At 43.2% G+C, this 72,089-nt stretch overlaps 3 protein-coding genes across 4 annotated transcripts in view; 1 reads left to right on the plus strand and 2 right to left on the minus strand.

Moving 5' to 3' along the window:
• Positions 1 to 4,376: 4,376 nt before the first annotated feature.
• On the minus strand, positions 4,377 to 21,454 carry mier2 (mesoderm induction early response 1, family member 2). Its single transcript, XM_084547918.1, has 12 exons — positions 20,247 to 21,454; positions 19,004 to 19,170; positions 18,222 to 18,335; positions 17,897 to 18,008; positions 17,039 to 17,118; positions 13,501 to 13,570; positions 13,090 to 13,235; positions 10,665 to 10,746; positions 8,826 to 8,920; positions 8,599 to 8,729; positions 7,668 to 7,810; positions 4,377 to 6,500 (listed from the first exon to the last, which is right to left on the minus strand). The coding sequence occupies exons 2-12, from the start codon at positions 19,028 to 19,030 to the stop codon at positions 6,052 to 6,054; spliced, it is 1,449 nt and encodes a 482-aa protein (XP_084404044.1). The 5' UTR covers positions 19,031 to 19,170; positions 20,247 to 21,454; the 3' UTR covers positions 4,377 to 6,051.
• Positions 21,455 to 41,299: 19,845 nt separating this feature from the next.
• s1pr3a (sphingosine-1-phosphate receptor 3a) lies at positions 41,300 to 45,745 on the plus strand. The gene is made up of 2 exons (XM_084547507.1): positions 41,300 to 41,797; positions 42,449 to 45,745. Exon 2 carries the CDS (start codon positions 42,472 to 42,474, stop codon positions 43,726 to 43,728), a length of 1,257 nt encoding a protein of 418 aa, XP_084403633.1. The 5' UTR covers positions 41,300 to 41,797; positions 42,449 to 42,471; the 3' UTR covers positions 43,729 to 45,745.
• Positions 45,746 to 50,996: 5,251 nt separating this feature from the next.
• Positions 50,997 to 72,089, minus strand: part of shdb (Src homology 2 domain containing transforming protein D, b) — a 22,734-nt gene continuing 1,641 nt past the window's right edge. Inside the window, exons 2-7 of one of the 2 annotated variants that reach the window (XM_084549116.1) lie at positions 71,307 to 71,457; positions 68,525 to 68,746; positions 58,958 to 59,035; positions 58,101 to 58,275; positions 55,314 to 55,433; positions 50,997 to 52,838 (exon numbers count right to left, since the gene is read on the minus strand). In XM_084549116.1, coding sequence (XP_084405242.1) covers positions 52,652 to 52,838; positions 55,314 to 55,433; positions 58,101 to 58,275; positions 58,958 to 59,035; positions 68,525 to 68,746; positions 71,307 to 71,457 — 933 coding nt within the window. In that variant the 3' untranslated portion in view covers positions 50,997 to 52,651. The remainder of the gene's footprint in view (positions 52,839 to 55,313; positions 55,434 to 58,100; positions 58,276 to 58,957; positions 59,036 to 68,524; positions 68,747 to 71,306; positions 71,458 to 72,089) is intronic. The other variant, XM_084549117.1, reaches the window with a different exon arrangement.

Consider the following 72,089-nt stretch of genomic DNA (forward strand, 5'->3'; position numbering starts at 1 on the left):
CAGCAGTGCTGCAACTTTCAGTGGATATCTTGATGGAGGACTAGTCCTCGCATGAAGACACAATATCCAGAGTTGTCTGGATATTGTTCTTTTTATTAAATTCACCAACAATCTTTGCTACATACAGTGAATTAAATGTAGTAAATACTTCTGTTTAAAAGATACTGATGATTAATAAATTATGGATTAATAATGCTTATCTGATGTTAAAAAAGTAGCCTATATGACTGATGAAATTATGTCACTTTCTTTATACCTGTGCAAATAGTTCTTGCTACTCTTTCTGAAGACACTTTTATTCAGGATGCATTTTTTATTTTTTTATTTTTAAAAAAAAAACATTAAAAAAAATCCCAACCTTTTTGTTTTAATTTGTACTAATTTAGAAGAGACAAAAAGTCACTATGAATTACTTTTTATAATTATTGCCAATGACATTCACATCATACCTTCTTACAAAGTGAGCATCTAAAGTATATTTCCACATACTTTTTATCTTGTCAAATTTAAAAGTGTAAAATTATTCGTTTCTGCAGAATGTACAATCTGCACGAGGCACAACACTAACTAACCTGTTTGCTGTGCTTTTCTCTTTCTGACTCTGGAGGCTATATGTGGTGATGAAGCCACACACTCCCACGCCAGCAGAACGAACTGTTGCTCCAGTCCTTCACCTGCAGCCTTGGGCCAACAGAGGGCACTGTAGAGCCAGGGGAAAGCCAAAGAAAGCGGTGGCTGAATGAGAAGAGGGATTCAGAATCAGATAGTTCTCATAGGAGCTGGATTTTGTTTCCCTTTTGCCTGCAAAGTCAACTTGCTTGACTGATTATTCATCCAAAAAACACAGTGAAAGGCAGCGCACTGGAGCACTAGTGAAGTTTACTAGGGCTCCGCAAGACCTCTAGAGGTCACAAACTGACAGCGCCTTCAGGATTTTTCGGTAGAGAGCAGAATCTACCTTCCATCAGTCACAGCTAGTCGTCCATGTCCTGAAGCAACGAAGCAGCTACAGACCATCACACTACCACCACCATATCTGACTGTCGGTATTATCCTCTTTTTCTGAAATGCTCCTTTTACGCCAGATGTAACGGGGGGCACACCCTCCACAAAGTTCAACTTTTTTTGTCTCGTCAGTCCACAGAATGTTTTCTCAAAAGTCTTTTAAATCATCGAGATGTTTTTTTGCCAAAAGTGAGACGAGCCTTTATGTTCTTTTTGGTCAGCAGTCTCTTTCTTGTGGCTGAGTCATGAACACTGACCTGAACTGAAGCAAGTGAGGCCTGCAGTTCTTTGGATGTTGTTGTGGGTTCTTTTGTGACCTCTTGGATGAGTCGTCACTGCGCTTTTGGGGTAATTTCGGTCGTCGGCTGGCCACTCCTGCTTCACCACTGTTCCATGTTTTCTCCATTTGTGAATAATGGCCCTCGCTGGAGTCCCAAAGCTTTAGAGATGGCTTTGTATCCCTTTCCAGACTGATAGATGTCAATTACTTTGTTTCTCATGCGGTCCTGAATTTCTTTGGATTGTGTCATGATGATTGGTTTTGAGATCTTTTGTCCTACTTCACTTTATCAGGCTGGCTCCAGTGGAACTGAACTCAACTTTCCACAAAATTAACCACAGTTAAAAAAAAATTGAATTACTTTTTCACGTTTGTGTTTACTTGGGTTATCTTTGTCTAATATTTAAATATGTTTGATGATCTGAGGCACATCAGAGAAATATTATGGGTCTCCAGTTATCTCTCCAAGAAAACAAAGATGAACACTAAAGTGTTTAAAAAGCTAGGGTTTGAGAACATAAGAGGAATCATAGGCAGGTTGGAGAATTGCTCATTCAGGTAGGAGTGGATAACTGCAGGAGGCCATGAAGACTGGGCAGGTTGATGAGACAATGACAAGTGAATTAAATAACATTGACCATCTTGTGACAATACAATATTCTGCTGGGAAACTTCTGGACCTGACATTCATGTGAATGTTACTTGGACAGGTACCACCCACCTAGACCAGACCAGGCACCTCCACCCCATAGCAATGACACTCCTTGATGGCAGCAGCCATCCCCAGCAGGATGCAGGCTGAGACAGGCACACACACACACAAACGATTTCGGAACAACTCAAAAAAACATGAAGAACAGCACAAGGTGTTGACCTGGCCTCCAAATTCACTAGATCCCAAACTGATCAAGTATCTGTGGGATGATCCACAGAGGCCCCTCCCCTCAACCCATAGGACCCAAAGGCCTCCACTAACAACATTCTGTTGCCAGACACCACAGGACACCCTCAGAAGGACCATGTCCATTCTCTGATGAATCGCAACTGTTTTGGAGGCACAAGGGAGACCTGCACAATATTAGGAAGTTGGAGCCTGATGTGTAGTTTACCACATTTCACAAACTTCTTGTTGTCTTTCCAAACAGAAAGAATTGCCTTTGTGCCAACGTGCCAGGAGAAAGAAACCTAGGACAAAGGGAGGAAGAGAGGCAGATGCCAATAAAACACTCCAAGGCTAACAACCCAGGCTGTTTTAATCTCCAACACTTTTATCATTCTGGTGGAGAAGACAGGCATCAGAATACTGAACCAAAAGACTGTGTGAATGGCCCATTACATACAGTGTAATCTAAATTTACAAAGGTTTGACAATCCAAAATGTTTGGATTAGATAAAGTGTCATATCACCATACTTGGATCGGCTTAGATCATAGCATGAAAGAACCAGAACAAACAGCTCTGGTAAGTCTAGAAAGGTAACGTGATCCTTTGCTGTGATTGGACCCACTGTGGGTGGGGGTGAGAGGGTTAGCAGTCAAGGACATACAGACACCAGAATCACAACAGGCACTGGTTAAATATGAACGGCACAACAGCACAGACACAATATGTGAGTTTAAAGCAAACAAAACCATCTCTGCTAGCTCAACAGAGGTTGTAGCTTACGTTGCCTCACGCTTGCATTTGACATTGCAAGCGTGCTCATGCTTTTCACCAGAGTATTCTAAAACCAGCTCCTGATACAGGGAATAAAGTACAGGCTGAGACATTTGGAAAGCTTTGAACGAATGCTGAAAAATCTGGAATTCAAGATTATATATTTAACATTTTAAATAGAAGAGTTGTGTGGCTGACTGTGATGTGTAACAATGGCATGGAGTTGTAAAAACTACAAGTTCATGATACCAGGAATATACAGGAATGGACAAAAGCCCTCAGATCTTTCTTCTTTTCTATTTGTGTAGCATCCTAGGGCAGCGCATATAACACGCAATATGCTGCAATGTTGCGGGCCAGCGGCATAAGACTCCTACGCCACGGTGGTCTCACTTGTGTACGGTATAAAGTTTTAAGACTAAGTGCAGAAGGCTGTATCTACATGCTGTAGATCTCCTGACCTGCTGATGGCACATGCAGTTATTCCGGAGACAGATGCTCACAATAACCGCCGCCGTGTTCATTTACAAAATAATAATGTAGATACTTTGATCATAGCTGAATGTGTTTCAGGAATAATTGCACCAGATATAAATTTTGGACAAGAGTCTTTGATGTAGACAAGCAGGAGAGCTCATTCCTGGGGTTTAGTGGCATCTCACTTTATCATGGACTATGAAGACAGGGCTGGACGGACTGAGGCTTTGGAGTAAACTCTTTAAGAAACTGCAATGACATAAAAATTACTCTATGAATCCGTTTATATAATGCATTATTTTAGCTTGTTTGATATCCTTATGTTTGTGTTATGTTGGTGCAATCATATAGTGGAATCACATACTACATTCATGCATTTGAATGATCCACCGATAGTATTCAGAGATCATCAAAGGGCAGCTGAGGTCTTTTGTAATTTACTTTCTCCCAGTTTAACCTTCAAAAACACTTTAGATTTTTCTCTCACTGGTTTCCCTGTGGGCGGCACAGTGGTGAGGTGGTTAGCACTGCGAGAAGGTCCTGGGTTCGAATCCATGGGCTGACTGGGCCTTTCTGTGTGGAGTTTGCATGTTCTCCCTGTGTCTGCGTGGGTTCTCTCTGGGTACTCTGGCCTCCTCCCACTGCCCAAAACGACATGCTGGTTAGGTAAACTGGTGATTCTAAATTGGCCGTAGGTGTGCATGCGAGTGTGAATGGTTGTTTGTCTCTCTGTGTCAGCCCTGCGATGGACTGGAGACCTGTCCAGGGTGTACCCCGCCTCTCGCCTGATGACAGCTGGGATAGGCTCCAGCAGACCCCGTGACCCTTCACAGGAACAAGCGGTTACAGAAGATGAATGAATGAATGAATGGTTTCCCTGCTCAGCCGTTCATCTCACATCCAAACACTGGAGCTGCATCAGTCCTCAAAGTAACTCATACAAGCACCAATCGTTTGTTCAATTTAATTTTTTTTTTTTTTTTTTTTTACAAAATATAATAATTAGAAACATAACAGAAGCAGTACAATATAGAAATTGCTAAAAGAAAACAAAAGAAACTTTAAGAATTGACAAAAAGGCAGTCGTTCTACTGCTCCTGCCTTCACGGTCTCGTCCTTAAGACCCCCCCGCATGTAAACAGTCAAAGACTAAAACAAACATTGATCTGAAACCGAATTGGCTTTAAACGGGGACCAAAGGAAGAGCGCAAACATTTACAGACAGAAACGAGAACAAACACGAACAGATGGAAGGACGACAGTGGGCTTAAATCATTCCTCTCTTCGGAACACTTCTTTTACCATTTTTAGACCATAAATCAATACAAGATTTACAGAGAAAATGGATGGAAAGTGGTATTTTAATGATCATCCAACGACCACCTGTGACATAATTATAAATAACCAAATGATATTTACTGATACTGCCATTCTGAGACTAAAAGAATCCCCGCTGTAACTATGTTGACTACAATCTGCACTCATTGGTGTCAGTTGCTGCTGGTTTTTAAAGAGCTTCTTTTCATTCAGTCGTGATCCGTTGTTCCAATGTTGCTGAACAAACTTATGAGGTATACCAACTTTTTGGAACGAGTCCCAGCAAAAAGAACAAAACCAGATGTGGATCCCTCGGCTCAGAGAAGGGACTTTGCCTGAGCCTTCAAAAGGGGAGCAGAGGATGCCCGAACTTCCATGTTAGGACGATCTTTGGATCACAACATCTGTCATTGTCTTTAGACCAACAAGCCACAACAGGATGTGCATCATAACATGACGAGAGATCCAGGAAATCATCAAGTTTTAAGAACTTGGGAAACTTGTGTGACCATTCTTGCATGTAAAACAGCCTCATCACGTTACTGATGAATCAACGCAGTAAAAACGATAGTCAGAAATGACAACAAAGCAACGCACCTTTAGAGATTTCTATATGAATTTGGAGGAAAAGACGAGGACGACAACTTCCACAGAAGCAAAAAAAGAGAGTGCAGGAGCATCGGTGCTCCTACACTGCTCCACATTCAGAAAAATGTTCTTCAGTTTCAGGTCTTCATATTCAAACTAAACTCTTTGATAAAAATGAATCTACAAACAGGCAAAGCGGGCATTTATATAAACGGTTGAATGAGTGCAACCATGTCACGTGACAGAACCAAATGGTCGCAGCAGTGAGAGCATTGACTGATATGAAGAAAACGTGATGACTGGCTTGTGTGGTAAGAATCAGGAAATATCTGAGCAGCAGTCACACTTTACCATCTTGATAGACAAGAAAACAAAGGTAGAGTGGAGCATGGTGTCAGTTATTTATCCATTTTAAGAAACAGCTGCACTGTGCTCCCACAGGTATGTGATCACTGTAGCCAGTCAACAGGACTGCCCTCAGACGGCCATAAACTATTAATATACACATAATCAATGCCTGAACATACTGATCAATACACTCATCATTCCACAGTGGACCGAGTGTTAAAAAAAAAAAAAAAAAAAAAGGTCTCAGACGGATAGATCACCCACCAACACAGGTCAATTCTTTTCCATTTAAACCTGGAATAAAAATAAACACCACCAATTAAAGATCTCTATGGAGGGTAAATTACAAAGAGTACCACTCAGTTTAGATTCTCCCCTCACTATGTGAGAGAGTAGGGATGTTGGACGGGGGAGGGGGGCAGAAGGCTACCAAATGCCTGGAAGTGTGACGGGAGGACAGCAGATGAGGAAGGTGAGGTGGACGGCAGGCTAAATTCCACCTGCAGCCTATGTGGGGCACCGGCCCCGCCGTCTGTTATACCACAGTCAGGGGCCTCGGAAATAAAAGGTCCGCCGTGCATGTGTAGTTGGTAGAAACAGGAGTTTGGGAGGCCGTGGTCGTTGTGGCGGGTTGGAGAGTTCCCGCAGGCCCACGGGGAGCTCTGAGCAGAGGGCTGAGACTGGAGCTGGCCTGAAGCTGAGGGACAACAACCGTCTGAGCCAGGATCCCGCAGGGCGTCCATGGATGGGAGAGAGAAAGGACATCCAAACAGCTGCTGAGGACATTCATCACCACACAGCTCTGACAGCCCCATCAGCAGCACACCATCTGCACAGAGGTTCAGAAGTTCATAGGGATAAAACTTCTGCAACTGCAGACATAGACTCTATCCCAGATTTATTTGAATTTCCAATACAATTCTTATCTTGCATGTTTCCTGAATATGAAATTAAAACAAACACACCATCCAAATGTTGCAGATGTCAATGTACACTTGGTGTGGAGACAGTATCATTTAGTAAAAAATGCCCAGGGATGCATCAAAGCAGTAGGATAACAGAACTCTGCACTGCATGAGGCAATATGTATTTTTATGCCAACCACAACTAAACCAATGGCATTATAGCAATATGTACATTACTAGTCAAAAGCCTGGATGAACCCTCCCGATATAAAACATATATTTTTTTTTTTAGTGTTGTGTGGCTATTGTTTGTGAGTTTTATAGTATTTTTGGCACATAACTGTATTAAATGTATAAAACAGAGCAGTTTCGTATTATTTCTGAATGAATGTAGCAAGAGACAGCCACAAGAGGTTGCTAGCCCCTGTTCCTTTCGGCTCTAATTTGTGCTTGATTATCTACCACAGATATTTAATCAGATTTATTCCCCATTACCACATTATTTCCTTTCTCTCTCTCTCTACTCGTCCTGTTTTCATTACCTGCAGGCCCAGCCTGCTTTCTGTGGCCTGTCTGGACCGAGGTCATGGCTTTAAGAGAAAGCGGGGAGTTCGTCTGCGCCTGGGGCGGCCCTCTTCTTCTGGAGCACCATGTCAACATGCACAACGTGGACAAACACACACACACACACACACACACACACACACACACATACACAGATACAGACATGCAACAGACGTAAACCAAGAAAACAATGGGTTGAAACAAAAATAATGAATACATGTATGTGATGTTAAAATAAAAGGCAAACTAGGTAATGAAATTAGGAGATTCAGCAAACAAAGTAAACTCCATGATATGACTGAAAATTGTGTGATTTGGAAAATACAGTATCTCTGACATTGTATGTATATGGTTTACGTACAGAAGCATGGGTAAAGATACAACGCCTTCAGCATTATTGGAAACCAAACTCAATCCCTCACACAGGCACACAGAATGGTAGCTGAATGGTAGAGCTACAGTAAGGTCTCTATGAATGCTCTACAAATTACCAGAGTCTGAACCACCACATCGCCTCTAATTTTTACCTTGCTTGTCCAGGTCCATGCTCGGCTGCGGAGGTAACGTTGACTCCAGCTGGCCAGCGCTCACAGAGCTGTGAGACAACAACCCTGAGGAACTGTTACTTCCCTCTAGCTCCCCAACCTCCCCATCCTGGTCCCCATCCTCCCTGCAACACACAACCACTGTCAGCATAGGAAACTTTAAGGCCACAGGAAAGAAAAAAAAATGTGTTTTATGTAATCTATGGACCAGTTTCATGTTTCTTCAGTATAATAATCACAGTTTTATCTTGCTAACTTGGCCCAACCAATCTTTTTAGATCATCACCAGAGGAACACTTACTGCACGAATATAAACATCGATTCTTGTTAAGAAGAAATAACTTTAACGAGATAGTTCCCAAAGACAGAGCAACAGTTGCCTGGAGAAAGTAGTGTACTGAAGGAAACAACAGTATTTTATAATGACAAGATTTAAGGCCTGTTACTGTAGAGTATGTTATCTAAATGAATAAGTTAAATGACTGAAAAAGACCCGGTGCAACTGAAAGAGGTTATCTGAATTAAAGGATTTGATGAGGTGGTTAGAGTGCACATAGAGGAAATCCTCACTGTTGGTACAAATAGAAACACGTTCTGAGTCAGAAGACGCAGTATGATAATATGATGACACCTGACTCAAAACCTCCTCTCTTCCCTTCCCTTGATTTTACTCTCCCAAATTGCAGACATTACAGGTCTTCCATGAGACCAATAAATTCCAGGAACACATTATAGAATAATACAGAATGTCAGAAACACTCCTTATCTGGCAAGCAAAATTACCCTCTACACAATCCATCAGTAGGCTTTCTGAGGGGCATTTAACACTGGACAATAGCATGTTTCAGCTCAGAAATCTTGCTCTAGATATATTAATCATAAACATTTAGTCTGACTAATTGTTGGTACTCACATGCTCCCTGATTGCAGGCTGTATTTCTTACGGGTCAGCCTGGTGGTTTGTTGTGTGAAGTACATGTGACGGTCAGACTTCTTCCACATGTAGTAATAGCCCACACACTCGCCCACAGAGCGCGTTCGTACCTGAGCAGAAATTAAAAAAAAAAAAGTTGAATATTCAAGTGAGTACAGTGGGTAGACCACCATCAGTCAGGATTCAACCAGATCACGAGGACTCACCTTATTAGCCTGAATGAGGTGGAAGTTTTTCCCGTAAACTCGATATCCATGCTCAAAGTTCCTACACTCCTCCTCACTCCAGGAACACAGCTCCTCTAAAGACAAAGAACGGCAGCGGTAGAATCATGGGGCTACATGCAAATTTTTATTTTCAGCAGGTAATTTGACACAAACCACATGAAACGTACAAATGAACATGTTCATCTGGAAAATTGAACGAATCCTTGTTTTTATTCCAGCTATACAGTTGGAATCAAAACAACCAGTTTAGGCGAATCTATTATCAGAAATGTAATTTTAACATAATGTAATATGTAAGTTTTCATTACATCAGTAACTCTGAACTGAGCTTTGATATTTACATAAGGAGCAGGTCCTCTCCCAAGGAGCACACGGTTTCTATGGAATAGACAAACCATGTTTTTGCATATATGTGTCAGCCACTGCATGTTTCCCTACAGTCAGGGTATTTATTTAATATTTAGGTAGGTCCAGCTACATTCCTCAAAAACTGAAAGTCAACAAGAACAGTTACAATTCTATAATATTTGAACAAGTTATTTCACGCTGAACTGGATGGGTCTTATATTTATATTAAGCCAATCATTTAAATAAAGTGAGTTTATCTTCTTTCCTCTTTTTTTGTAAACTCTATTCACAGCTCAACAGACTCAACCAGTTTTATAATAAACAGTCTCATTGCATCTGAACAACTGACACATTTAACACCTCTTTTTATCTCTTTCCTTCCCACTCCTCCGCTTTCTCTTGTTCAGCGAGCGAGTGAGCTCCAGCTTGTCCTGCCAGGATTTCCGACTGTTGTCTCTCATCTCTTATTTTTTGTGTGTGTATCTCACGCCGAGTCGATTTGCAATGCTTACCAGAATGGACAGATTTGATTGACTGAACAGCAGAAGATTCACAAGACACGCAGTTGGCCCAGAAAGGCTGGGTAAGTAGCACCAAATAAAACAGAATCGTCAAAATTTTATATATTTTTTATATGTCGAGGTTGCATGGGAACGGGAGTTTGCACAGTCTGGTTCTGAATCTGGAGTCCGGTCCTACATGCAGTGTGCACCCTCACTGCTAGATGCCACCAGATCCTACACAATGGCAATTTAATCTGCAGCCTCACTACTGAGTAAAGGGTCATGAGGTCATCAGTGAACTGTTCAGCCTCTGTGGTGCGGATGTCAGCATCTTGTGTGACATGGAAAAGGAGTATAAAAAAAAAAAAATGCAGTAGTACCGTCTATTGGAAAATGTTTTCACAGTTCTCAAATACTAGTTTCCACATATGGGATCACTGAACAATACAGTTTTGAGAACTTGATTCTTTTACCCGTTACCCCAAATCATTTTATTTTTGTGGATGTCATTTTATGGTGTATGCTGTTGTCCTACGACGTCAGATCTAATTAAAAAAAATGTATCAAACATGTGACTTGGAGAAGTTATGTTTATAATAGTGGTAGGTTTTACTTTCTTTTTGTTATTTTGCAGTCCAAACAGCGGTTAGGACCATGTGTCAGCCATCAGAACATTATGTCAGCCTTTTTGGTTTCAAACTCCTTACAGCTGATATTTAGTGACAAATGATGCAGATGAAAAAGCCACACTGGCAAGTTTGAAAATCACCATGTTATGGTTTACTCTTATTTAAGGAGTAAATTTCTCTTTCCGTTGCAACTGCAACGGCAAGTGCAATGAGATTGCCGTGACATCCTTGTTTGTGAAATACTGCATATTATAAGCCTGACTTCGTTGTCTTTGAGTATTCTACAAATACACATGAGAGCAGGTTCAAGAAAAGTAGGATGACAGCAAGGGTCTTACCACTGAACACTTTGACGTTGAAATGTAATCGCCTCAGTGCCTCTTCTGCATTGAAGTTGCATTTCACTAGTTCATACAGTGCCTGAAAGTCAAGAGAGAAAAGGAGAAGGGCAAGTAAAACGACTGTCACATAGTGAAACCTGACCTCTTTCTTTAAACTGAGTTCAAATTATAGGAACTGGCAAAGACCATGGTGACGGTGACGATCACCATCAGCTGCATTTAGCCAATGCTGGATTATCATTACAAGAAAATCTTAAAGATGTTCAGATTACTGGAGCATGGTTAAAAAGCCATTCAACTACTATGTTGACTATACTGTGAAACTCATTGGTTAAGACATATCCTTCCATTTAGTTGGGGACTTTAGCACATTATACGCCAGAGTTCTTCAATACTTAATGTAGGGAGCATATACAGTACCGCTTAAAAGTATTTGCATCCCTCAGAATATTCTATATTTCTGCATGACACAGAACATTGTGAAGTTTCCTCCAAGTCCAACATCAGACAAAGAGAACCCAGTCAACCTTTTGTGCTTATCCAATAAATAAAGCTCAAAAGGTTTGAGCTTTATTTATTGGATTAAGGTCAGGACTTTGAGTTGGCCAGCCTTAAACATTCATTTACTTGTTCTTTAACCATTCTGTTGTTTGACAACTTGCATGCTTGGGGTCACTGTTTTGCTGCAGTTTCTCTCTAATTTGCTGTTATAATCCAGAATTCACTGATTCATCAATGATGACAACCGTCCTGGCCCAGATGTAACAAAAGAGGCTGAAAAACACAGTGTGGTAAATGGACGGGCAGAGGTTCCGATGATGTAATGTAGTGTTGTCTTCATACACGCGTCCCTCAGTTATATCAAACAATTTACTCTCATCTGTCCAAAAAATACTTCACTAATAGTGTTCTGGCTTGTCTGCATGGTGTTTAGCAAACTGCAGATGGGCAGAAATGCTCTTTTTGAGGAGCAGTGTCTTTGTCCTTACCACTCTGCCATGTAGACCGTGGTTGTTCAGTGTTTTCCTGATGGTGGATTCGTAAACATTAACATTAGCCAATGTGAGTGAGGTCTTTTGTTGCTTAGAAGTTACCGTGGGTTCCTTTGTATCCTCTCTATTATGACTATCATGAACCACTATTATCTATTACTATTATGTGTCTTTGTTGGCTGATCAGACCTGTGGAGGGTAACATTCATCTTAAATTGCCTAAGTTTGGTCCCAATCTGTCTCACTGTGGATTTGTGGATTCCAAACTCTTTAAAAGATGGTTTTCTAATGTTTTCCAGCCTGATGAGCAACAAAAACTCTTTTTCTGAGAAAGCTCCGTTTTCCATGCCATCATACACTTCCACAAACATGTGTTGAGAAAATTAGACTGTGACAATCCCCGATTTTAAATAGAACAGGGCAGTGAATGACACCGGAGTTCCATTACATTGATTGGAAACATCTCTGAACAGATGGACCCTAATTTGGCTTTGAAATTTGGGTTAGGGTTACGTGAAAGTAAGAGCATTTCCACACGTACAATGCAAAGGGAACTCAAGGGATTGGGACTGAACAGCTGTGCAGCCTTAAGAAAACCACTAATCAGTGAGGCTAACCGGAAAAAAGGGCTTCAATTTGCTAGGGAGCATAAAGATTGGACTCTGGAGCAATGGAGGAAGGTCATGTGGTCCAGATTTACCCTGTTCCAGAGTGATGGGGGCATCAGGGTAAGAAGAGAGGCAGATGAAGTGATGCACCCATCATACCTAGTGCCTACTGTACAAGCCTGTGGGGGCAGTGCTATGATCTGGGGTTGCTGCAGTTGCTCAGGTCTAGGTTCAGCAACATTATGTGCTGAACCTGATGTTCACGGGCATATTCCAAGATGACAATGCCAGGATTCATGGGGCTCAAATTGTGAAAGAGTGGTTCAGGGAGCATGAGGCATCATTTTCACACATGGATTGGCCACCACAGAGTCCAGACCTTAACCCCATTGAGAATCTTTGGGATGTGCTGGAGAAGGCTTTGTGCAGTGGCCAGACTCTCCCATCATCAATACAAAATCTTGGTGAAACATTAATGCTACACTGGATGGAAATAAATCGTGTGACATTGTAGAAGATTATCAAAACAATGCCACAGCGAATGCGTGCGTGCGTCATCAAAGCTAAAGGCGGTCCAATGAAATATTAGAGGGTGTGACCTTTTTGGTCTGTTTCATTTGTTTGATTTGAGTTCTCATTGTCTACTTTTAGGACTAATCAGCTGATGTTTTGAGTCATTTCATATCGGGAATGCAAATTCTGAGGAGTGCGAATCCATCAAGTCGGAACTATACATGCTACTGAAGCTGGCAGCAAAGCTTAACCTTAAAACACTAAATGTAGGTGACAGTGTTTTCTATGATTCATGCCATGTTACTCTACCTGTTCATTGTCTATGACAGCGGCCCCTTGTGTGCCTACTGCCCCCTCATGGCCACGTGGTCTGTGAGCATTTAGCAAGAACTCCTCCACCTCCTGCACAGGAAGGACCCCTGGCCTCCACAGCAACTGATCTTCACTGCTGTAGGCTGAAAGAGAGGCAGAGACAAGGGGGTGAGAGCCAACTGGACAGAAAAACAGAGATAAAACAATGATTAAAAACAGAAGGGGAAAAAGAAAATGTCGATGGTGGAAAGGGCTATTTGTCCATGTTTTTTATATGTATTGCTGGTGAGAGTTAGAAATCTTCTGTGTCTTTTTAGGAATCATATGGTGCTTGCATGATATCATACACATTTTACAAAGTGTATTAGACTAGATCTACATAAAACAACTGTTATTTGAGTTTCTTACCTCTCTCCTGATAGGTGTACGGGCTGAATGGAGGGATTTTTGCTTGATACATGGAGCCAACCATGATCTCCTGAGAACGAAAATCAAAGACAGAATCAGATATTGCTGTGAAGTGAATACATCGTAATAAAAGCTGATCATTTAAGTAAAATTTGTGCTGTGCGGTAGGTTTCTTTTAGCAGACCGGTTCCCTTGAAAACCCAAGTGCCTGGCCAGGACCAGATCTCAAGTTTAAGCAGCTGAGCCACATCAGTTTTAAAAGTGGTAAGATTTCATCCCGTCGCTCTTTTCTCTGGCTTGCATCAATGAAAATATTATGAAGAACAGCATTTTTGGCCAACCTATCTAAAACATTGTGGTTTTGTCTAAGTCAGGAAACATGTAAGGGGTGTTACTTTGGGTTCAGCTGGTCCAGCAGAGGAATTTTGATCGCACTGGATAATCCTGCAGTAGTATTTGATTTACACTTAACGCCAATGATTAGTGCCAAGGCAGGATGCAGTGTAATGTTTAAATAAATATGTATAAATAGGGGTCTGTACAGCATTTTAGGCTTCTACTGCTTACTGGATCAAATGCTCGACGTATCCATTTCCAAATATTTTATTATTGCAAAATTGTTTTGGTAGAGGGATTTTGTATATTTTTCTCTCCCATAAAAAGCCCATCATACTGTCCAACAAGCTCATGGGATCCTATGGAAATGTGCCTTTATATAATGTGCCTCGCACTAAACGTGACCAGTACGCCAGTGCAGGGACCAACATTGACAAAAAAGATTCTTATTTTAGTGTTTTCGCATTTATACACTTTTGTTGGCACCCTTCCGTTAAAGAAAGAAATACCCACAATGGTCACTGAAATAACTTGAAACTGACAAACGTAATAATAAACAAAAATGTACTGAAAATGAACTAATGAAAATCTGACATTGCTTTTGAATTGTGGTTCAACAGAAATATTTTAAAAATCAAACTAATAAAACTGGCCTGGACAAAAATTATGGTACCCTTAACTTAATATTGGGTTACACAACCTTTTGAGGCAATCCCTGCAATCAAGCGATTTCTGTAACTCTCAGTGAGACCTCTGGACCTGCTGACAGGCTTGGCCCACTCCTTGTGAACAAACTGCTCCAGCTGTCTGATGTCTGAAGGTCGCCTTCTCCAGACTGCATGTTTCAGCTACTTCCACAGATGTTCAATAGGATTTAGATTTTGTTCTTAGCCATTCTTGGGTGTTTTTAGCTGTGTGTGTTTTTTTTAAGGTCATTATCCTGTTGGAGGACCCATGACTTGCAACTGAGAACAAGCTTTCTGACACTGGGCGGCACATTTCGTTACAGAATGCCTTGATAGTCTTGAGATTTTTTTATTGCACCCTGCACAGATCAAAAAACGGAACATAACCGAGCCTTCTTCATGTTTCACAGGTACACTGTTCTTTTCTTTGGTTGTAGAGCTGATGTGATTTGCCATAAAGCTCCTGTTTTGTCTCCGTTTTGGCAAATTCCAACTCAACAATGAAGCTGTCCTTGGTCGTCTTCTATTAAGTTCATTTTGGCTCAAACAGCAACGCATAGTGCGATCTGATACCGATGTACCTTGACCTTGGAGTTCACCTCTAATCTCTTTGGAAGTTGTTCTGGGCTCTTTGGTCGTCATTCGTATTATCCAACTCTTCCATTTGTCATCATTTTTCTCTTGCATCTACGTCCAGGGAGCTTGCTACAGTCCAGTGGACCTTAAAACGTCTGAATAATATGAGCAACTGTAGTCACAGGAACATCAAGCTGCTTGGAGGTGGTCTTACGGCCTTTACCTTCAACACGCTTGTCTGTAATGTTCTTTCTAATCTCATGAGAGAACTCTCTCCATAGCTTACTGTGGTCCATGTTCTGTGAGGCACACACCATGATACCTAAGAGCACCGTGACTACTTTGACACCCTTTAAATAGGCAGACTGAGAGATTACAGGTTTGAGGACACCTGTGATGCTAATTACAGGACACACCTTAGTTTAACATGTCCCTATGGTCAAATTATTTTCAGTCCAGTTTCATTAGTTTTTTTTTTTTTAGATGATTCTGTTGAACCACAGTTCAAATGCAATGTCTGATTTTCATTTTTATTTATTATTAGACCTTTGACAGTTTCAAGTTATTTCAGTGACCATCGTGTTTTTTTCTTTCTTTAACCCATTCAGACCGGATCACGCATCTGTGCGTGTTTACCTTTAAGACTGGATCACGCATCTATGCGTAGTTATCATTAAGACCGGCAAACGCGTCATTTTGAGCGTTGTCGTCTTTTTCGAGGCACATGGCCAATTATATGCACTGTGATTGGCTGAAATATTCTTGGGGTGAGTGACAGAGATGCTTAGGGACTTTTTTTAAACTCATGTGACTAATAAAACGCTTTGTGATTGGTCGAAATAAGCCTACACGTGGAGTATGTTTTGGTCGAAATTTTAAAACACCGTGCTAGCGATCCGTCATGGCTGACTCAAGTGAAGGAAGTGATATTGACGAAGTAATTGGAAAAATAGATCTTTACTGATTTTCAAAATTTTTAAAATGTTTGGTGCTTATTGATTTTAAAAAAAAATGCATTTGAAGATTATGCCCTAGCAAGTCAGTCAAGTTGAAAGCCAAAGAAGTAAGCTGTCAAATGCTTTTTATCTCATGTTTTTATCTGCTACAGAGCCTGAGAAATCAAGGTTTTAGTAAGCGTTGACATATTTTGAAAAACCTCAGGTTTTGAGAGGGGGTTTACAGAAGAGTGTTTAGGCCTGAATGGGTTAACAGACAGGTACCAACAATTTTCTCCACATGTGGAGTGTTTTTTTATTTAAAATACTGATGCTCATCCTGCACTTTGAGGCATGTTTTGTTATGTTCCTCATCTTTACCAGCAGCACTGTCAGCTTCAACTCTCGGTTCTAACAAGTACGGGTGGGACCTGCTCAGGCAATAGGAGCTGACCAATCAGAGCAGGCTGTGTGCTTTTCCTTAGCTCTAGCTTAGAATCTGGACACAACAAACTAAAATCAAACTATGTTTGGATTAAAAACTAGTATTTGAAACTACAGCCAGAAATACAGCCTGCGTCTGCGCAAAAGGAAATAATAAGTGGCAGGAGTCTCAATTTGTCATTCAAAGGGAGAAACTGTAAGGGCTACCATTTTCTGGCAGGCTTTGAAGCTAGAAAAACCATTGTACCAACCAACCAAGATCGGGCCTCTGAATGGTCTACAATTTATTCATTCTGGTTGATCATGTTATTGCATTTGAACGTTCAGATGAGATTAAGATGAAAAACAAGGAGACTCGTGAACAGCCAATCAAAGTGATAATTCTCACGGATGCACTCCGTGGCTGACAGGGGTCCAAAAAGAGAAGGAGGGACACACCACCAAAACTACGACCACAGGCGCTGAACTACGGCCTGTCACCTTGAGGTGTTTTCGCGTTTAGAGGAAACACAGAAATGTGTGGAAACAAATCATACTTAACTTTTACTTTCTATGGCCTACCTTGTGTTCTTCGTTGGAGGGAATAGAGCCATCATCAGAGTCCTCATCTGATGAGCTGACTAATGTGTCTTTGTCTCCACCTTAAAGACAACACATAGAAGAAGAGAGTATCAGCTGATATAGCCCCCCGCAAAAAAAAAATGAAATTTTGACGTGAATTGAAGCCACACATTTCTGATTTCTAAAAATTCTAAAATATAAGACGGCCATAAGAGTAAAAGTGCAATATACAGCATCTAACTCAGTCTGAAACACAATGCAATAAAACAGAAAACTGTGTTCAGTCAGTGTATCCTGGACATTTAAAAGAAAAAAAGCAAAGAAGACCAGCTATATATCTGGTTTTCATGATATTTAATGGACTCTGCACCAAAAGTTTCTCTATGTCCAAATATAGTAACCACAAAGGAAAGTTGGTTTCAAGAGATTCAAGAGAGAACTCCTTCATTTCAAATTTATTTGAGTATCTTTGACACAATTCTGTCATATTGAGAGTGACACGTAAAGCCAGAACATGCAGTCACACAAGAACACGGAAATAAATCAAACAAAGTTTACACGGACTTTCCTGATATTACAAAACCTGCAAATGTATTTGTAATGCATTTCCTACCTGTAAGTAACAATCTGCAATGCCGCTAAAGCACCGACTTAAAATTGCCCTGTGAGAAATGTTTCCATTAAAAACAAAAGGTATCTTTTCTTCTACAACCGTACATGGTTTCACCCAGAACAGGGCCCTGGCTGTTTTGTTTGAACTAACATTATAAAACAAACCATCTGCTTTCTCACCTTTCATTGCCGGGAATTAAAAATGTTATACAGTCATGTGTTAATGTATGCATCTTTGTGTGTTACCTTGGAGGCGGCGAAGCAGATCTGAGGTGTTTGAGGTGACTGAAGGAGTGAGATCATCAGCAGATGATTCTTCTTCCTCCTCCCCAGGATAGAGATCCTGAGTTATCTGATCCTGAACAAAAGAAAAACAACAAATATCAAGCATGTGCATTTGATGTGTGATAAATCAATTTTAAACTTTAGACTGATTCTCAACACAGCTGTTCCACCGTGATCAACTTTTAGCTTGAGACAGAACAACAACAACATATTCTGGCAAAGAAAGTTAAATGAAATATGATTATGGCCACAGGCATGTGCTGGTGTGCCTTGGGTGGTGACATACCTTGTCCAGTGTCATGTCTGGCAGGCTGGCAGCCATGTGACAGGTGTCCTTCTCTGGATCTGATACTGTATAGCCGTAAAAAGCCAGCAGCTCCTCCAAGGGAAGCTCACTGGCCTACAAACAAATCACGGAGGAAGACAGCGACAGGTGGAGGGAAATGATTGGGGGGGAAAACAAGGAGAGACACCACATACATGTTTGAATTACTCCCGCATATTTTTGAAAATAACATCCTCAAGACGTCCGTCATTTAAGTAATCTCAAGGGCGCTCTCTTCATTTCTTCCTCTTCTGCACAAATAACTCTCAACAACACTCCTAACAACAAGGGACAAATGCAATCTGGACGGTCGTGCTCAGTAAAACCTACATATTTTTCTCAATGCGATTTCAGCCATACAATATTCTGTTTTGTTGTGTGAAAACATAAACCATTTTCCATGTTTATGCATTCAGTTGCCTGAGGTTACGGATGATTTGGGCCCTCTGACTATCTTGTGTAGTATAGGAGTTCGACTGAAATGTTAAATTTAGGTGATTTAAAAAGCAACTCTAATAACAAAATAGTTAATAATTCACCGTTCGTTTAGTCATTTAAATGAAAGTGGAATTCTCCCATTGTAATTTAAGAATTAGGTGTGGCTGCAACACTGATTTTACGCTGGTCTAAGGGCCTTTCCGTATTTTGATAAAGAATGCAGTACAATCTGAAAGCATTAAGTATCGATAACCACAGAGGAATATTTTGCAAAATACAGCTTTGACGGCAGAACTCGACCGTACAGTGTGGGATTGCGTTGCCATCTTCATGGGGCGAGCACACTTCTCCTCCGACTCCTAAGGCCTGTCAAGACTTCCACTCCTCCTGTCGTGGGCCTTCATTGTCGTACGTCATCCGCTGTCCACTAGGCCACAACCTCTACGCTCATGTTCAGGTGCTTTACACCCACCTACAAACACACACAGAAGGACCGGGAGGCGTTTACAATAGTGCAGAACATGCCCCTGAGGCCCACAGTGCACATGGACAAACAACATGGGATCACATAGAGGCTGATCCGGGCTCATCCCATTACAGATCAGCTGACTCCTGACTTTTAAACCGCCCTTTTTCAACTTAGGAGATCTGCTGCTCTATTGGGACTATTGATGGGCCGATACAGATTGTCTGTGGCACTTGTGGTAAGTGTAACTGTAATATAATCTCAGGTTAGAGACTTTTAAACCACCTACCGATTAGTCAGGGGTCTCGCTGGGATATGAAACCATAACATTATCGGTTTCCCTGTTGTATAAACACGTATCCAATCTAAACTTTGCTCTAAAGTGATAAAGTGAAGTGGGACATAGTGTGTGTCTAAGATGAAGGCCACACAGACTTGAATACAGAAGAGGCAAAACTTTTGTTAACAAGCTACAGACTGCACAGTGAGCTAGACACTGCATACAAAGTGCCAAATGGATTAGAGTCTACTTCTGAAAACGGTAAAAGTCCGATAAAATATCTAAATATCTCTCCTAGTCCGTCGGGCGCTGTCTGCCTGTCTGACCAGGGGCGCTTTCCTGTGACTTGGTGCTGAACGTCTCTTCCTCTCTCCGGCACAAGAAGGAAATAAGTAGTTCTCAATATTTCCGAAAGACACGGTCGGAGTTTGCCGCCGCCGAGTCATGTCACGTCTCCCAACTTTTTCACTCAATCCGTCGGCGGGGCGCACCTGAAATACTTCAGCACCACCGTGTTCGACCCCGCCGGGCTCCCTATTGTTTTCTACGGCCGTACTATCAAGGCAGAGGGGAATGGCTCTTTAAAGCCAAGAACGCGGAGAGAGGCGATACGCTGGAGAGGTTCTCCATTTCTGCCGCCGCTTCCCAGTTAAAATGTCTCCGTAGCTCCCTTTCGGCCGCCGTTCACCAGCCGGCGAAACGGTCTACAGCCTTGTGTACCGCACGGAGTGACACGAGTCTTGGATTCGGCTCGGTTTCTCAATCGTTTGCCTCATTACAGCCCTCGTTTTCGCTCACTTACCTCCGCCATTCCGTTTCTGCGCAAGCTGACTGACTATTGCCCGGATGTTGTAGGTCTGCTCTTCTGCACAGCTCCGTTTATTGCCGCAACGATCCAGCAACAGCGGCTGTGCTGCAGCTTTCTGCTCACGGTCATATTGACTTTTACACAAGTCACTTTTCCTATTTTTGATTCGCTTTAAAAAGCTGCTTTAAGAATTTCCTCATAATTTTAAATAACTTTTTTAAAAAAATAAAAAATCCTTCAACCGCACCAGTTTCGGTATCACTTCAAAAAAAAAAAATTGCTCTCGTTGCAATGAATATTTGTTAACAAAAAAAAAGAAGAAGAAGAAAAAAAAAATAAATAAATGAATGCTTGTATGGTAATTCTCGTTGCACGTTCATTATCTGTCAGTTTTAAACAACTATTTTTAAAGTTAAATTTCATATCCCTGTGTACGCCGACATGTGTACGCATGTGTTTGATGCACGCGATGACATGGCTCGTGCTGATTACGGCTGATTAGGACGAAGGAGGGGACAGGACGTGGACAAAACAGATAAAGATGTCCTATGTGACAGTCCTCAACTATAGGGACTGCTTACAGTCCACGCAGGACAGGACAGGGCAGGATCAGGCATGAGACAAGTGTATATGTTGACTCCACGTGATGTCACTGAACCGCAGCAAACACAATCATATGATGATGATTCATTTAATATGCCCCGTGACGCAACAAAGCTGTGATATGAGCCACAAGCCACAGATAATAACAAATGGTGCTAGATTATGGAATTTATAACATAATTCTTTTAACAGCTTGATTGTTAGATCCCTTTAAACACCCTTTGCTGACAACATTGGTGTCTAATTTTATGTTGCTGAATAATACAAGTTAATCCCTCATTTGAGGAGCTTCTTCTTCTGTGTCGTGGCTTTCCAAAGTTGCCTGATAAGCAAAAATAATCTACTGACAAAAAATGTATGAATCAAATTTTAGAAGGAGAAAAAGTAATAGAAGCCAAGACATGGCATGTCCTCAGCAGTCTGTCACCGTCTGGATCTGATTTCAGAGTTCCTGTATTTTTGTCTTATATGGATCGGGGATACGTGCATCCCTTTTTCCAGAAGGCTTGTCTAGATTTTTATTTATTTATTTTTTTCCTTTTTGACTTTTCAACAACTGGCTGATATCCAACTTTCCGTGTGTCATCATCCCCATTGTGCGTCTAAAGGTATTTCAGTGAAAAGAACTCAACAAAAGACCGAACCACACACAGAAAACCAAACAAAGCTCATTTGTTTGCAGGGAGAGTGTGACTGCATGCTGCGGTGTTTTCTATTTGTGCAGGATTTGGTCTAAATTTGGCATATAGAAAATCTAATGAGTGTCACGAGAACCGCATCAGAGAGATTTTTCAGTACTTTTCATTCTTTAAAGCGATGGGTGCTTTCACACAAATCCAGGCAAACATGGACCATATAATAAATATAATTATGTTTCATACATTTGGCTTTTTGATCAGACTATTTCTCTAGTTTTCATACTGCGCTGACTGCACGAGAGCACTGGGCATAAATCAGGGTGGATCAGGACAGTACATCAAGTGCACATCCACAGTCAGCTCCTCCTCTACCCCTCATCTTTTTAATTGCCCTCAATGAAAAGGGTTTTAGTAGGGTCATGTAAGCAAAGGCTTTTGTGTCTTTTGTTTCTTTCGGAGGGCTTTAACGTGCCGTGTGTGCTTTGTGTGAATAAGAAAAAGCTGTCCACAAAAAGAACAAGTGAATGTATTTGTAAGACTTCATTGGCGCAACAGGGTGATTCTGAGTGGCACTGAGTTTTTCATGAGGAGGAAGACGTGTGAAACAGTGGGAAAATTGCAGTATTTAGATATATTTTGGCCCATGCAGTAACATTAACATTCTCATCACTGCTTGCTATCACAAAATGGGAAGCTGAGACGTTTTTAAGTTTATTATCTCTTTGTTTTTTTAAATGGCAAGGCATGTATTAAACAATCACACAATATATCATGTAATAAAATGTCAAGAGTCCACACTAAACTACTATAAGAATACCACATTCAAAAGCAAATGGGAGGCTGATTTGGGTACCATTGCTCACAAAGTATGGATTGAGCTAATTGGCCATTCATTCATCTTGTCCTGAGAAGGGTCGCAAGGGGGGCTGGAGCCTATCCCAGCTGTCATTGGGCAAGAGGCGGGGTACACCCTGGAAGGGTCACCAGTCTATCGCAGTGCTAACACAGAGAGACAGACAACCATGCACAGTCACATGCACACCTATGGTGTGCAACCTAACGAGCATGTCTGTGGACAGTGGGAGGAAGCCAGAGTACCTGGAGAGAACCCATGCAGACACAGGGAGAACATGCAAACTCCACACAGAAAGGCCCCAGTCGGCCTGGATTCGAACACAGAATAAAATAAAATAAAATAGTAAATATGGAACTCGGCTCTCAAACATACAAAAAAATATATACACTGTATATACAACAACCAGAACATTTACACTGGGATGGTGGTGCGTTAGATATGTTCATGGGGGGCAGACACACTGCGGATGGGAAAAAACTGTTCACCATGCGAGTGGTCCTGCACTCTATGGATCGCAGCCACCTGCCAGAGGAGAGTCTGTTGAACAATCTGTGTCCAAGGTGAGAGGGATCAGCCACAATCTTAGCTTCATGCTTCAGAGTCCTGGATGCTCGCCTAGAGACTTCAGACTGCAGCTGATCACCTTCCCTGCAGAGTGAATGACATGCTGCAGTCTGCTCTTGTCCTTAGCAGAGGCTGCAGCATACCAGGTGGTGATGGACTCGATGATGGCAGTGTAGAAGTGAACCATCATAGTCTTTGGCAGGTTAAATTTCTTTAGCTGCCGTAGGAAGTACATCCTCTGCTGTGCTTTTTTGATTAGGGCACTGATGTTCAGCTCCCATTTGAGGTCCTTGGAGATGATGGTGCCCAGGAAATTGAAGGACTCCACAGTGTTGTCTGTAGAGTCACACGGGATGATTGGGAGGAGTGGGACTGTGTTCTTTCTGTACTCCACAATCATCTCCACTGTCTTCAAAGTGTCCAACTCCAGGTTGTTATGGCTACACAAAGTCACCAGCTGGTCAATCTCCAGTCTGTAGGCACTCTCATCTCCATCTGAGATGAGCGCGATGAGGGTGGTGTCATCCACAAACTTCAGAAACTTGACAGACTGGAGGTGCAGCTCTTTGTGTACAGGGAGAAGAGCAGAGGTGAAAGGACACAGCCTTGAGGGGAACCCGTGCTGATGGTACAGGAATCTGAGAGGTGTTTTCCCAGCCTCACATGCTGCCCCCTGTCAGACACTAAGTCTGTGACCCACCTGCAGGTGGAGTCAGGCAAGGTCAGCTGGAAGAGTTTGTCCTGCAGCAGTGACGGAACTACTATGTGGAAGGCCGAGCTGAAATCGACAAACAGGACCCTGGCATATGATCTGGGGGAGTCCAGGTGCTGGAGGATGAGGTGGAGGGACAGGTTGATGGCGTCATCCACAGATCTGTAGGCGAACTACAGGGGATCTAGGAGCGGATCTGTTATATCTTTAAGGTGTGAGAGCACAAGGCGCTCAAAAGACTTTGTTACAACCGATGTCAGGACAACAGGGCGATAGTCAGGGCGTCCAGTGGTCCTTGGCTTTTTGGGGACTGGGATAACGGTGGAGGCCTTGAAGCAAGCTGGCACGTGACATGACTTCAGTGAGATGTTGAAGATTTCCGTGAACACTGAAGACAGCTGATCAGCACAGTGCTTCAAGGTGGATGGAGACACAGTGTCTGGTCCAGCAGCCTTGTGGGGGTTCTCCCTCACAAACAGCCTCTTCACATCCTTCTCCAGGATGGTGAGAGGTGAGATGGAGGAGGAGAGAGGCTCTGAGTCCAACGGCTGTGAGGGAGCCTTGGCCATTGTTGTTGCAGTTCTGGAATACAATTTTACAGCAACTTAACCTCATCTCCAAACACCAGTTGCATCTTGGTCCAAGGACTTGCTTGCTAGGACTCAATTATGAACTCCCTGCTGATTTACATAACAGAGATCTCCTGCACATTCTGCTGCATTGTGCCAAGAAATCCATCCTGGCCTTGTGGACCTCCTCATCTTTTAATCAGTGGTTAAAAATTGTGTCTAGATAGCATTTTCTGCAGCATTACAGGACAAACCTTTTCAATTTTTCCGAACTTGGGATCTGTTCTTCGATTATTCAGGCTTTAATGCCTCTCAAAGGATGAGATCTGGGCTCATTGATCTGGCCTCGGTACAGGACACAGTCTCGTTGCCATTAACCAAGTGGAAAACATGTGATAGGACTTGGAAGCTCTCACACTTTCTGTTAAAAGCAGAAGCAGTTACTGGGCCAAGTTCATCCCAACTCAAGGTGCACTAGCTAGCTCACTAGCTGGCTTCCAACTGTGTCACACACACTGAGCGGGAGTGTAGGGCTGCAGAGGTAGTCATGCCAACATTTGTATGAGAACAGATCCATTTCTATGACAAAAAAGAAAACTCTATTGACTTTGTTATATGCTAGACAGCTCAGTAACTGGACCTTGACTTGCAAAAATGAAGTTCTATATTAGTTTTTTTACTTTAGCTTTAATACACTGCAGCTGCCTTTAATGACGTGTGACCTCCTGTTGGATACATTAAGTTGAAAGTAACAAAAAAGTGTTGTGCCAAGGTTTTCTCATACTCACACAGGTGCGCTTTTTGTTATGTGCGCATCCTTGAAGTAAGGCTCTGTTACCGGGAAGTAACAAACTATATATGTAAAGACAGGTGACAAATACAAAAATAATGCTAAATGAATTGTGGAGAAACTCAGTGAATGCACATGCTCATGTACAATAACTGTGATCAGACTGCCAGTAAAAAATGCCAACAATGACAAAGGGAGGAATATTAAAGTAGGATTACAGTGCATATACCCCCCATTACAAAGATGGATGCACATTTGAGAGTTGTACAAAATATATATATGCATATATGTGTATGCAGTGATCTACAGAGAGAAAAAAAAGGGATGTGGTCAGATGAGTCAGCCTTCACTAAGTGCACGTGTGGCATATACCAAGGGAAGGATGCAGGCCTTTTACTGGCATGGCTTAGATCCACCTGTCCCTTTGCAGGAAAGGGACACTTCAATGCAAAGTTGTCCTGAGTGATCTGACCTTTATCCTGTGATGACACATTTCCATCCTGAAGGGAGTGGTCTCTTGCAGGATGTCAATGCCCACATCATCAGGACACTCGGGGTCATGATGTGAGTCATATGCTATGGCCTTCGCAGTCATCCGGTCTCAAACTAAACATCCATTAGAGATTTAAAACATTTGAAACTAAAATAAGGGAAGAACGGGGTTCCCTTCCTCAAGTTAAGTTCAAAAGACTTGTAGAATTAATGCCAAAGGATGAATTGGTGAGGAGAACACTTTGGCTCAGTTCAACTCAGCAGTATAAAGAAACAAACGGTAGCTGTTTGATTTAGATAAACATAGTGCTTTAGTTAGTGTGTTGAGTGAATGTAACTACGTTTTACATCTAGATTTTAGGCAACTGTGTCTCTATGCAAAGAGAGAGTGGATCATTTGTGCGAGTCAGAATGGCATTCAAACCTCTTGATTTCTTCCTGCCGTTGAAGATGGAGGCTGCAGTGAAGAATTCAGTCCACACTATCCAGTATAAACGTGCACTGCATGTGGTGATATTGGAGCAGAATCTGTGGTGCATCATGGGTAACCGGGCATGATCTATAAACACCCCGCTGTGGCGGGGAGCACTACCTGTTCCAGTTCCAGAGGAAAAGCAAATGTGAAGCAGAGGTTATGCTTGGTGTCAGGCATTCTTCCTCTTTTTCTGTCATATTTCATGTTAAGTAGACTTTATGTTTTACGGTAGCATTTGTTACTGGGCACATTTGGAAGATTGTGGGGAGCTCCCCTGAGTACAACATTCTTTCAAGGACTTTTCTCAGTTTGCATTCACACCATTAATAGGGACTCTGAAGTGATGTCATAGTCAGCTGGGGGTTGTTATAGAACATAACATTGCATATGTATTCGATAAAGCTTGGTCTATTTGGTCCATTTTCTCTGTGTTTTGTTCCATTTTAAGGCCAATATCAACAACTGTTGTTTGCACAGCCAGCGCCGCCACAAGCAGTGCTTGTTGGTGCTGCATTCATGTGTCATGAATAAACGTACAATACATTTGAATCTCTCAAGGTCCCTTTTGTACTGGGCAAAGAAGTTCCCTCAAATAAGAACTAAAAACTGATTACTAAAAGATGATCGTTCTCAGTTCCTGCAGTATTGACACACAAACTAGAGGCACTTCATCCTGTGGTTATTGTCAGGGAGGTTGCGGGGTAATGGGGGTTAGGACCCAAATGCAGGACAGAGAGGGCTGAAGCAGGAGTCGGCGAAAAAAAAAGGTATTTAATAAAAAGACAAAACCGAAAGTGCTGCAGACATGGCAGGAAATTCAAACCTAACGAAACAAAAGCTACTAAGACACAACCCATGAACGTGACAAGACAAATCTATGACGAGTTACAAGATTCCAAACAAAACTATGAAACAAACAACAAGAGAGACAACTGACTAGTGCAACAAGACAGAGAACAAAGGGGAAGGCAGGGCTATATATACACAGAGAGGGGTGACAAGACACAGGTGAAACACATCAAGACAGAGCACACAAGGAGAAATCAATGACCTAATCAAAACGGGGGAAACACACTGAGTAACACAAAACAGGAAATCAAGAACTTAACAAAATAAAACAGGAAACAGAAACCCAGGAAAACTAAGCACCAAATCATGACAGTTACAGGAACTATGAAAAAGTTCCTCTGGTCCAATGGTGCCTAATGTAAAGAGCTATACAGAAGCCAAAAGGCTGACTTCATTAGTTATAATCCAAAATGGTGGTTACTGTGTAACAGTGACATTTTGCTTGTGGAGAGCAGAAAGTCAGAGAACACATAAAGAGAACAATAAAAAGTACTAGTCATCCAAACATTGAGATTAGTGTCCCTTGGTGAGTTTCATTGTGTTACCCTCTGTTGCCCTTCAACAAGCAAGCATTTCATTTCATCCTTCTTAATTTTGAAGTAATTTCTCCAGCTGAAATGAAAATAGAGTCTTGAGGACTGTGGCAGATCCAGGAACAGGTTCATCATGTTCTTCCTGAGACTCCACTGAGAGACTGGTACTCCTAGAACAGCTGTCAGCTTATAGAGTAGGTTTCAGTGCATCCTGAATAGAAATCAATACATCAAAAGGTAGGTATATGTGTGCGACGATGTGGGGATGCACAGGTGGTTAGAGGGGCTAGAGGAGTGAACAGTGACTGTACAAAAAAATCCAGTTTTCATTGTTGCTGTGACAATGACAATGAAGAGTTTTCTAAATACTCCACAGCCTTTTTTTTTTTTTGTCCTGCTCACCGTGAACCTGTTGAGGTTGACCTTTTCATTCATGACGGATTTCCAGAGTCCTGAAAATCTGTGTCTGTGAGTCACCATGGTAACCGACGAGCTGTCATGAGCTGCCACGTACTGAAATGTCATCCGCGCGTCACAAACAATGTGCTCCCATGAGGTGCCATGCTGCATGTGGCACCATGTGATAACCCTAAGAACAACATGTGAAGAAATGTGATTCAACAATTACTTTGTGTGCCTACCATGATACCATGCTTCACAAACATAGCCACACAGAGGCCGACCAGTTTGGATGTTAGGACAGATGGTATGTACAAGAAATGTTTTTTTTTTTTCTTTTAAAAGGTTTGCCTTGATAAACACTGAGTTGAGATGGAAAATTAAACAAAACACATCTCAGTGCAGTACAGCAACAAAAAAGGAATTAGGGTGTGTTGAAAGAATGGAAGGAAGGACTTATTTCCCCACTCCACAAGTCACTTCCTGGGAATTTACCCCATATTTACCGCACTACCGTTCTCTTTCATTATTGCTCAGAGCACATGCTCATCAGCCGTCTAACCACCACAACTCATGCGCAGCGACAAAATCTAACTTTTCACTGCATAGAAACACACGCAATGTTAAGCAAGCTGTTTATTGAAGACAAAATGTTACGTTAAAAGTTACCACTACAAATACTTTAATGAAGTAAGGCTGTATTATCAGCGGTTTAGTACCATTGGTCCATTTAGAGAGCGGGGAAAGTCACCATGTTGAGCGTTCATGCTTTACAAGCCCTCAGTCATCATGTAGATCATATCATTTTTAAGCACATTTCTTTCTTTTTTTTGCACACTCCTGGGCGTGTGGCACTGTCGACATTCAAACTTGAAAGCACTTTGCTGTGTGCATTCTTTAAAATGTTGCTAGAATAAAGCAGTTCATTTCTAAGCAGTTATTTATTATATTATTTAATGAAGCAGTAAAGCTTGGTGCTGATTTCAGCCTTGATTGTGCATCTTTCTAAGTAATTATCTGCTTTAAGAATCATTTGGTGGTGTGTTTTTACACTGTAACTACCATTCCACAAGGGGGCAATGCTGTCCTGCAGCGAAATTCAGCGCGGCAGTAAACCCCTCTTTTTCAACACCTTTGCCAAGTCAAAGATAGGTAAGAAATGACTGAGTTTAATGGTATGTTATTTTTGCGACAGATTAATGGCCTCTAATTTGAGGCTGGCACAGATGGGACAAATGATAACTAGCAGTGCTGAGTCATAGAGGGGCTAGTTTTCCATCTCCTGGCTGCTCGGTTTGCTGCCAGATTCTTACATGCATACTAATATAACACATCCTCTACATTTTCAGTTGTCTTGCAACTCGCCTTTGTTGAAAAGAAGTTTTAAAAACTGATGAAAACTAACGCTGCGGCCTGTCACACGACTGTGGCTAACGCCGAGTATTTGTGAGACTTACATTGTACATTGGCTCAGACATTCGGTCAGTATATTTCACACTCATTTGCTGAAAATTTTCACTGGTTTCTGTCTCTTTCTCTCCTTCTCTATCCCTCTCTAAACAGGATGTTTGTGTCTCAGCGGGGCTGCCGGCAGTAGACCACAGCTGATGATCAGATAGCGTGGCTTCGGAGTGCCCAGCTCTCCCAGTGATGTGACAGATTAACTGGGATTTAGGGCTTCCATTTGGATTCCCCACTAAACCAACACGCTGCAAGAGACGACAAAACACAGGAGGTCATGCAGCCGACTGCGCGCTCACCCCGGGTCACTGTTGGCCTCACAGCGAAGCGTCCGCTCCATGTGATGTTTCCGACTGCTTCTCAGCCTCACGTGTTTCACAGATAAGCAGGGTCATACTTGTGTGTGAGAAAAAGTGCAGTGATGAGTAGAATGTGTCTCCTGAAAGGAAATGACTTAAGAGGTCTCTGAGCGTCCCAATCCTTATCTCAAAGAGACAATAGCTAATATGTTTGGGGTCTGATTGTCAGTCGGTACTGTGTTTTATGGTGCTTAGAACTTCAGCCTACAAAGATGGTTACACTTAAAGGTGATATCATGAGACTCAGGAGACTGGGGTTTCCGTGTATTGTACTGCCGTGCGTGTGAAGTCAACACAGTCAATATTAGACGTCTGGCTGGCCCGTGGCTTGTGTAACACAGGATCTGAATCACAAGTACAAGTGGTTTCATGGCAAAACAATGTCGCTCCAGGGTTAGTTTTCAAATCACAGCTTGGTACGGAAAGAAAACTCTTAGAAGTAGTGTGAAGGCTGGACAATTTTTCCTCAGCAACTGCAGAGAATTAATCATATGATGAATTTTAGTGACAATTACACAGAGCGCTGTGTTGCTTTTAATGAACTGGGAACTGTCTGGAACAAGAACATCCACAAAAAAAGTACGCTATTGTTACCCTGATCTCCTCACAGTGTGTTCTGTTCTCTGGTTGTATTAATAGTACATGACTTTTACCGTAGCAGTTTTCATGGAAACAGTGAAGGCCATTTCCTGTGAGACCCAACAAGCTCAAATAAAAACAGTACTGGAAAGATGTGTGTGGGGCTCTGCCCTGTCCTGTTTTAGTCTCACTCTACCCTCCGACTCCCATATCACCCTCCTTCATATTTCTCTTGCCAAACCACTCATTTTCTAACATTTACCATTTTGGCCCTAAATCACTAAGAAGCTCAAGAGCTGAGTTTCAGGTTTTTGAAAGTAGCCGATGCAAAAACAAGCCAGGTGATGTCTGTTGGACTAAAAGATAAACAGGAATCTATTTTGATCCGGAGGAAGGATCAAAGGAGGTCAATCAAGAACCCTAAAAAGTGTTAGCTCCAGTCTCACTGACACAACCAATTCTCTGTTGGTAGGATTTCCTTGCGAGTTGTTTTTTTTCAAAATGTGCACAAGAACCTGAGTGTGAATTAGACCAGTAAGTGGTGTCATTAAGTCACCAGGGCCCGGACACACAGGCCTTTCACACCGAGGACTCACCGGTGTGTGCACACACATGTGCCATAGATACAGCACACAACCAGGCCACTGTTCAAACCACAGTTAACCTGCCATCAGGACCAGCCCACGTTTAGCTCCGCACGATCACATGAGCTGAGGGTGGGTACGGCCTGTTTGAAATATTACATCACTCCCCAACGGTCACTGGTTTTCAACACAACTCTCAGTCACATACATTTTATTGAAATCTGAAACATGCTGTGCAGGTTGTTCATTTGTCTCGCAGTGGATTTGTAACATGTTTCAGCTCGTATATCCATGAGGCAAATTTAACTTGTTGAATCAAATAAATAGCCACCCCAACAAAGACAGGAGACAACCACAATGTAGGAAAATCTACCTGCATGGGCCAATTTTCAACAAATGGAGTTCGTCCATATTCACCGTTTTTCCTTTAAGGCTATTTTCGAACTGAAACGTTCCAAGACAGCGAGACTGCCAAGTGAGTGAGTGCCTCCGTGGTGACGGTCTCATAGAACTGCCAGTCCACTGAGAGGTCATGTCTTTATCTTTTGGTCCGCGTCCACAAAAAACAATCCATCAGGGGGAGCGCTGCAGAGAAAACATTAAGTCCACCAAGCACTAAACTGTTTTGGAAGTGCAAGTTTCAGCGTGTTTTTGTTGACGCAGACTTCATACAACGTGTTGTGTCTTCTTTCCCGATGAGATGCAGAACCAAAGAGAAAGTCAAAAACTCAAATATGCCACAGTGTAGCAGAAATATGGGTCCTGGATACCAACCTAAATGCACAAGATAAGACGCCCTTATCGTTTGCCAGTGCTTGGATTCCAAACATCTCTGAGATCATATATAGAGGTTGGACCATGTTTAAGAAGTCTCTGCGTGTTTCAGAATGGTTGTTTGTAAAAGTGATGGCTGCGTTGGAGGCATGTTCATTTTCCTGTGTTGGTGGTTTGATTGTTTTGTTTTAGACTCTAGGGAAAACAGTCCAGAGGTACAGGGGCAAGAGCAATGCTGTATTTCTGCGTGTGCGTGAACGTGTGCGTGTGTGTAAATGTCAGGTTTACTTTAGCTCTGTCAGAGATGTTGTGGAGATATTGGTTTTGTGGTGGACCAATGCAAAGACAGAGACACTGGAAAGGATGATCTCACAGGGCAGACAATTCTTTAATGTTTATACAGAAGGTCCACAAACCCTGGACAGACCTTGGATATAACACACCATTAGTGGCGCCACTGTTTGCGGCCTGCTTCATTTATTTTCACATCACACTCCCCCAGTCCACCTCTTGCCTCTCCCTTGTTCCTTTCACACTCCATCAATAAACAAACCATGACCATCACAGCCAACCTTTGTCATCTACCGTTGAGGCATGCTGCCATTGGGCTCTCTCACAGCACCGCGAGAGCTCCCGTTGCACGCTCACAAGGACCGGAGGACAGATGTGGGATGACGACTGGTCGGCTGAGTGGGAGGTGGTGGAGGAGACTGCTGTGATCTCAGAAATGTGCTGGGCCGTCATGTGTTACACTCATAAACACAGGTGGACTGTAGCACTGTAGGCCGGGGACTTCGGTTAATGTGTGTCTTGTGTATGTATGTGAGTCACTAGACAAACTGGAGCAGCAGCAGCATATGCCCTGCAGATGCCCAGATCCTCTGTAAAGGTTTGACTGAGCAGCAGCTAAAAATGGTATAACTGTGTGCTTTGTTAGCTGAAAATTGAGCAACATAAGTTGTCCCTAGACCTGTATGTCAGTGACACTGTGTCGATACGGAAATATCCAAGACCTTCAATTAAATAGAAGTATACCATATTGCACCCTGAGATAGACTGGCGACCTGTCCAGGGTGTACCCACCTCTAACCCAGTGATAGCAGGGATAGGCTCCAGCCCCAGACGTAAGGTACTCCAAAGTTCACATTAGTAAAGTTAAAGCACAGAAATATGATCAATGTACTGTCCTGGAACAATAAATTGCTTAAATGATTGGTCAATCCAAAAAAACATCTGTATCTAATTGATTGTTATCTTCAAGAAAAAAGAAAGAATCCATCTGGTTCCAGCCTCTAAAATGTTGAAACACTGATTTAGTAAATGTTCCATGATATTAAAATGAGTACATGGGTTTTGGATTGGAATGAGCATTTTTCCCCCTAAAGAAAATAATAAATTGATCAACAGAGAAAATATTCCGCAGCCTGAAAATTACAATAATCATTAATTGCAGTCATCTCTGCATCAATATAAACAATATTTAAATTCTGTCACTGGTCAGGTGGAGCTGAAAATAACTGCTTATACTGATATTTCAATGCATAACAATATACACAACATTATGACCACTGACAGGAGAAGTAAATAACATTGACCATCTTGTGACAATACAATGTTCTTTTGGACCTGGCATTCATGTGGATGTTACTTAGACATGTAGCACCCACCTAGACCAGACCAGACACCCCCACCCCATAGCCATGACACTCCTTGATGGCAGCAGCCATCCCCAGCAGGATGCAGCCTGACACTGGCACACATGCAAAAACAGTTTAGGAACAACTCAAAACACATGAAGAACAGCACAAGGTGTTGACCTGGCCTCCAAATTCACTAGATCCCAAATTGATCAAGTATCTGTGGGATGATCCACAGAGGCCCCTCCCCTCAAAACATAGGACCCAAAGGCCCCCACTAACAACATGCTGTTACCAGAAGGCCCATGTCCATTCTCTGATGAGTCACAACTGTTTTGGAGGCTCAGGGAGACCTACACGATATTCGGAAGGTGGTCATAATGTTATGCCTAAAGTTTAAATTATATATAAAACAATTATATACTGTTTTATATACTGTTCTTATAGTCCATCCGTGGATCCACTTCCAACATTTGTGTTTTGTTTTTTAGTTTTTTTGCTGCTTTTTTCCAAACACACTGTAATTATGGAAATGTACAAAATCTAAAAAACTCTTTTTTACAGATTGGAGGTAATAAAGATCGAAACCAGAATTGCTGCCACAAGATAAACATAAGACCACGGAGCAGGGCTAGTCTAACTCCAAGCATGTTACGAGATAAACAGAACAAGTGAACAATTTTTGTTTTTTGTAATTCACGCTCACATGTTTCGGTGGGTTCAAATGATGAGGCTGACTTGTTTTGGGCCCTCAGTCAGCTGTCACAGTGGCCCTGTCTAATGAGATGTGAAGTGTGTGTTTTTAGCCTTTACTTTGTCCAGCATGTCTCTGGAGCCAGGGAGCTTTAGGACGGCCGCACCCGATGGCCCGGCCTGTCTTATTGTTGTTGCTGGTTGAGCGGTCACTATGGCGGCCTTTACTACCTCTGCAGATCTCTATCGAGCCTTTCTTTATGTGGAGCATGGCTGCGTCGGAGCCCGCTGTCAGTGAGAGGCTGGTAAGCCCTGCTGATTGCCATTCACATAGTAATTCATTCACAAACATGCACCATTCACTTCACACAGCCACTACAGCAGGGTCACATGCTGGGAAAATGCCTGAGGTCTCAAAAGATAAGGTTGGACTGTGTTTGTGTGGTAACATTCTTGAATTCTACTTCTGTGTAAAAGATAAGATAAGATAATAAGATAATCCTTCATTTATGCTACAGTGAGGGTAAATATAGCTTCTTGTGGCCAGGGATATTTAGTAGCAGTTGCGGTAGCTCCATCTAACACTTGTGACAGCATTGTGCTTGAGCCTTGGAAAGAGTTAGTCAAATCTGGTGATGAGACCAAGTTGTACAAGTACATGACCTGTCTCACATGACATAATTCATGTGACATAATGTCAGTGCTGTGGTCATCAAACAGAAAGTGAAGCCCAAAAAAAGCAGTTGGTAAGATAAATGATGGCTTCATTTGGTTATGAGGGTTGTAAAAGTCTGAATGGATAATATACTGTAGATATAAATCATATGCACTCATATCCGTGATGCATTTAAGGCCTGTTGTAGAATGTCACCCAGCAGCCAGATTGAGAGACTCTGCAACTGGCATAATACTTTTGATGTAATAATCCCCAGACTTTTTATAAAACATTCAAAATAGACTAATGGACAATATCCAGTAATCATACATGTATCACGATGTTGAGAAAAACACAACTGCGTCCCAAATCATCATATGGGTAGTACAAAATAGTTTAGTGTCAGCTACAATGAGAGGGTGAGCCAAGCAGCTTGCACCCTGAGCAGTTCAGAAATGAACCATATCACACGAATTCACCCTACATGCTCTTTTAAATGACTCTAGAATATTTTCAGCAGTTTGTGCTCAACCTTTTTGTGTTATTTTGTTAACTGGCATTGTTGATTGTATATCTACATCAAACAACAGGTCTGACACCTGGAGAAAATATAGTTATTAACTCTATTAGTTGGAGAAAAAGACGAATGCCATATTAGTGAGGCTATATAGCTAGCAGCTGGTTAAAGCCTGGAAAGCTGATACTGAGGTCAGGGGCGCCAATTTAAACTAACCAGCTGTTGGTGAGAACGTTGTTGGTTCTTTTTTGTTGTTTTTTTTTTTGCCAAATAGGCGTGAAAGTTGGGCAAAAGTTCAAGTCTATCTATCTATCTATCTATCTATCTATCTATCTATCTATCTATCTATCTACAGAGTATCAGGCAGATGGCCAGCCCTTGTAGTAGTATTGGTGCACATTCATACTTTCCTTTTAATGCGACCAAATGCAAGCTTTAATCAGGCATTTATCAATTTATATTTGCAGTGTGTGTGAGGTGTTGCCCTTGTACCATATTAAGCCAACAGTTACCATAAAATCTTTGCAACTTGGTACAATGCAGCCAGGAAGGGAGAAAAATGTGCCGGTCTTTGAAAGGTTAAAGTGATTCTAAATCTGCACTGATGGCATTTGGAGATGGAGCCTGGTCTGTTTCTGTCAGTGGGTTAGCTCTTTCTCAGGCTCCAGTTGCATTTTTAGAGGAGCTGGGGTGTGGGGTTGGGGAGAGGGCTTTTCAGGACTTGGAAAAAAAAAAAATGCTGGTGAGGTGGATGTTGGGGGTGGCGGACGGTGCCTGGTTGAGTTCACTGGAACATGTGTGGAGCAGCACACACTGGATTGCGTGACCCTCGGTGCTCGTCTCAAGGGACAAGAACCTTGGACTTTGTCAATCAGAACAGCAGACGGACAAGTCACAGGCGACGAAGGCATGCAAACTTCCAAAAATAGGATAATAGGATGCATGATTCCTGCATGTAAAGGATGCACATAATTTGGTCTGTGTGGCAGTCTAATCTCCTAATGTTTGTTTAAAGTAACAGAGACAAGTAATAGAGAGTCACGGTTCTGGTGTGAAGGAAGCAGACTGCACATATACACAAATGAGTGCATCATGCCCACAAAGTCATTTGTCCTCCACGCAGACACACACACAGAGCACACACACAGATCACACACACAGAGCACACACACAGATCACACACACACAGCATACGCACGCACACAGGATTCTTTTCCCAGACATCAGAGAAGCAGCTCTGAGAAAATCGGGCATGAGTGTTTACATGAGCGAGTTCCAAGTTATTTTTAATGTATTTTGGCAAAGCAGCGGCTTGAAGCCTATTTAGTGTTTAAGGCCCCCTTTCGTAAAGAAAATAAATAAAGGCATAAAGATCTTGACGTCTTAAGTTCCAGCCTGATTGTGTGAGAAAAGAGATGGCGACATTTTAAAGACGAGCGGGGGCGACGATGAGGAGTTCAGATATGGCGCAGTGTTTACAAGCAATTAATGTCATTTCGAGGTCCAGAGCATTCTCAGTGTGTTCTGCTACAAGCCTTGAAAGAATTTGTAAGTTTTTTGAAGCCAGACAGTGGTGCATGAATTCTGCCTTGCTATGATTACTATTAACTTCCGAATTACATTATAAAAAGGATGTGTGTGTGTGTGTGAGGCCAAGAAATGAGACTGTAATCAATCAGAACAGCACAACAGATCCGACGGAAAGATACAGACTGGAGGTCTGAAGGATGCTGATAATTTCACTTTCTTCCTGCCTCCTGATATCTACTGACAGCCAGGATGTCAAATCAGGTCAAATCTCATCTCTCTGCATTTCAGCTTCTACACATTATGGAATATGGTATCACAGCAATCTGTGTAAAAGAGGGAATCCGAGAGCAGCCAAAGAAGCTAACGAAGTAGAAAGACATTCTACATCCATCTGTCTTCCATTTGCCGTTCCAGCTGTGCGTCCTTTGATGTGTCTATTTCGAGCTGGCCGCAGATAAAAATGTTATCTAAAAGAAGCAGAGAGGCAGTTTCTCAGACAAGCAGTCACCTTGTGCCCTCTAGGATTTCAGACCTCCGCTGATAACCCACCAGCTCCAGATAAACTATCATCCCTCAGACCTCTACTCTGCTCACGACCTCCTGTAATGACGTTCTGTTGTCCCATGCAGGAAAGCATGTAACGGCAATGGAGATACAAGTAATGACATAATCTGGCCGTAGCAGGGCAAGGTAAAATTGTTGTTGTCGTTACTGGAACATTCTGCTGAGATTTACACATAGGATATTTGTACTATGGGATGAAAATAACCTTCATTCATGGAGGACATGAAAAGACACCAAGAAACCAATGAAAATGAAAAAAGCCTCTGGCTGGCGGTGCTTCAATCGCATACAGTAAACACGTGAACAAACACACACAAAAAAAGAAGAAATAACAACAGTTCAGCAGCAATGTCTCTTTCCAAAATTCATTGAGTTACTCAAGACCATATTCTGAGCAGTTCTATGCGGGCAACGTTTTCCCAGCAGAACATTGTATTGTTACAAGATGGGTCAGTGATATTTACTGCTCCTGTCAGTGGTTTTAATGTTGTGGCTGATCGGTGCATTTTATATTTACCTAACTACTCCTGCCAACAGTAAGAGTCATGCATCTACTAGAAAAATCATAGAGGAGCTGTGTACTAGTGGTAAAGAAGCAGCTTTGGGACCGTGAGGTCACTGGTTCAAATCCACTCTATGCACGGGGCTGAGCAAGCACCTAGACCTAAAATCAACCTAGCATGGCTGCCCACTACTCCAAGTGTGCTCACTTGATTAAATGCAGTGAATAAATCTGCTAATTCTTTGTATTTGTGTGCATACTTGGCCAATAAACCTGATTAAACATTCTTTGGTTTTCCATTTACGCAAGATCCAGTTGCATTTAACTTTGTTGATGTGTTTCTTCTTTCATCTTCTTCTTCTTTGTGTAATTATATTAGTAAGGCGGCTGAGAGTAGACGAAGACAGACTGAAAGCACAGCCATTAAAGAGAAACTACTGTTTTTTACACAATGGACCTTATTTCTGGCATAAAATACGATCGTTTACTCACCCATATCACTTTTGTGTCATTTGTAGTCGTTCGGGAGATATTTACATCCACGTATATCCATAGTGGGAGTGACTGGGACCGAAATGCAGCCTCTAAATAACGCATTATCTGCCGCGAAACTCGTTCATTTCACCAACATTTTGTTATCACACGCTAGTGATATTCCCCGTTGAGTCCGGAGTTACCTGTTATCATGTCATATCATGTAGATTGACCATGTAGATGATGTCTTTTGACCTGGATGATGTCGTCTCTCAGCGCTGTGCGCACCTGCGAGGGTCGCCTTGTTTACCTGTAATTTGCTACTGCCGTGGTTCGTCCACAACCTCAGAATCAGAAAAATATTCAGCCAATATTGCAAAAAACTAGCAGTCTGCGTTTTGGTGCCCCAGTCACTCCCACTATATGGATATATGCAGATGTAAATATCTCCCGAATGACTACAAATGACACAAAAGTTATATGGGTGAGTAAACGTATTTTATGCCAGGAATAAAGTCCAGGTTGTAAAAAACAGCAGTTCACCTTTAAGGAACACATGCTCAAATGCAGACAACACACAAAACAAGGGAAATGCATGCACGCATGCAAAAAAACAAACAAACAAAAAAATGCTACACACGTCCACACATTAGGGGCTCCTGGACACAGAAACATGAGCCTAGAGCTGAGATCATTTCACTTTAGGTCAGCTCCTGATGACCAGCTGGTCAGTATCTCTCTTCATTGGAATGAATATTGTTGGCAAGCCCTTTGGTAATTTACCACCGGGAGCCAAACTGATTCTATAATCCCATTCTCTGCCAGAGCACATTGTGAACATGTGTTGTCAGTATTTGTGTTTTTGTATGTGTAGCATTTCTGGATTTGGAGACCTTTTAAGGTTTGTGCTTTCACCCTTGAATTTGCTTTATCCGCATCATTTCGGGACCTCTGACAACTGCTGAACATCTCTGACGCAACAAATCCACTCAAGTTCCTGGGATCTTGAATCATGCGGTGTCACGTGATGCCACCAGCATGAAAACTTGATCATGATGATAGTGAGGTAAATCATTAGTTCAGTTGTCAACTATGTCTCACAACCGTCCGTATGATGTTTTCGACATGCTTCAGTCTACTGTATGTCTACTTTCTGTGAAAAACCTTTTAGTGGGTGTGGGTAAACAGTGGGAGTAGAGGGCGGTGGGGGAATGATCTGAGAGTGCTTCCTTTTCCACTGAAACAGTTCCTCCTGCGTTTCCCACTACACTTTTCATTCCCAAACATCTAACTCACCACCAGAGCCCACGTCAATGTGCCCTGACTCACAACAGCGCGGCCCACACGCACACACACACACACACACAGGGCGGCCTCATCAACACACATGCACAAACCACAGACATCACTGTTACATAAACTTACATGGGATTTTTATACAAGGGCAATTTGTTTTGACCTGGTGACCTGCAGCAACATTTCATGTTTCCAGCATGCACCAAACATCCAGGAAGGCTGCAGCCAGCTTGGGACAACACAGAGTCGTTGCCTTAGGGGTGTTTTCATATGGTTATAAATGAGTTGTCAGAGTGCCTGTACATCCCTTGCTGCTCAGGGTAAAGTCAACAGCTCTGGGGGTCATTCATTAATCTACAGAGCCTGTGCTGGCATTTGAAAGAAGACAAGACTGCCTATAACCTCACACAACCAGTGATACCCCAGGAACTGTAAGAGACAGGGAACAAGAGAAAACAGCCTGCTCTGCTGCTCCTTAGTGTCCGGATCCTTCTTGTCTCTTCCCATCTCTTCTTCTCTTTATCAGCATTTTTTTCCCCCGTCGCCAGTCTGTGTTAGCCAGCATGCTCTCATCCATCACCGGCCTCAATCTGTGGCCTGTCCAATGCTTTTCTTGCCCCTCTGATCCAGCAAAAACAAAGAATGCAAGAACAGACACACAGAAGTGATGGACTCTTTCATAAACAGAGCTGTCGTCGGCTAAGAGAAAAGGAGAAAAGAAAACAAAGTAGCCACGCTATTTAACCACACTGAATCCTAGCCCTATTTTAGAGGTTCACTTTCCAAACCTGTCAGACATGGCATCGTCTCTGCATTGTGCAGCACAAGTCAAATCAATGCCATCTGTGATTCTAGCGAAAGGCCATGTATTCACTAAAATGTAATACATGCATGTGAAGTTTTTTTTTTTCTATTCTTGGGTCCTATGGGTTGAGGGAAGGGGCCTCTGTGGATCATCCCACAGATACTTGATCAGTTTGGGATCTAGTCAGTTTGGAGGCCAGGTCAACACCTTGTGCTGTTTTTCTTTCTTTTTTTTTTTTTTTAGTTGTTCCTAAACCATTTTTTTTGGGTGTGCCTGTGTCCGGCTGCATCCTGCTGGGGATAGCTGCCGTCATGGGGTGGGGGTGCATGGTCTGGTCTAGGTGGGTGGTACATGTCTAAGTAGCATCCACACTAATGCCAGGTCCAAAAGTTTCCCAGCAGAACAATGAATTGTCACAAGATGATCAAAGTTACTTACTTCTCCTGTCAGTGGTTTTAATGTTGTGGCTGATCAGTATAAGTCCATGGACTCTGCACCTCTGTTACTGCTGACCTTTTTGAAACGATCAATCACTGATAGTAACGTATCAACCCCACCTTCTCTTTGCAGACAGTAACCCTCTATACTCACATATACCCCAGTACCTCATATATAATATTAAACTCACCAATGAGGAATGCAAAAGAATAAGAAAACATTAAATCCTTCCCATCCATTCCAGCTGGCTCCAGTGGGAGAGGTCTGACCTATCTCACACTCTGAGGGACCGAAGGGACCCACTCATCTTTTATTCAAACATGAAAAACAATTACTCATCACGGTGATAAAACAGATTCCAACGGCTTGGCTTGTCAGTGGAGGAGATTAATGCCAAAATAGGGCAGATAAACATGCAGGAGCCTGTGTCAGAGCCTCTGGACAGAATGACATGATCTGCATTTCTGTGTTATTTTAAAAATTGACTAGAAATTGACAGGATAATGCAGACTCGAACTGGAAGCGCAAGCAAAGCCATGTGAACATGTTGCCCTTCCGTGGAATATGAAAAGGTGGGGCAGAAAGCTGACTGTAATCATATGTTGGGACAAGTACAGCAATTTCATGACACATCGATGGAGACAGGTTAGTGTTCTTCTCTCCAACAGTCAGCTGTTTTCTGTCTAACCAGAACTAAAGCTAAACTACGGAACTAAACTACACTTGGAAAAATCTGTCACAGTCAGTGACACATATCCTGACTCCCTGTAAGAAAGAAGCAAGTTCAGACATCTGAAATGCATTTTAGCATTCGGGGAAACCTGGATCTCTCCCCCTCATATGGTGCTGCTATGTAAAAACAACAAATGGAGAGGTGAGGGACGGTTCTCACCCCTCCCAGCCGGAAGGGGTGAGAGCGGGTCAGTCAGAGTTGGGGAGCCGTGAGGAGAGGACGTCGGAAAGATTAGGACAGACCTTAATGTGGATATTTGGAGTAGAACACTTAAATATACGTAGGCTTTGGTGCCTTTTACCGAGAAAAAGACAAGTTATGGACTTTTGACATTGCGTGGAGGACACCGAACAGCTTTCTACATCTTTACGCAGGAGCGAATTTTATTATTATTTCTTTCTTGCAGATTGTGAAAACCTCCCCTAACTGCCGGGATGTTGCGATGTATCCAGTAAATGCAAAAGGTAGGAGTATTATAGTCGATGAAAGGTAGCTGTGTCAAAGAATAACACGAGTGAAAAGAAAAAGAAAAAAGTGCACCGTGGAACTTTTTTTCGTGCCATCAGTTTCCAAACGCGCACAACTTTTCCAAACCTCATGTGAAGGCATCTTGTTTAAACTGAAAGTAAAAAAGGCTGCCAAGACTACTGGTTTCATTTTATGGAGAAATGGCATGTAAAATGTAAAGGTTTTTACTGTGTTCATTTAATCGAGGGATGACGATTAGGGTCAACTGTGAGCTAGAAGAACCGAACTTTGTTGATCATAGACGATCCAAAGTATTTTCAGTTGAAAGGATGATGATAGAGAAAAAAACAAGAAAACTTGCAATGCTCTATTTTTCTTATTTGATCAGTTTCTTCATACGTTTGTGCACTGCCATGTGTTATCGTTATATATCTATATGTATATAGGACATGTCGGGTAAAACTGATTTTAACTTCAGTGATGAACGTTTCTATTTGATTATTGTTAGTAATATTAAATTATTATTTTTTTTTTTTTTACAGTTGATTCTGTTTTAAATTCTTCATAGAAATGTCTCTTTCGAAAATAAGTTAACCAAAATGTTATTTTTTGGTCATTTTAATCTCCATACTTCATTTGATTGGCAGGTCCTTGAAGATGCCATTGTGCGATGCTGGGGCGCCCTCTACTGCGTGACCGAGAAAGGCCGGGAGACAGGGCATGCAGCATGGGGAACATAATTGAGGAAGGGATGAACACGGTCATCGTAGCCCACTACAACCACTCTGGGAAGTGGGATCGGCCTCGCAGCGGTGGGGCCTACAAGATGGCCGTGCTGCTCTTCATCTGCGTGCTGATCGTCCTGGAGAACGTCACCGTTCTGCTCGCTCTCTGGAGGAACAAGCGCTTCCACAGCCGCATGTACTTCCTCATTGGGAACCTGGCGCTGTCGGACCTGCTGGCTGGTGTGGCTTATGTGGTTAACATCCTTACCTCAGGACGAAACACCTTCTTCCTGACACCGGTGCAGTGGCTGGCCAGGGAAGGAAGCATGTTTGTGGCCCTCAGTGCCTCCACCTTCAGCCTTCTAGCGATTGGGATTGAGAGGCACATGACAATGGTACGTCTGCGTCCCTGTGAGACAGCAGGTCGAGGTAGACTCCTAGCGCTGCTGGCGGCCTGCTGGCTTGTGTCAGTGCTGCTCAGCGCCCTGCCCAGCATGGGCTGGAACTGCTTGAACAATCTGTCTTCCTGCTCCACAGTGCTGCCGCTCTATGATAAGAGTTACATCGCCTTCTGCATTAGTGTCTTCAGCGCCCTGTTGGTGGCCATCATCATCCTCTACATCAGGATTTACCGCCTGGTGACCTCCAGTGGCCGCAGGGTGAGCAGCCGGCCTTCAGAGCGCTCATTGGCCCTGCTGCGGACAGTGGTTATTGTTCTAGGGCTGTTTGTCATGTGCTGGACCCCCTTGTTCCTCCTCCTCCTGCTGGATGTTGGTTGTAGCCCAGATAACTGCCCTGTCCTCTACCAGGTGGACTGGTTCATCGCCCTGGCTGTGCTCAACTCCGCCCTGAACCCTCTCATATACACTCTGTCCAGCAGGGAGATGAGAGCTGCCTTCTTCAGGCTGCTGTGCTGCTGTCAGACGACCATGGAGTCCACCGGGACCGCCGCGGTGGGCAACCCCCACCTTGGAACAGTCATCCCCACAGCAGAGAACAGCAAGAGTAGTTTTGGTGGAGGAGGAGGCAGTGGGGCTGACAAGTCCACCCTGAACAGTGGGAAAGTTCCCACACCTGTGAACCCTGACAACAAGCATGGAGATCCCTCAGCCACTCCTGTGCCTCATCCCTCTGGGCCTGCAGACCTGCTCTCTGCTGTGCTTGTAAAGGCAGGAGCTCTGCCGCCCCTCAGCAAGTTCTGAGTGGAAGCTGTTGTGGAAAAAACTTAAGTCTTCAGCTTTCTTCAGTACAGAGATACATACAGACTGGAGACTGGATGCAGTATCCTTTATGGTTTTATTGCAGTAAGGGAGATGGTTACAAAGCCACAAAAAGAGGCCTTACAGTCCCACAGAACTGACACAGTCCTACTATCTGCCGCTTTTTGTTTGCGCACTACATCTAGCGTAGCCAGACTGAAGAGTAGGGTACAGTTAATGTCATTTAAAGCCACTATTTACAGCACCTCAGTGACAGTATACCCGGCACCTGAGGAACTGAAATGTCTGTCCCACACAAAAATCGGTTTTAACATTTCGAAAAACAATGAAACACGTTCACGGATGTGACAACGAAATCCAATGGCTTTATCCTTGTCTGTGAAAATAGTTGGCAGCCATTTACACAGCGACAACTTAAATGAATTAGCGCTGCGTCTGTCGATATGTTTATCTTTTATTTTGTCATTAGAAGCAGAAACGATCAAATTATGGCACTTTTTTTTTTGCGCGTGCTTTCTTAAAACACCCGCATTTTCCATCACAACTTGATCTGGTTGACTATTTTCTGTGAAAACATTTGCCACCTTAATATTGTAAAGTAGTATTATTGTTATTGTTATAGTATTATTTTTTATTTTTTTGCTTTGTGTGCATAAAACCCTCACGGTACTAGGACTGTATTATTGATTACTTGTGAAGCACTGTGAGAGAACACAAAGACTTTGTCAGACAAGCGGCCTCATGAGGCTGTGACGCTTATTACACGCCAGAAAACAAGAGCCGACGATCGAATTAAAATGACACCGCTTTTGTTGGACGGTTACCACTAGTGGGCAGGGATGTAGTTTGTCCTGATGGTGGTGCTAAAGGAGAACTGATGATCTCCTGACTTAAACCGCTTGTGTTCAACCTCTGCACCGAGGCCATTTTTGGACATTTCAGGCTCAGCTCTTCAGTACCACACTTGGTTTATCTTTCAGCAGTCTGAGCTCTTTGCTTTGTCAGCGCTGCGAGCTGAATTAGCACGGCTAATATCTACACTCTCGACAATATTTGCTTCTCTTCAGCACACCTAGAAACCACTTGCACGTCAACTAACCACTAGTGAAGAGTTGGATGTGAATTATTTGAAGGTGGTAGATTGTAAATGACATTTCTTCCGATACAGGGTGATGTAGTGCCTGGTATTATTATATAGTAAATAAATTCTATTCCCTTCTATCAGATTTTCACATGTGTGATTTTGTTATATTAAATCAGCGTCTCGCTTCCTCTCGCCCAAGCGCCGCCTCTGTGTTCTTCCTCTGCAGAAATTGTCAAGGAACGTCAAATGTTTTTTTTTTTCCTTCAGTAATTTCTCACCATATGAACTCTAGATGTTTGCTCTTATCGCTGCTTTTATCGCCATCAATTAGACTAGCATTAATGTAGAAATAATCCATGCGGCCATGTTATTAATTGCTTTGCAGGCAGGGGAAGAGAAAGGTTTTCCATTCGAACCTGTTGCACTCATTTAATATCCTAATGGGAAACCGATTGATGCCCTCTTATTTCCATTCGTAGGCAGACATAGGTCAGACGTTGATGAATAATGCAGAGGAATTCTTCATATTTATGGGGTTTCCAGTCAGTGAGGTCACGGAGCTATTAGTCATAGAAGGTATATGCTGAATGAATGTGCTGTGAAGAAAATACACCCAGTCACTGCATAAATTCTGTGTGTGACAAAATAAGCAACAGACTGTGACAAAAGGTTTGTTTGGATGTCAAATTCTCCATAAATGATCAAACAGTGACATTTCGGCGCCCAGATTTCGGCAGATTACAGACGATCAATTCATGCGTTTGTTTTTGTCCTGAAAAAAAAACAAAACACTGAAGGTCAGTTTAAGCTGAAGCGTGAGACGGGCCGAGAGTTTGTTTGTCAAACCGCGTTGCCCGGTAAGGATCAGACAGGAGCCGACAGACTGGCATTTCATACTCACCTCAGCTTAAGGATGTGTCTCTGCTCTGCACCTCCGGCTCTGATGGGAAATGACAGCGAAGACGCAATACCAGCCGAGCGTTCCCAGCCTAAAGGTCACTGACTGCTTCCCGTCAGAAACGTTCAAGCTGCCTTTTCCTCAAATTAGCCCGGGATGATCGTGGCTCCGTGGCATATGGGACGTTTGGAAACGCTGAAATGCTGCGTAGTGATTTGTAGACTGTGAATCCACCGCCTCTCGCTTTCTTTTAAGCATTCTCACCTTCCTTACGACCTTTATTATCCTGATTCAAACCCTTATGTGATTTGGTTTTATTACAATCTTTTTGGTGACGGTTTCATAATAATGGTGAATTCAGTGTTCAGAAATATAGCTGAAATGCAGCTATTTGAAAAGGAAAATGAATGAATATAATAAACAACAAAACTTTCTTGTAACACCAAGTAGCTCTAAAATACGGATAATGTACAGAAAAACAAATCCTAGTCAAGTTTATAACAACATGAGGCTGCAGGAAGACTTCCTATATCACGAAGATCCTACAGCTAAAATCAGTCAGCTGAGAAGTGACACTTCTAAGAAACGTTAAAACTTGTGCATCTATCTTCCATCTTCAAAAACACAAACAGGGAAATGTTGGACACCCGTTACGTGATGCTGTGCGACGTTCTGATGATCTCACAATAATATGGCACCTATGCTTTTTTAATGAGGACCTAACCAACTGCAAGAGGAGCAACTCTGCTTAATACTATATTCAGCCATTCTGGTTAATTAATAGAGAGAAAATCCTAAAAATGTCAGAGTGAACATAAAAGCACTGTGGTCTCACCCACAGACCCCTTCATTTCCTCTCTGCCTTTCATGTAGATAAAGTAGGAGAGGACGAGTAATATTAATGCATTCAAATGTTTTAATTCTCTTCCTCAAATTCAAGCGGTGACTCATTCAATATCTGCAAACACCATAAATGGTCCATGAGCTAACTGGGTCAAACACCTTAATAAATCATGTTAACTAAATAGCCGTCACCGGTCTTCTTTGAGGATTTAGACATGGTGGATTTGTGTCATTCTCTGCGCACAATGCCCATTTGCATATGACTAATGTGAACACGGCAGAGGACAAGAGAATCACACCCCCTTCCGTCATCATGATCCTGGCTTTGCGCTGCTGTGTGTGTGTGTGTGTGAATGAGGAAGTGAGCGTGTGTGTGTGTGTGTGTGTGTCATGTTTTTTTTTTTTTCTTCTGTGCACAAAACTGTTTGTGCCGTGTGTGTGTGTGTTTGAGAGAGAGAACAAAGACTCCATCTGGTCGGAGCCGCTGAATGTGCCAGTATGAAATACTTCTGTCATTCTCGAGTCCCTCTCTGATGCGGCTTGGAGGTGCAGCGGGGCCAGGCTGAGAGACGCGAGGGGTCCTGTTTGAGGCGGACACTCACGCTGGGAGTCTCTCAGCCGAGGCCATTCCCCTGCTCAGGAACACATTCATCTGGCGCGCGATGATTCTCCTCCCCTACCTTCACCTCCAGTGCTCTCCGATTCAATGCAGTGTAATTACATGTGGAACAAAGAGAGCAAAGACCCAGGCGGACTTTGGTGATAATCTCCCCCAGGATCAGGGGGCTTTATCCAGCGAGCAGCTGGGAAGAAGCTGGGGGAGCCGAGACAAAGGTCACTACGTAGGAGGATATCTGAAGGAGCTGGCTGAGATCTGGATTGTTGGATACTCCTCTCAGCGTTCACCTCGGCGCCCCACTGCCATTAATTCTCCTGTCTAGCGCAGATCAAGTAGACAATAGAATTTTGATTTGACAGCCTCATTCTTTCTATCATATTTCTTGTTTCTTAGCAACAACAACAACAACATCCTTTCCGGACTGGAAAACTGCGGGACAATATATGTTAAATGAGAGCCTAGGGCCAAATTACCTTTTCAGCTTGTAACTTGTTTTTTCGTTTATTGTGATTGTTTTAACACTTCAGTAAAATCTGAAACAGAGAAAATTCTCATCTCCTGGAACCAATGGCTTTTTTTTAACCAACAAAAACTTTCAACGGCACCTGAAAATGCAACAAATGTTCCCGTGTGAGAAGCTTGCACTAATAACTAACTGTTGCTCAAGAAATTAACTAAATAGTCAGTCTTTTGATAAACTCATTTAGTGACTTAGTGACTAATCTGCTAATTGTTACAGCCACCCTGGAGGGCAGACTAACTTCTATGCCTGTAATTTTTCGCAGTGGTAAGTTGGAACTGCTCAGCTAGGAGTTGATTATGCTCTGGCAAAGAACCGTCGGCCAATCAAATCGTTTGGGGCGGGCTTTATGTGGTGACGGACGGCCGAGTGACAGCAGTCATGCATCTGAGCGCCATAGACAAAATGCCTCTGGTTAGTTGTTCGACTATCCACGTCAATGCAAAAGGTGTTTTTTTCCTCTTTTTCTTTGCATCTGTTGAAAATAATGAAATCCAAATTTCCCGTTACCGGAGTAATATTCTGATAAGAACCGAGTCTGGTTAAACATGATTCAAAATCTCGAGATAATAACAAAAGTTGACTCTTGACTCAGAAGAAAGAATGTTTTTCTCTTGAGAGGACAGGAAATCTGTCTGGCAAACAAGTCTAGAGTGATTCATGTTTTTGTCTGTGCCTTGTATAAGACATATGGTTTGAATTGCAATCATCACCATGTACTATGTGGAAATGTACTTGAGCGTAGTCTCCTACTATAGCGGCGCCAGTATATCACATCTCCTACCATGCAAGTAAACGCTGAACTTGAAAATGCCGCTGTCAAATACCTTGCGCCATGAAAATAGACTTTAGTATTTAATAAATATGTATATTCTACTGATGGCTTGTATGTGCTTGTCTGAAACTGGTTATGTTTTGTTGTTTCTTGCAAAAAAAAAAAGTAATGTATCTATCTGATTAGATAAACACAGATAGTCCTTATCAGTGCATTCAATCAGCCCTTTAATGCCAGCCTAAGCTATCAGATAGGTGGCAGGAGCGGATAAGCAATCCCTTCCACATTCTTCCCTCCAAACCCCCCAAAAACAGCAGCTGCTCTCCTCCCAAACCTTCTCTGATTGCAGTCTTCTGGCATGGCCCGACGGCATGCGCACACCTGCTCACACTGACCTCCAATCTATCTCTTCCACGCCTGCCTGCCTCAACTGCGGGGATTAGCATGTCTGGGACAGGGGATAAGTGAGAGGCGGCACGGCCGGAGCCCGGTAGTCCGGCGTGCGTGCTCCGTTCCTCGCTGGTGGCGTTGACAGTGTGTGTGTGCACAGCTGGCACATGCCCAGCCTCTGTGCATACGAGCCGTCTGGAGGTTGGCGTGTGTGTGTGTGTGTGTGTGTTGTGAGGAAAGCGCAAGTGGAGTTGGAGACACTTGTGGTGTACGTCGTGGCTATATTGTATCAGTACTCTGATGTGTCAGTTGTATTGTGTTGATCTCTTACAGCATGGTAATACTGTATTAGTACAATATTGTATAGCAATAGCAGGGCAATATTGATGGATGTGTGGATCTTATTGTATAAATTGCAAATATATAAAAACTGAACTTTTTGGGAACTGAATCATGAAATCAGTCCGATACATAGTGCTGCTGCTATTTTTCCAATGAAGTTAGCAGAGAAAGAAGAAGAGTTAGAAGAGAGCTAAAGGCATTTAAATGTAACATATTTTGAATTTTTTCGACAAGGAAGTGAAGGAAGAGGTGGGGGGACGCGAGGATAAAAATAAAACCGTCAACATTACCAGAACTCGCCCCACGTGTCACTTCACCGAGAGACAGCGTTAGCCGAGGATGACACTTAGCTTGACGACCTACCAATTCAGAGGGCGCTGAAAAAAAACAACACAATCCGTTACCTTCTTCAGACTGGTGTCAATGTAACCCTATAGAGACAAGGGCTTTTGTGAGACGCTCAAGACACAGGGGCCTAGGAGTGCAGCCTCATGGACGCAACCGTCCACTAGCAGCCTACATAGAAGTGCAGTGTATTGTAAGTCAGTCACTGGTGCTCCTACCAGTGTTACAGGTGCAACGACTTTTTTTTTTAATGTTTTTGAGAGTCTTTCACTGTAACATCGACCATTGTCCTGTTCCATTCATGCGGACCGGCCTTCGCAACCCTGGAACTAAAGCAGCTAAATGGAGCACATCCACGGCTAATTCATTACCTGTGCTCTTCCTACTGTGACATATCCAAATGCCCTGGGTGACAAAATAAATCTTCCTTTTCACTACCTTTATTTTTTATTTTTTTGCACGCACTTGTGTGTGTGTCATAGTGTGTGTAAATTTTATGCGTTTGCCTAAAACGTTGCCTGGCTCCGTGGCGATCACAGGTGTTCATTCCTCCGAGCTTATCTGATGGATTAACAGCTGCCGTCACCGCATAATCGCAGACACCCACCACATCTGACGTTACACACGTTCTGATGTCACACACACACACACACACACACACACACACCGTGGCGCGCAGAGCGACTACACTATCCACACACACACACAGTCATTGTATAATACAGACGGATGGTGCCATTTGTTCCAACCTACACAAATACAGCTTGATACAAGGCATGCCTCAGTCTGATATAATACAGCTGAGAGACAGAAACACTCTCAAAAGTGGTAACAAGCTAGGAGCCAGACAAAAGCTGGAGAAATATGAGCATGATATTTGTTTGATATTTACATGGTGCATTGCCACTGTCATTATTATTCATATTCCTCCCCAGGGAGGCTTGTTTGAAAAATATGGGACTATAACAGCCCCCCCCCTCCATGTCACATTCTCACTCTTACACTCACAGACACCCATGCACACACACACACACTTGTTTGGAGTCTTGTTGGGGAAGTACAGCCAGCCGGCGTCTCGCTCTCATCCCTCCAGCTCCTCCTCCCCTTCCTCCTTCCCTCTCTTTTTTTTTCTTCTTCTATCCCCTCCTTCGCCCTTTCTCCCCAATAGAGAGTGATCCAGCTCGTCTCCTCTCTCCGTCACGCGGGTAATCAGCCTCTGCTATTTCATTTGGCTCGGTAATGAAAGCAATCCCAGCGCTTTTCACTGCGGCGCAGCCCAAATAATGAGGGCTGCCTCACCCCTCCTCAGCCACACCTCACCCCCCCCCCCCACACACACACCCCCGTCCTCACCCTCTCCCTCCCAACCCTGCTGTTAATGGATGAAGGAGGAAAGCAAATGTGTGTGTGTGTGTTTGAGTATGTGAAGCACGCAATCTTGCCAAGTCCTTTGTGCCTCTTTTTCCTCCTCTCTCAGCTGCAAAGGATTCTATTGTATAAAATTTGATCAGCAGGGCTCTCAATCAGAATAGTTTGGAAGTGTTTCCTTTTTAAAAGAAATGTATTTTCACCTAAATTCGTGGTCTCCAGTCTTTTTAAGGATATTACACGTGACCCTATAATGGCACACGGTGTTGTAATCACTCACAGGTTGCACATCTATATGCTGTAAGCAGTTCAGCAGTTATACTCCCCTTTCTAATTGTTTTTGATTAGTACCAAAGAGGTTTACTGTCCAGGTCAGATTGCATTCACAAAACAGGAAACTGTGCAGCCTGTCCTCTTTTAGTTTTAAAGACGTTCAGATAAAGAAAGAATAACTTTATTAATTACACATTTCCCATTTCATTGGTCATGAACGCGTGCAGTCGTCTCTTCCCTCAAACCAGTTTACACCACGCAACATTGCAACCAGGCAGCGAGACATGGGAGCCCATTCCAGATGGCAGGCATTTAATTCAAATGCGACTCACCAACCAGCTTCGCGATGTCTTAGCCAGCCCGAAAATCTGTGATCAAAAACGTAGGAAGTGTGAAGACGAGGCCAACATTCATAAAGTTTGAGAGTTTGCTTTAGTGCTCAGTCTCTTATGTCATATACGTAGCCCGCAGCTCAGATTCCAAGCTTATCTTATATTTTAAGTCCGTCAAAAGACAATAACAGCAGGTGACAGGTTGCTCTTAACAAACCCTGCGTTGTCCACCAAATGCAACATAGGCAAGCAACAAGAGATAAAGGTCAGGGAGGTCAACACAAGTACCGATACAACACAGCTTTTCTGTTGCTCATGAAGAACAATCGACAAGTAACATGGAGATGTGCCGAGTGAATTCTCAGCGAACAATAGAAGAAGAACTGACAGGATGGAAATGAACAGGTGCAGCTTTGTGTAGAAAAGCGTTTGAAATATAACTGCTGTTGGTAAAAACCTTTTTATCTTTTTTTTTTTAAACTGAAAATAGCTCTTCATTTTGCATCATGAATTTTGCAACATTTACAAAAGGGTTTCCCAAAGCCTGAGGATGAAAAAGGTATCTCATCTCATACAGTACAAGTGAATTTATTGATCCTGGTATAAACATGAAAAATCAGCACAATACGACTTGCAAGGTTTTCACCTAACAACAGCAATATTTTTTACCAGTGTCGATGAGGTGTTTTTGTGGAACGGCAATAATTTAATCTCAGTGTTCTGTAAACTGGGGCATCAGTAGATGTATAATATACAGACTTTCTCCCAGCTCTGCTAACATCCATCAAAGAAATGAATCGAACTGGAGAGTTTTGGATGTCCTGAAGTCAGTGCCCTTGGTTCAGCAAAGAGATGAGACAGCGGAGTTACAACAAAGATACCTAAAGTTCAGGTATTACATTTCATGTGAACTGATCCCCCGGATGTTAGAGACACTTGGCACAGGTACAACAGCAGTGGCGGGTGAGGGCGTTAGCCTCTCCGGAGTCGAATCATCAAAAGTAGTCCGATCAAACAAGACGAGAGCACCTTCATTCTGCAGGGTGAGTTCCCGTCAAACATTCATGTTTCGCGTCAAGTGTCCAATTGCGATAAAATCCCGGAGGTACCGTTCAGTCAGAGTGTCTGCACCAGCACGGGGAACAGCAGGGACAGGTGCTCGGCCCCTCGGATCGGGAGTTTGTGTGTGGTGTAAAAGTGGATGACCTCCGGGATGGTGTCAAAAGGCGGGCTGTTCTGTCCCAGCACGTACTTTCCATCTTTACACCGGGTGAACTTCATGTGCATGAAGCCCTGGCAGCTTCTGTGAGAAAAAAAAATAGTTGAGGAAGGAGACGAAAGAGGCGAGAGAGTGGGAGAGATCCCATGTGAAAGTGAGAAAGGAGTGCAGGAAAGAAAAGAAGGATGACATCAAATGTAGGGCACATAAAATATACAACCATCCACACTTAATGACAGTGGAAGTGACAGCCTGGATTAATGTTCATTTCTTTTCCCTTCGCTTTGACAGCATGATTCTGACCAACATTTAACATCATGTCACAATTTAGGAAGGGAGGGACATTATGATGGATGAGTAGTGTAACAACACATGAGAGAGAAAGACAAAATCCTCTGGACCGTGAAAGTGGCTTTGCCGAGAGAACCACACCTCCCCTTTAAACGCCAGCAGCCACAACAGCACTTCCCCTTTAAGAGCCAGCCAGCCGATCATGATGTGTGTCTAATTATAGAAGCAGAGGGAAAGACAAGGGCTGAAACCGGTCACCATAATTGTCATTGTTCTAGTAAACCAAATTAAATTTTGAGGAGCAGTGAAACCAAAAACACACACAGTGACTCCAAAACAGCCTGGCAGCGTGCGACTGTCCCACAGGCGCGCAGAGCACTGAGAGCCAGGCTCTTCATCATGTCAACCTCCAGAGTTGACACCGTGATCTCATCCGGTCCTGCTTGTTTTGGGGACTCTTAAATGGTACAGCAGGACCTAGCAGCGTTCGTTCATAATACATGTCGGTTTAAGTCGTGTCCAGCGCTGACTCACGGGATGACTCTTTTATTTTATCTCCATTAAACGCAATCCATCAGACATTCCTTCCATTGTTCAGGTTTCTGTGTTATCTTACAGTAGGTGTGGTTGACATTCACAAAGACAGACAACACCAATGACAAAAAGCATAAAAATGCTGCGTTTTCTTTCCACAAAAAAAAAGATGGTGAGGATTGCACAATGGATCCTGTCTGAAGGTTATATTGGCGTCAAAACACTAGAGAATGAAATGCTGTTTCTCTCCTATCTACAATGAGAAAATTGTTATTATTACCGCCGTGGCCTGATTTGAGTCGTCTTGGCTATCTGAGTTGATGCAGGGCAAAAGACGTGATTACAAAAAAACAAAACACTGTACTTGGAGATAAAAGGCAAAGAATTTAAGTTTCCATAGCTCACCTGACTGAGTGGAAAACAACACGACGAATAAAGAATCTGAACACGAAGTAGTATATACAGACACAAACCGCCACAGAACTTTAGTATCTAATGCGATAATACTTTTACTATAACATTTAAGTAAATCTCCCTAAAAAGATAATTTACGTCCCACAGAAATGGAAGACAAGGGGCGGTGTGCGAGATATGCAGGCAGTTTGGTGCTGTCAATAAAGCTATGAAAAACATCTGGGGCTAAAACCAATGGAAAGAGCACCAAACATGCTGGTAACATCAATCATTTACTACACAGGAAACATGAGTGTGTGCGCATCTATGTAAAGTATGATCTGTCAAAGTAAGTCTGACTTTTTAATGTGTTGGATCTTTATTTTAATATTCAACTGTGTCGGGCTGGCGGTTCCTCGCCACATCGAATTTCTCTTTAACGTTCTCAGATCTCAGCCAGATTTGTGAGTGCAATGTTTGTGTTAGGGGAAGGCCGCACTCAACCTAGAGTTACAGCTCCTTTTAGATTGCGCAGATTCTGAAAGTCTACTTCTTCAACGAAGGCCGGTTTCTCCTTCTAAACAACCCAAACAGAGTTAAGGTCGATAGATTTTGTAGCTGACAGCTGGGGAACCAGCGCCAGCACTGACCTTGTTGCTTGAGCAAATTTGCGTGTGTGTGTCAAACCCACTCCGCTCATGTAAATGAGTAATGCATGAACTTGTTTATGTGTCAGCACGACACAGTGGCTCCCCTCCCCTCTCTCTCCTCCTCCCCCCTCCTCCCTGCCTGCCTAATTCCCTTCTTGTGTGTCCCACAGAAGGTAATTCATATTCATTAGTGATTATGTGGAGGATGATGCGTGCACTGAAGTGTGCTCTACCTGCCTGATTACCACTTAGGGGGCCCGCTGGGGCCAAGTAGGAAGGCCACAGCTAGAGGCAAGGATGGTGAGAGGACGGAGTGATGGTGGTGTACTGGTGTGAGGTCGGGACAATGGATGGTGGTGGTAATTACAAGAGAGAGATTTGACCAGATAAGCAATATTGTGCCCTGCAAATGAGTATCGGGAGAGGAATCAGTGCGGCAGTGATCCTAAATGGAGGTGATGGTGGAGGGGAATGGAAGGAGGGAGAGACAGATGGAGAGGTGTGAGAGACTGCAACCGAGATCAGTAGCTCAAGGTGGCTTCACACACACACTTTGCGCACACTTCGCTTGGCCCACACAGCAAAAAAAATAATGAGAAATGTACAACTAAACTGAAAAAGCTGTTCTTCTGGGGGTATTAAAAAGACGCTCAGCAATTTCACCACTCGTTGTTATAAGTCTGTGTCTTACCGTAGGGACAGGGAGTAATCAGAGCGGTTGGTCTGGCTGTTCCTCACCAGGTAGCTGCACTCTTTACACAGTGTTAGCAGCGACTCTGCCTCCGAACGTGACAGTGAACCGTGGTACCACCTGATTGAGCACACACGTAGACAAGATATAAGATATGGCGAAAGTGGCAACCTGATGTGTCAACACAGAACATCCTTATCACCTTTTGGGACTGAATCTTGACCCTGGATAGAAAACTGAAATGAATTATAGGGATATATGGCAGCAGATTAGATCTACAGATTGTAACAATGGCCACTGGTACAATGATGATATAATGGTAGGAATACACCCATCAGGCATAACATTATGACCACCTTCCTAATATTGTGTAGGTCTCTCTTGTGCCTCCAGAACGGTTGTGACTCATCAGAGAATGGACATGGGCCTTCTGAGGGTGTCCTGTGGTGTCTGGCAACAGGATGTTGTTATTAGTGGGGGGCTTTGGGTCCTATGGTTTGAGGGGAGGGGCCTCTGTGGATCATCCCACAGATACTTGATCAGTTTGGGATCTAGTGAATTTGGAGGCCAGGTCAACACCTTGTGCGGTTTTTCTTGTTTTTTTGAGTTGTTCCTAAACCGTTTTTGTGTTGTCTACTGGGGGTGGTTGCTGCCATCCAGGAGTGTCATTGCTATGGGGTGGGGGTGACTGGTCTGGTCTAGGAGGGTGGTGTATGTCTAAGTAACATCCACATGAATGCCAGGTCCAAATGTTTTCCAGCAGAACATTGGATTGTCACAAGATGGTCAATGTTATTTGCTTCTCTGTAAATTTTATTTAAACGTGACTACAACAGTGATTTAATTCCAAGCAGTGAGCAGTACCAGCATGTTAACAGCTGCTAGCAGGTTAAGAGACAGTTCATCTTGGAGGTACACGTACGTCTTACCCAAAATCTACAGTAATCCATCCAATAATTAAAGGGGAACTACTGCTTTTTACAACCTGGACCTTATTTCTAGCATAAAATACCATCGTTTACTCAACCATATCACTTTTTGTGTCACTTGCACTCGTTCAGGAGATAATTAGATCACCGTATATCCGTATAGTGGGAGTGACAGGGCACCGACACGCAGCCTCTAAATAATGCATTATCTGCCGCTACTGCTATGGTTCGTCCACAACCTCAGAATCGGAAAAATATTCAGTCATGCTGCAAAAAACTAGCAGTAGCAAATTACAGGTAAACAAGCCGACCGTTGCGGGTGCGTGCGCCGCTCAGAGATGACATCATCCAGGTCAGAAGACATCATCCAGTGTCTGTAGGTCAATCTACAGACCCTGGATGATGATAACAGGTAACTCCGGACTCAACGGGGAATAGCACTAGCGTATGATAACAAAATATTGGTGAAATGAACGAGTTTCGCGGCAGATAATGCGTTATTTAGAGGCTGCGTCCCGGTGCCCTGTCACTCCCGCTATATGGATACACGTTGATCTAGTTATCTCCTGAACGAGTGCAAATGACACCAAAGTTATATGGGTGAGTAAATGATCGTATTTTATGCTAGAAATAAGGTCCAGGTCGTAAAAAACAGTAGTTCTCCATTAAGATACTTCCCAACAAATTCTAATGATCACACTTTTGTTCAGGGGATTATCAGAGTCATTACAAGTATTCCCCTAGGTACAGAATTTTTTGCCGCACACATCCATTTCTAGATTGTATTGGTAAGTATTGGTATCAAAAGACTAACATGTTAAGAGATCAGCACAGGAAGTAGGTGAAATTATCATAACAATGAGATTTTATTTCTAATTTCCCTTCCAGCTTTACCAAATGCTACAGGTTGGCAGTGATGTTGTGTTTCTGTTTAAAACGGGGTTAAAGTAAACCACAAATCTTACAACAGCCCTCAGGGAGTAATGGAGCATAATAATCAACTGGAATTCTCAAGTGAATTTGTCCACGCGCATGTGTCTGTGCGTACAACATGGTGTGTCCCGTGTATGTGTGAATGTGTATCTGTGCTTAAGGGGTGTCGTGTGCTTGGATTTCATTAGTAAAACAGCCCTTTATGTGCGCAGGAACAGCACATAAATTACACCAATGATGTCTGAAATTAAGACCAAAGTAAATGTGTGTTTTTAATGTTCTGACTTAATTAGTTCTCATTCTAGCACTTTACAGTTCTGTAAGCTCTGGTGAGTGCTGCTTAGCCGAAACACATAACTGTTTTATTTTAATGTGTCCAAGGCCTTTTGATAGATCAAAGCCGTGCAACAAAACAGGTTTCGGCTTTTATGTGGGTTCTACGGCCTCGTTCTCCCTCAAATATTCAAAATCGCTTTCATAAGCACGTATGATAAACGATGGGTGCGTGACAGCGATGCAGAAACATTTACAGCCTTCGCTAATTGAATTTACATGCACAAATAATCGCGTAACGAATGTTTGTTTGATGCGTTTACACATCATAACTCAGAATAAGGCTCCAGACAGTCTGCTTTAATATTTGTTTATGACTGGTGAACATCTTACTCCTTGTTGTAGTTGGTACAGTAATTGAATCATGTTTAAACACTGAATCTTTCTTTTGTTAGTGCAATTTGATGTCTGCTGTTGCTACGACCAGTACTACTGTAACTGAGCCTCCCCTGGTATATATTTATATATTTAAGGTATTTACAGTCATAGCAACACGTACAAGAACCACCAGACGTCACTGAATACTCCACCTTTTAATCTGATTAAATTCTAAGATCGATTTCATGTTGTTAACAAAAGACGGCGTACATACACCTGCTTCTCCAGCGGCAGAGTCGGGTCCACTCTCTCCCCGACCATTGTGAGGCCTTCGTGCGGCATGCGAAACTTCATCCCCCCTCCTGCCAGCGGGCTGGACCTGGGCCCCGCAGGACGCAAGCGCTCTGTGGGCGATGAGGAACGGTCCCACTCTGCGCCTTCAAACTGCACTGTTGGCAGGCAGGGACAGAAAAAGTGAGTCATGTTATTTACACAACAGTATGATCAAACGGGATTAAAGCTCTCAGTGAGACCTCTCATGGATAGGTCACACGGCAGGACAGCAGGTCTGGGTCTGACAATAACAAAACTAACGGCTTCATCACATTTACCGTCATCAGTGTTTTTATGAGTCCAGGCGGGCAGACAGAAACAGGAAGTTGGCTTCTACTCTGACTGCCTCTGCTGGCGCATGTGTTTGCCTTGTAGCAGACACTTAAGATTCCTTGATGTCGGCTGTTGCAATACTATTTCAGAGTCTCTGTATTTTTTATTTTTATTTTTTAATGAAATCTAGAGAATTTGTAATTAAACACAGAGGGTACCTGAGAAATGCTACTGGAAATACTCTGACATGAACTTCGCAGACATCCTCATTTACAGGGTTGTTGCAAGAGGAGAATATGAAGAAAAGAGAGTCTTAAACCCTAAACACCACATTCAATAACTGCAACAGGCAGGGACATATGCAGGTGCTGCCGATACAGGCTGCCTGGGGTTCAGGGTTGGAGGGAGAGCAGATGCAGAACAACAGCCTGGGTCGTGGAGGTCAGGGAAACTGCATATGTGTGTTTGCACTGATAATAGAAGGGAAAGGAGGGGGCTCGGGTGGTGTTCGGGGTGAGAGGTCACCTTGCTCTCTGACGGGGGGCTCCTCCTCCAGCTGACCCACCGGGGCAGGCCAGGGCAACTCCGACAACTCCCTCATTTCTAACAGAGTGGGAGGGGGAGCGGGGAGGAGGTGAGAGAAAGAGGAGGAAGAAAACAGCAGATGGGTCTGAATACAGTTGACTGAAAAGTGAGATAGGTGAGAGAGATGGTGATGATTAAGGAGGAGGAGGACAAGAGTGTGAAGAAACGAGAAGTGGAAGAAAGGGAAGCCCCGTCGAGAGTGGGAGAGGCGGTATGTGTGGAGCCGACAGGGATTTGGTGTCATGAAATATAGCTAACTATACCTCCTGTCAAGAGAAGTGATGTACTTTAACTCTTGTCTCCTTGCTTCATTACAAAAGTGAAAAACATAGCCTTAGTGTTTCACAACCTATAATTTATCATGGGAATTGAGACTAAAGAAAGCAAGGCAGAGAGCAAAGAAGAGAAGTCAAGGGACGGGTTATTTCTAGACATCTGAACAATCCACAGTAAGAAATTATCCCTTCAGAATTAGGCACAATGAAAACATAAATATCTTGTGTATTTCAACCCACAGTGCAGCGTGTGGGGGCAAAAATAATGCTCCATTCACTGTCCTACCGACAGCAGGAGAGGAGCAGAAGGTGCACAGTGACTGAAAATAGCTCATTATATAGCATGGCAGCCCACCTTCTAGTGTAACAGTCATTACTGCAGCCTTACATACACACAGACACACAGTTTCATACCGTATATTAAGCTCCTGCTCATTGCAAAAAAAACAACAAAAAAAAAGGGATTACAAAACAAATAAAAGGGAAAGAGGGGTGACATCTTAATGAGCTGACAAATCCAAAGACCCCCCGGGCTCACGACATCAAAGGCCATTTGAATGGGCGTTTTGAGAGCGACCCGGGCTGTACATACATGCCTCTCTCCCTCCCTGGTTAATTATTGAGCAGGCAGACACACTCCGCCACTTTCTCTGGCTCTCTGTGAATTATTGATGCATGGCGCAGTACAATGGCCCCATCTGGAGCGGGCAGCACCTCCGCCGAAGCCAGGATTAAAGTGTGGCCTGGCACTCCTCAATGGGAGACATGCACGAGAAACACACAGGTCCACGCGCACAAAAACACATACACACCTGACACCCCCAAACACCACTGTTGCCACACTCTGCTGCCTGTCAGCTCACTACCACATCACATTTCACACCTCTAATTGTCAAGCGATACTGAGAGAGGTGCATTGGATGGGAGAAGGGTTTAAATGAGAAGCACACAAAATCAAGTGAAGAAAAGAAAGAAGAAGAAAATGGAGGCAGCCAAGGCAATTTATTACGATCGGCCATCTGAGCTAGAGATAAGCTCAGGTAGTGGTGGGCCACAGATGGAAGAGAAAATTCCATCAAGATTCCTCTCCTTTAGTGTTTGGGTGGCTGATGCCCTTCTTAGCAAGTCATTTTGTCTAGTGTTCTTAAAACACACACACACACGTCCTCTATACACACACCAATGAGGCATAGCATTAAAACCACTGACAGGAGAAGTAAATAACACTGGCCATCTTGTGAAAGTTCTAGGAAACCATCTAGGAAACTTTTGGACCTGGCATTCATGTGGATGTTACTTAGACGTGTACCACCCACCTAGACCAGACCAGGCACCCCCAACCCTATATCAATGACACTCCTTGATGGCAGCAGCCATTCCCAGCAGGATGCAGCCTGACACAGACAAACACACAAAAACACAAGAACAGCACAAGGTGTTGACCTGGCCTCCAAATTCAATAGATTCCAAACTGATCAAGTATCTGTGGGATGATCCACAGAGGCCCCTCCCCTCAACCCATAGGACCCAAAGGACCTCACTAACAACATGCTGTTGCCAGACACCACAGGACACCCTCAGAGGGCCCATGCCCATTCTCTGATGAGTAAGAACAACAATAGTTTCTGTGAGTTTAATCACTTTCATTTTACTTGATCGACTTACAACAACTTGGAACGAGGCATATGGTGTTTTGTTCCAGGATATTGGTAATTATTGATCATAATTCATGCAGTTACTTAATGAGGTGGACCGAATTAGATTGATATCGCATGTCCGAGAGACATGAAAATATGAAACATGAACAGTCAGATAAATAACGACAAGTCAGATCATTGGACGGGATGGAGCCTGGGGCATGTAAAATCGTGTCATGAACGAAATGAAGGACTAGGAAGGACAGTGTTATTTATGTAAAGTGTGAATAGTAATGGACCAAGAAGAGAGCCCTGTGGCAAGCTATTACTTACGATGAGCGGGTATGACCGAGCACTGTCAGCAACAACAGCTCTAAGATACAGACTGAATGAAGTGAATGAATTTGATTTTCCTTTTATCCGAGCTGTAAACCAGTATTGCTCCTCAAATATCAAGCCAAGTTCCTCTGATTTACAGAAAAACTTTGTTGAAAACAATTGAAAAACTGAAACTGTCATACACAAAACAGACACGCACACACAATAAAACATCCAATAGTGGCCAGACATCACACAAACAGAACAGAACACATCACACGGAGTGGACAGGAGACTTTTACAAAGGTATTGTTACATACATGAATGTGTGGCTCACCGCTCAGTCCCCGCAGGTTAATTTCATAGCTCATGGCGTTGGTGTGATATGCAGATAATTAAGCTGCTAGTTAGCATAAGTGCAAAGATCTCATTATTTTAAACCTCCCGTTTCCATGTTGTTACCTTCGGGCACAGGAGAAATCAGTTTTCACATATATTTATGCTAATATCACCTGTATTCAGGGTATCTTCTTCTAAACTAGGAGTTCGAGCTCCTCGTGCATTAGCATACATTTCAGCTGCATCATGAGAAGCAAGTAAAAAAACTCAAGGGGGAATATACATTTTCACCCAGCTGGTGGGAAGAAATTTTTTAAAAATCTATAAATACCTTTCTGAACCTTGGAGACCATCTCGGAAAAGGTGGTCATTAAAAACAGTTTGCTCTGTGACCCAAATGTAAACCAATGAATGAGGGTACAAACAGGGGCTTCACACTACCGATCTAACAAGAAGTTCAGCGCTCAGTGCTGCGTGAGGCTAAAAATACACACTAAGAACTGTGTAACTTTTTTTTTAAGTAATCAGATCGCAAGTAGTCAGTAGTCATCTTAATGTATAGGTGTGCACCCCAGATGCATTGAGGATCCACTTGAGATCCAGTCAGTTAGACCAGATTCTTTTAGTAGTGTGAACACACAACGTGTTTGGTATTACTCAACTGAAATCCTCTTACATAAGTGAAGTATTACCTCAATCATTCATGAAAAAAAAAAAAACTACGGAAGTACTACAACTGTGGAACTAAATAATAATTAAATCTAAACAAAAATTAACAAATTAAATGATTGAATATTATTAGATAGACGGAGGAGTGATGGTGAAAGATTTAGACTGCATTTAATTACACGACAAAAACTGTTATTGTCATGATATTAATTAGCGACGTGTTCATGTTGATGCATGCAAAGTACCTGTGTGGAGATGAATTATGGATTTTCTCAATAATGACTATTGACTGACTATTATTTCCCTTTATTGCCTAAGATTTTTCTTTCACTGATGCAAACAGTGCAGCAGTGATGTTACTCTGCCTCCGGGGTTCGAGCTTTGTCCTGCTCTCAAACATGACTAACGCCAAGGTTGGAGATAAATGAATAACTATTAACTCAATGCGTTAATGTGTTTCCAGTGAGAGAGAGAGACGTCACCGGCCAGTATGTCCACAGTTTGTATCATGTCACCATGTTAGATTGCACACACAACAAACAGCGCCGTTCTGGGTTCTGAAACATTGTAGGTAGGGATCCATCGTTTGGATACAGAAGCGCACCAAAGAATGTGGGTGTTCATTTGCATACAGAGCACGCGTGCCACCACTTGGGAATGCATCTCGAGCGGTGGCATGCAGATATGCATTTTAGGTGAACACGTACTTAAAGCTAGATACTTGTGATCCGATCACTCAGGTTAATACCGTGTCTGAACAGGGTCTAACACAGACGCAAGCCATATCTGAGCTTCTCACTTTGATAGCAAAAGACTGAGCGATAAACCACACACACAAATGCACACACTCACGCCATGTCACTTATTTGCTAGCAGGGAACATCTGGCTTCCATTCACTTCAAATGGTAACCTGCGGATCTGTCATCCACAGAAGGCTGAATTGCTTTTCTTTGTCTGTCAATAGGAGGCAATGAAGCTAATGATTTGCAAACTGAGGCACACTTACATATGTGCGGATCATTTTGAAGTCGAAACCAACACGCTGGAACAATGGAGACATTTTTCTCCCATAATAAACCAAAACAGGTGACGGCAATTGGTGATCAGTTGGTGCCAAATCTCTCACATGCCTGGTGCCTCAACTACCCGCTAACAATTACCAGAAATTGTCTGAGGCTGTTGTTCTGCAAAGTGTCTAGATTTTCTGTACTGTGTTGCACAGAGGGTGCATTGCCTTGGGTGACAGATGACTGACTTCTCAAGCATAACAGCTGTTTTCTGTGTCCTCATAATTAAGGAGGAGAAGACAAAGACAATAGAGCAGCTTCATTAAGTCAATTAATGAACACATCTGTTTTTCAAACAGCCCTGGCATCCCCTCATCTCTCTGCACACAAAGACCTTCTTCTGGGACCAAACATTCCTCCTTAAGAACTGACAAATACCACCTTGTTCCAGCAAAGAGAAACAGTCCTCCAAACAATTTACCCTTTTATAATATTGATTCACTTCATTTGGATTTTAATCTTCAAAGTATCACCCATTTCTGAACAATCTTTTCTGCGTACCAATTTTCCAGACAGTCATTCCATCCGTCCCCCTGTGGATTCACAGTGCTCTCTCCGTCTTCCTCTCAGAGTGGAACACCCCTCTCTCTTCATCACTCCTCTTTCACCTATTTCCCCTCTAAGTGGGGCATTATCTGTCTTCCCATATTCCCTTGTTCCTCTCCTCTCCTGTTCTGCCCTACTCTACTTCTATCATCGCTCCTCCATCTCTCACACTGGTCAGTGAAGGGGATACACAAAGGACATGTCTTTTCATTAATGTCACTAAAAGGTTCAGGGAGAAGGAGAGAGGGAATCGGCAAGTGACAGGAAAGAGAGAAGGGGCTGGAGAGAGGAAATGTGACAAGGAGAAAAAGGAGGCAGGAATGAGAGAGAGGGAGAGAGAGGGAGAGAGAGAGAGGAAATGCAGACTTCTACTGTGCCAGTAAATTGACGAAGAGGCTGGTCAGAAGCCCCCAGGGTCTCCTTAGAGCAACAGAGAGCAGCATCAATCCAAGAAGTGGAAATCTCATTTTCATTTTCCTTTTTTTTTTTTTTTTTCTTGCTTGCACGTTTGTCTGCGCTCACACAAGTATACATGTCGGCTCCTGCATGAACACGAATACCTTGAGTAGCCTGAGAAACCGTGTCTTGTCAGAGCGCATGCATCCAGTCACACACACATCCGTTAAGGTGTCTTTGTAACCTTTGCGAAATTAAGTTTATACTTTATTCATTCATCTTCTGTAACCGCTTGTTCCTGTGAAGGGTCGCGGGGGTGCTGGAGTCCATCCCAGCCACCATCGGGCGAGAGGCGGGGTACACCCTGGACAGGTTGCCAGTCTATCTAATACTAATATTATTCTAATATTCATGGCTGCAAGTATACAGTACTTCTCTTACATTGCATTACTATATATGGTAAAAGTGAAAATGCGTGCTATTATCCTCTCAGTGAAGGCTAGATCTTTGCTCTGTGAGTCAGAACTACACACTTTTGGCTTCCAACTAGTCTGGACGACATGTCGTGCAAACCAGTTAATCACAAGCCCTAAAGTATAGCAATGCTTTGAGCAAAATGCAAACATCAGCAAGCACGCATGCTTAGAATGGCAATAATACAACCATGAGGATTCAGCATATAGTTGGTATAATGCTGACCATGTTCACTATTTCATTTTAGATAGAGACAATGTTGATGGATAGAGGAAATGGTAAGGGGTCACGTGCATTATCACAAACATCCTGAGGGAAATGTCTAAGCTAATCCATTAATGTCAAGACAAACCTGAAAGAGCCAGACCTCATTTTGGTACCAGCCATTGGGATTTGGTCATTCCTCTGGTGAGCCTGAATGTCTGTGCAAGCTTCCACGGCAATTCAAAACAGTTGTTGAGATATTTCAGTGTGGACCATGTTTCTGGTCTAGCAAATACAACACCTAAATTGAAGGTGACTCTGTATAGCTATATAGGAAGTATACCAGTGCCTCATTCATGCAATTCATTTACTTTCTGCAACAGAATTGGAAACTTGAAATACACCTGTTATTGTGTTCATTATATAAATTAGGACATCTTGCTTTTATGACGCATGCATTCACACTGAGGAGCTTGCCTGCACAGCCCCAGACTTCTGCTGTAGCCTAATGAGCAGCTGCACCGGAACAAGTGGAGGATAAGTGCTTTGCTCAATGGCACCATAATAGTAATTGCTAGGGGTGGCGATGTTATTCATTCACCTTCCCCATCCAGATTTCCAGCTGATTTGTGGCTCTCTCATCGTGTCCCTGCTTCTTCGCGCAGCCAGCATTGGCGTCGGACGGCTCCGACCTACTGTTGCAGGCTATAAAACTGCAAAACATGCAACACCTGAAACACCCACTCGTCTGTTCATTAGGTGTGGCCATCAGAGAGGTAATAAGATTGCGCCTTTCATTAGCTCACTAATAATGCTAAATGACTGCTGAGCCGATATCTTGCCGCTGGACTGTCTATTAACTTCAAGGAATTAATGACTGCTGTAATTTGAGCTGGACGGCGGTGACTGGTGACAGCTTTCTAACATTATAATTAAAACCCACTGGACTGAGAGAGGCCTGTCATGTCCCACTCCTCAGGCAGGAGAAGTGGGACACTACTGATACTATTTGAATGATCACACAGCCACAGCATTCAACATTCACCCAGGCTCTTACATTTAAGCACGGATGCTATGAGAAAAATCATAATCAGGGATATTCCGTTGAGAAGCTCTTGCATTAATGCAGTGCATGTAAACAATACGCACCAGCAATCCTCCCTACACCCCCACGCTCATACACTCATTTGTGCCAATGTGCACACAACCTCTTCTCACCCTTGTATTAGGTGCCTGCATGTGATAATCAGAGCAGGGAAACCTTGCCGAAAATGTGTGTGCATGCATTCGCCTGCGAGTAGGTGATGATGAAGGGCTGCTGGCAGATCGTGATGCCCCCCTTTGCCCCCTGCAGCAGGTTATCTGAGTGAGCGTGTCACATCCGCAGGGAGGGAGGGAGGGAGGGCTGAAGGGAGAGCCCTGTCACCGCTCCGGAGTTTCTGTGTACATGTGTGAGTCAGTGTGCCCGTGTTAGCAGATGACTGATTGCACCCTGCCACAATGGCCCTGACTCCACCTCCTCCCCGCTTGGCTCACCTCGCCACAGCCCCCCAACCATTAATACTGTACTGCTCGCCACCCCTCCCCGCTGGAGTGCCGGGCCTCCACAAACATCCAGCGAGCTGCCACCAAACACACCATAACCTTGGACAGCGGCCTTTCTATCCATTTCCCTCTCCCAATCATTCTTTCCCTTCTCTTTCTTTCCCTCGTTTCCATCTCTCTCCTTTTCTGCTCCATCCTCCACGCTGGCCGTGCCTAGCAACGCTGAGAGGGTCTGGGAATATGGATTAAATGTGAGAATGGAAAATACTGTTTGTGTGTTTACACTTCAGTGCTTTGGTCTGCTCAGACAGACAGCACGCCAGCTCAGAGTGCTGACTCCAAATGGAAAAAACAAGGGGTCAGACAACTCAAGCTGCACAGGCGCTTTCCTCCGCTGCGCTCTCTAACGGTGTTGTAAGCGCCCCTCCACAGGAGTGCATAGTGTACTGTATGTGGCACTGAGAAGAAAAGCCGTGGAAGAGGAAAGCGACAGACAAAGCGGGAATGACTACTAAGTAGGCGAGAGGTGATATTAGCTTTTAAATTAACTGCCGTGCACCCTCCTTTTGAAATGATCTCCCTACTCAAATACGTTACAGTGCCTCTTTTGTGATTTGAGCATGAACACAGCGTGAATGGATATGTCTCTGTGTGTGAACAGAGTGCGTATTCTGAGAACGGTGCACTGACCATAACTCTCTTACTAGCACTGGATCAGTCTCGCACACGTAGGCGTGTAATTAAGGGAGAAAAGAGGGAGGGGTGCACACACACAGCAGTGGAAGAAGGGGTAAGAGTGGGGATGGAGGGGAGGCAGGATGAGCCAAGGTTGATTTATTATCCCATCACCTTGACCTTGGTGACTTGGAGATGCAGCTCAATTAAGCTGACTTGGTCCGGCATGCCTTTCACTGATCCACTCCTAAATGATCCATCAGTCCTGCTGTGTTTCTCCTTACCTTCACTCTCTCCCTCTAATTAAATTCAGTAGATGGAACATAACGGGATATGCACTGTCATGGGATGAAGGAAGTGCAACTTTTAAAACGTGATTATTGCATTATGCCAGTTATTTGAAAAATCCTACTTACAATACAAGGACTAGAGGTTCTTGCTGTCTCTGCTTTTCCAGTGCTTTTTAACAACTAATCCTCTCTCGCACATAAAGACACGTCTGTCACGTCTAATGATCTTCACAGAGGTTGTTGTGACTGGACAGTCACATGTGTGAGAACAAGAAATCAATAGTCACCCGAAGGTGTTTAAATGCAGAAAGACAGATGTGGGTAATTTGACCTGAGGCGACGAAGGTCACAGCACTCTGCATGTTAATGTTAAAAAAAAGGCATTTGGGATGTAATGATGGGGGGTAAATACTACAGTGTGTTACAGTAGTGTCAAAGCAGGACTCTCGGTGCGATCCTAGGACGGCTCTGACCTTTAGAAATACCCAGCTTAAGCCCAGTCTTAACCATTTTCAGCAAATCTATTAAATTATTCCCTTTCGAGACATATTTTGGGAGATATTTTCTGGTTCAGACTTCACACCCAGAGGCTCCAAGGGTGCTTGTCTGAAGCTGGTAAGGAATCATTGTTTTGCTCAGACGCTTTAATACAATGGATGATTGCCAATACGTGGGCTTTTTTCTGAAAACTTTTTATTCTGGCAGGCTGAGTATTGATTGAGCCTGGCAGCTCGAGGCCAGAAGAAGTGAAAAATATGAGGAATGCTTTAGAAAATGCTGTGATTTCAGCTTGTTTTCAAACTCATCAACTGCTACCCAAGTAGGCATTTTAAATATAAATTGAGGCTTGATTCGGAGCTATATTTGCCTAATTTTTGCCTAAAATGTATTCAAATCTGTTCACAAGAATGATCACATTTTCTGGCCAGCCAGCTCACGGTCCTTTTTAGAAACTAGTCATCCAGCCAGGCTTACTGGGAGTTTATTGATTATCTGCCTTTGTCAGTCCAGATTTAACCTCAGTTTTTGTTGGCTTTACTGCGAGATTACTAAAATAGCGCTTCTGGATACCTGCAAAAGCTTTGGAGATGTTTTCCTTTTTCCATTCCCAGGGTTGATCATACTCATCAGCTGGTCTTTCATCATCTTGCGGCAGCCTGCTGCTCTCTTTGCCCTCCTCCTGAAGTTCTCCACACGTGAAACCCAAGCCCTGGCCTCGCTCGTCGTCATAGGGGGTGTCGTAGAGCTGCACTCCTCCCCGCGCCCGTCCTCCACCTGAGCTACGCTGCAGCTCTGTTGAAGCATATGCAGAATAACACAAACCTGTAAATAAACACATGCAAGCGTGTGTCTTTGACCAGCCTGCAAGAAGAACAGATAAAATAATAGTTCCAGTGGCGTTTGCCTGAACACAAGGTTGATATTATTCTGCACTACAAATTTAAACAAAAAGCCTGTTGAGCTCTGACATTACTAGAATTAGAGGAGGGAGACAAATTATGTTTGCACAGCTTGTCGCAGGCTCAGAATCTCATATGGGGGGCTTAACGAGGCCTTGGGCTAGATGCTGAGTACCAACAAAGTAGACAACCAACCCCCCCTTGTCCAAACTGAATCCCAGTAGCAATCTAGCACGGCTCATAACAGCATCCACGATCCCTTGTTAACATTTTCATCATTTTCTCTGTGGGTTCCAACCAACAAATGCTTCTCAGCACCTGCAAGTGTTTTGTGGAGTCAGAGATAAAGGTTTTAAGATTATTAATGCAAGCAGGAGGATGAAATCTGATTTCTAAATCCATCTATAGGAGACCCTAAGCTGCAGCAGTACCAATCACATCTTTTTCATATGTTGAATTCAAAACCTTTAAAAAAAATAAAATGGTGGGACAGACAAAAATGGGACATTTTTTGTATCCACACCTAGCAACCTTGCAAAGAGGAAGGTGCACTCACACGAGAAGGGAACAGGACTAAATGGAAAGGTTCGCCGGTGAGAGGCAGTGAAAAAACTTTAACCTTCACACGACAAGACACGGCTATTGGGCGGCCCTGTAATCACCATGGCGACCAAGTGGGAGACCCTGGGGATAGGCCGTGAGGTTATGAAGAAGAGGGTGGAGGGGAAACGGAGGGAGGAGGAGGAGGAGGAGGAGCAAGGCGGAGACGAGGAGAGAAAGAGGAGGGGAGGATGTGGCGGGGCGAGGAGCAGGAAGGGGAAAGGAAAGCAACGAGGAAACAAGGAGAGGAGGAGGCTGACGTGAGAGAAGGACAAGGCAGGGAGGTGGAGGGGATGGGGTCTGTCAGCGTTTGATGTTAAGTCATTGAGACAGAAGCACAGCATGGCTGAACGCTGCTCTACCTGTGCTGGGGGCCCGTGGTGTCGCAGCAGTCTGGAGATGGAAAAGATGAAGGGAGGGAGATAAATACAGGCAGGGAGGAAATAAAATGACAAATTCACATGAAACACGATGGAGGGAAATGTGAGCGAGGGGTGGGGTAAGAAAACGGGAATTTGACAGAGAAACAGAGACCAAAGATTGAGGGGAAGGAGGACATGGGGGCTGTGGAGTGTTGAGGCACGCAGATGTACGGATGTCAGCAGGAGACCAGTCTTTACAGTATAACCTCATGAACCAAACAAGTCAAGAATCATAACTGAGTTGAAACACAACTGCTTTGGAGGTATAAGCATTGAGGATGTTTGAAAGGAAAAAGAAAAGCCCGTATGTGTCTCTCCAGGACAACCTTTGAGGGAGACGGTGTTATTACTATTCCTCTTTCACATCTGTCTTCACTGCTCAGCTGCTTTTTTTTAATGAGCAACACCACACTAAGACAGACAGAGAGACAAAAGCAGTCAGTAACACAGCCCTGGAGTGACAGGTTCAAAGTCAATGAAAGAACCGTGACAATGCTTTGCCAAATACTCCACCATCACTGCTATCTAATGTCTCCAGTGGCTCCATCCAGCTGCAGCGGCAAACGATTTTCTTCAAGGCCTCTCGGTTTGGGCAAAGGAAGGGATGCTCCTTCATTATTGCCCGATATTATAAGGTTCGTTTGACGTACAAAAGGGCAGCACGAGGGACAAGGAAGAGAGGACGGGGCATAAAATATAGTAAAGGACAGATTAGAGTGACAGCCAGGCTCCCCTCGGGGCCGGGGAGAGCCCTCGAGATGAAGAGAGATAGAGAAATGGAGAAAGCGGAGGGGGCAGGCTTTTACACTAAATGACTGGGACAGAGCAGGGAGAGCAGGGGGAAAGGGGCAGAGAGAGATGTAATAGGAGGAGAGACAAATGGAAAACGATAGATGTGAGCAAGACAATGTGGGAGAAAATCACACGGGGGAGGAGAGGGGCCGGAGAATGGAGCGTAAATAGACTTTTTAAAGGCACACTTCATAAGGCTGGGAGCCGATTCAGCTATGGTGGACTGAAACACACTAGAGAGGAGTGATAACGCAGCAGCAGTGCGTTTAACACTAATATCTACAATATTCTCTAAAGGCAGAAAACCTCACTACGGAGAAAGATGAGGCGTAATAAAGAAAGGTAATGGTATCGATCGCCTCGGTATTGTTCATCAAAGAAGCTGCTGAGATCAGTGATGATATTGCTTTATGGAAAAGGTGCATATTTTATTCATGATTTAATTTGCTTGAAATGCAATACCTGTCTTTCAGGTAAGACGTCTGAATTCAGCCCTTTAGGAACTGCACTTACTCTCACAGTATGCAGGCAATTTTACTTTTAAATTATTTGTGTGGCTATGCGGGCTCATCGTACGTGAAGATAAATGCCAACAAAAAGGAAGTAGTAAAAACTGCTGAGATCAGAGCATCCACTGACCCGTTATGACCCTCTGGGCCTCGTATGGTTCCATGTAGCCATTATTCTCGCAGGGAACAGGTCCTAGATCTGGTTCTGGTCGGTGGTTCAGTCGTGCGTCAAATGGGTCAGAATAATCTGTGTCCCCTGCCAATGGAGCGGATGGCACCACCTACGAGAAACAGCACACACACATATTCATGAAGAAGAAGAACATTCAATAAAATGATTGCAAACCCTTTGGAAAATGCTTTGAATGTCTCGAAGACACGTATGGAAAAAGAGCTTAATCTCCAAGGATAGGTAAAAATCGAGCGTTCTCATAACAGCATTTTGTAAGAGCTCCACGTGAAATGTTTAAAAGAAACACTTCAATTTAAGCATCCTGGAAAAACTGTCTGTATGTCAGTGCTAAAAAGTGAGGAGTGCTGCTCAGACAATAGCTCATCAAGACCTGAGAGCTGTGTGGCACTCTCAACAAGTAATCAGATTCTCACTGAATAGCATATTAAATATATGTCTGATCACGGACAAAACACTTTCTACCATCATCCCTCCACGAAACAATCTCGCACCTTTAGTGTGTATCCTGTGTGATCCCAATTTAGCAGGTGTACAAAGCATTTTCCTCCTAAAACCCTTGAAAAATCTGTTCGGTATCTTTGTTTTCGCTATAAAGCAAAATGCAGTGGAGTAAAAAATCATCCTGTCGGAGGCTGAGCCGTATTTTGGCCGGAGGAAGAGAGGACAGAGATTAAAGAGGGAGATTTCTGCTTGGTGGCATTTGTTCCTTCATGCAAGCAC

Source organism: Chelon labrosus (genome assembly GCF_963514085.1).
Source record: "Chelon labrosus genome assembly, chromosome: 7".
NCBI classification, from domain to species: domain Eukaryota; kingdom Metazoa; phylum Chordata; class Actinopteri; order Mugiliformes; family Mugilidae; genus Chelon; species Chelon labrosus.

Coding starts and splice junctions, on each gene's coding strand:
- mier2 (XM_084547918.1), bottom strand. CDS start 19,030: ATGAAGATGGCAACGCAATCCCACACT. Junction 18,336..19,003: donor TGGCAACGCAATCCCACACT/GTACGGTCGAGT, acceptor ATTTGTTTGTAG/GCCAGTGAGCTTCCCTTGGA. Junction 8,921..10,664: donor CAACGTCAAAGTGTTCAGTG/GTAAGACCCTTG, acceptor CTTTGTCTTTAG/AGGAGCTGTGTTCCTGGAGT.
- s1pr3a (XM_084547507.1), top strand. CDS start 42,472: ATGCTGGGGCGCCCTCTACTGCGTGACCGAGAAAGGCCGGGAGACAGG.